General features: G+C 42.8%; 5 protein-coding genes across 9 annotated transcripts in view; 3 read left to right on the plus strand and 2 right to left on the minus strand.

The window, feature by feature from the left end:
- Nucleotides 1–3,025: 3,025 nt before the first annotated feature.
- On the plus strand, nt 3,026–19,574 carry si:ch211-195b13.1 (STKc_SGK domain-containing protein). 4 transcript variants are annotated; one of them, XM_062529399.1, is made up of 14 exons: nt 3,026–3,167; nt 3,844–3,951; nt 13,064–13,139; nt 14,278–14,353; nt 14,464–14,507; nt 14,612–14,669; nt 14,786–14,869; nt 15,489–15,620; nt 15,766–15,878; nt 16,050–16,173; nt 16,295–16,390; nt 16,556–16,711; nt 17,031–17,120; nt 17,392–19,574. In XM_062529399.1, the coding sequence occupies exons 2-14, from the start codon at nt 3,852–3,854 to the stop codon at nt 17,554–17,556; spliced, it is 1,314 nt and encodes a 437-aa protein (XP_062385383.1). In that variant the 5' UTR covers nt 3,026–3,167; nt 3,844–3,851; the 3' UTR covers nt 17,557–19,574. The 4 variants fall into 4 exon arrangements, with proteins under 4 accessions (XP_062385383.1, XP_062385385.1, XP_062385386.1 ...); XM_062529401.1 differs by lacking the exons at nt 3,026–3,167; nt 3,844–3,951 and adding an exon at nt 5,083–5,322; XM_062529402.1 differs by lacking the exons at nt 3,026–3,167; nt 3,844–3,951 and adding an exon at nt 5,083–5,318.
- A 1,161-nt stretch (nt 19,575–20,735) lies between these two features.
- On the plus strand, nt 20,736–41,719 carry eya3 (EYA transcriptional coactivator and phosphatase 3). 2 transcript variants are annotated; one of them, XM_062529300.1, is made up of 19 exons: nt 20,736–20,831; nt 25,976–26,103; nt 26,311–26,357; nt 27,031–27,143; nt 27,388–27,471; nt 27,590–27,659; nt 29,100–29,206; nt 31,032–31,169; nt 31,536–31,627; nt 32,268–32,451; nt 32,788–32,921; nt 33,559–33,642; nt 34,129–34,218; nt 34,322–34,380; nt 35,201–35,361; nt 36,238–36,352; nt 36,641–36,762; nt 37,146–37,246; nt 38,547–41,719. In XM_062529300.1, the coding sequence occupies exons 2-19, from the start codon at nt 26,071–26,073 to the stop codon at nt 38,625–38,627; spliced, it is 1,815 nt and encodes a 604-aa protein (XP_062385284.1). In that variant the 5' UTR covers nt 20,736–20,831; nt 25,976–26,070; the 3' UTR covers nt 38,628–41,719. The 2 variants fall into 2 exon arrangements, with proteins under 2 accessions (XP_062385284.1, XP_062385286.1); XM_062529302.1 differs by lacking the exon at nt 31,032–31,169.
- A 707-nt stretch (nt 41,720–42,426) lies between these two features.
- On the minus strand, nt 42,427–47,305 carry LOC134072724 (XK-related protein 8-like). The gene is made up of 3 exons (XM_062529541.1): nt 46,549–47,305; nt 45,770–45,960; nt 42,427–43,464 (listed from the first exon to the last, which is right to left on the minus strand). Exons 1-3 carry the CDS (start codon nt 46,872–46,874, stop codon nt 42,683–42,685), a joined length of 1,299 nt encoding a protein of 432 aa, XP_062385525.1. The 5' UTR covers nt 46,875–47,305; the 3' UTR covers nt 42,427–42,682.
- Nucleotides 47,306–47,864: 559 nt separating this feature from the next.
- On the minus strand, nt 47,865–51,039 carry xkr8.3 (XK related 8, tandem duplicate 3). Its single transcript, XM_062529850.1, has 3 exons — nt 50,396–51,039; nt 49,719–49,906; nt 47,865–49,015 (listed from the first exon to the last, which is right to left on the minus strand). The coding sequence occupies exons 1-3, from the start codon at nt 50,725–50,727 to the stop codon at nt 48,264–48,266; spliced, it is 1,272 nt and encodes a 423-aa protein (XP_062385834.1). The 5' UTR covers nt 50,728–51,039; the 3' UTR covers nt 47,865–48,263.
- A 17,508-nt stretch (nt 51,040–68,547) lies between these two features.
- The window catches only part of LOC134073155 (XK-related protein 8-like), a 3,332-nt gene continuing 1,525 nt past the window's right edge, over nt 68,548–70,354 (plus strand). The window contains exons 1-2 of the mRNA XM_062530140.1: nt 68,548–68,901; nt 69,327–69,523. Of these exons, the coding sequence (XP_062386124.1) occupies nt 68,567–68,901; nt 69,327–69,523 (532 nt within the window). The 5' untranslated portion in view covers nt 68,548–68,566. The remainder of the gene's footprint in view (nt 68,902–69,326; nt 69,524–70,354) is intronic.

Genomic DNA, 70,354 nt, shown 5'->3' on the forward strand with positions numbered 1-70,354 from the left:
GATAATAAAATAAATCACAGTTCCAATTCACTCACACATGAATTTAATGAATGAAATTAATTTTATATTGGTGTGTTTGAGTGATGTGTAATATAACTATAAATGATATATATATACAGTATATATATATATATATATATATCTTATGTTTTAGACAAAAACTTATCAGAGAGAATTGCCTGGGTGACATAGATACAGTAGCCCTGGTTAGCCCACATACCTTCTCAGTAAGAATTGAGAGTGGGTCTGGAAAAGGTTAATTGACTTATGACTTCCAGCATAATCGTAGCAGGGATTGGTGCATTTAAACTCTTACCAAATTGTTTAATCTTGTTTCAATTTCTAAGAAATACACATCCATTGGTGTGGCTATATGGATATTGGAAATGGGCTTCAATGGCCTCTTGGCCAGACGGACCTGCAGAGCAAAGGTTCATATGGGTTTTCCCAGGCTATGACAGAGGCTTTCCTAGAGAAATTACAATCTTCACATTTACATTGAACAACAACTAACCACTTTCAGTGTGATCTGGTGTACACAGAAATGTAGTTTGCAAGCATTTGCAATGAATGGGAATCTCTTGTCTTTAGTAATGTTATTTAGCACCTTGTTCAACCAGTTATGGTGAAAGAACAGAAACTTGAGATGAGCCATTTCGAAATCAAGTTTCATTCAGTGTATTTTGGACATTTCAAAGTGAATGACCACTGTTTAAAAAGAGGCTAATAAAAGGCATCTTGTTTTAACCATCCCCCATAGCTCACAGAGTGGCTGGCAGAACAACATATTCTAGCAAGCTCCTCTTGGCTGATTGAAAAGGTTCTTGGCTGTAAATTGTTGTGACCCATTTGAAATATTGTCTGACAGTGCTAGAGACCCAAATGGATCTGAAGAGAAACAAGGAAACAACTTTGACCATATCTATTTTTAGATGGAAAACAATGGCCACGGCAGGCTTTTTTTTCCCTTCCAGGAACCATGACTTGCAACCCCCCCCCCCCCCCCCCCCCCCCCCCCACACACACACACACACACACAAAAAACAAATTCCACAATTCTTTTGAATTGTTGACAAAGGACTCTGCTGTTTAAAATAGACGACTTCCTATTCCTTTAAGATGTGTGACTTGCTTGACTTGACTTCTCCAGGTAGTGAAATAACACAAAGGGTGTTTGTTTTCGGTCACTGTGTCATCATCATTCCTCATTGTTGCCGTTAAGATAAAGCACACCTTTCCATACAGGGACTGTCTCAGGAAATGTTATCATTTTCACAATGGTTTGCACAACGATTTAATCAAGTAGCAGCATGCAGCGTCTGAATACTTTGCTATGCTGAGCCAGTGTTTGGCAAACTCTACACAACAATGTGCTCTCTGCTACATCTCCCCTCTGCCTGGCACTGTCATTGTAGAGCTGATAGAGTTGATTGAGTATCAGCATTTTGACATCTTCCTAAACCCAACATAAATGTTTGATCTACTTCTTGTCCACGCTAAGCTCGAAGCTTTAAATTGTGCCAGTGACTCTGGACCCAGGTATTTCAGCATTCTTTTGTCGTCAAGTAACATGTTTTCAGTAGTTAAGGTTCATTTAGGCAAGAACCAACACAATCTCTCAAACCTGGCTGTGAACACACACAGACCATAAACCAACCTCTAAGTTTACTGTCAGAATATCTTTGGATAAATATACCAGAAATGGAAAAAAAAATCCATCACAATAAAGGAAGGTTCCCTTTAGGGTAACGATAAAAGAGACGATAAAGGAAGGTTCTCTTTATAGGAACTAAAGGGCAATGGGCCTATCTCTGTTAAACAGAAGGCCACTGCGGCTGGGAAACTGTTGCCACGCTTAATTCCCATGAGTCCAAAGACCTTTCATCCATCACATAGCTGCCATCTCACTAGGAGAGAGAAAGAGAGACTAAACGTGACTCTGTGACAGGTTTACGCCAGGAGGAATGTCAGAGAGAGAACGAGAGAGAGAGAGAGAGAGAGAGAGAGAGAGAGAGAGAGAGAGAGAGAGAGAGAGAATGAGGAGGCCCCTACTGTGATGTGCTCGAGTAAGCGCTCCAAAATGCGTGGAGTGACCTTTACTGGCAAATTGACTGACGGGCTCCATTTCCTGGTTACTGTAGATACTGGTCCATAGAGGCAGTGTAGTTGCTCACAGAGGTTGCTCACAGAGACTTATTTACATTCATATCACAAGTCATATGGTTGCTTTGACTGAGTTCAATTATGTGAACATTAGTGTTCATGTGTAATAAACTTGACATTACACATTTAAATATCTTTACTCAGTCAAAGCAACCAGATGACCTGACTGGGATGTGTTGAATCTCTTTTTTGTACTGTGAAAACCGGGTTGAGTTGTCCATAATGATAGAAAGTCACTAATATTATTGTACACTTTTATTAAGTCCAACTAGGTTCATGGTTTAGAATAGATTATGAGCTGCAAATAACTGCAAATACCACAGTTTGTTGGAAATACTCTTAATATGACAACCGATACCACTAACACATGATCAAGGAAGTTTCGGTGACTAAGCACACAGAACACTGTTTACACAGGTCACCGACACACTCCCCCAGTGCCTCAGTTGGACGGTTGAGTTGCACTACTTCCTGATTGATGGAGTGAGATGAGAAGGCTGATTAGAGGAGTCTGTCAAAAAGAAGCCTTTTTTTGTCTGCTCAACATGATGTCTGAACATCCTGTGTGTGTATGTGTTTGTGTGTGTGTGTGTGTGTGTGTGTGTGTGTGTGTGTGTGTGTGTGTGTGTGTGTGTGTGTGTGTGTGTGTGTGTGTGTGTGTGGTGTGTGTGTTGTGGATTGAGATCTGAACAGTCAGCACTGATTCAAAGCAGAACTGTGGACAATTACATCAGTAGCAGCCAATGGTCATTCAGAGTTCATGGTTGAATACTTCCGCAGGGCACTGATCACTGCTGCTGTTTTTTATGGGACTGGTTAAAAACGATAGCTCCCAACACAGCGAGAGTTTAAGCCCATTCCAGCCCTTGCTGCCATCACAGAGAGTGTCATTTATGTAACACCAGAGCAGTTCCAATGAGAGAGCCGCAGAGAGGATAAAGCCTGGACCGCCTAATGGCCTTCCCCAGAGGTGTTTAATAACGTGGATTTAATAGACTGCCGAGGTAATTACATTTTTTTTTCACAACGAGTCATTAACCCATCCTTTTTTAATTTTATTTCTTTATTTATTTGAAATTGTCATCACTTCCTGCCTGTGTGGGGGGAGGTAGATAGCGAATGAGCATGGACTCTATTACCGCTGAGGCCATTAAAATAAAACAACTTCATGGCCATGTGTCTGTTCCCACAGCTACAGCAGAGCAATGAGCACACGGTTGGCCTTCACACCGTGAATGGGGAATCGATACAGTCCTCAATGTCGTGGGTTTCTGTGTCATAGGATAGAGAGCCACCACAGGACTGTCAATGTAGTAATATCTCTCACAAATTCAAGAGAGCCATTTCTCACAACTTCAGTTTTACTGAGTATATAGCTAACAGAACTCAGCTGAACAGAGCTAAGCCCTGTGTTAGTTTATGTGACTCCCCCATATAGGGAACTGACATCTATTAGACCTGCTTTCATAAGAGTTGAGCTAACTCATTCAAATTTATTTGAATATGTGACACTGTACTGCTCTACTGTGAAATGGGTCGAAAAACTCCATTCAAATGCCTTCTAGACGTCATAGCTGAGTCTGCTGAGTCAGTCAGTCAGCAATGTAAAACAAGAGATAAGGGAAGAGCACAGTCTTTGTGTTCACCTGAAAACCAACCGACATTTTCCTGATCTTGCAGCAAAGAGCATGGGAGTGTCTTTTTCACTGGGAATGGGAATTCGATATAGCCATCAACGTCATGGCTCTCTGTGCAACGATGGAGAGCCCCGCCCCCCAAGCAGAAATGGTAATGTTACACTCTCACAAACAATAGCTACAATGTGTCTCACGTGTTCTACATAAACTATCTCTCACAAAGATATACTTTATGCGACTGAGCTCAACTCTGTATATAGGCTATATTATACACTGTACCGCCCAAAGTGACCTACAAACGTATTCAAATGTCTTTGAATATGAGGTGTGTGCTGTTCTACTCTTCCGCAGCAGGTGTGGGTTAATGTGCTCCATTCAAATGCTTCTCAGACCCAGATCAGTCTTGCGATCGGAGATCAGATCTGTCTGTCAAAACTAAAGCTGCCGGTTCTCAAGGAAATGTTCTAGCCACGTTGCGTGCCATTCCTTGCGTGCGTTTGCTGCTCTGGGACATTCATTGATATGGTAAACAGTTGTTTTGTTCCACATCCAATCAGAAACATGGAACCGGTTATGTGGTTGCCCAGCAACATTGCTCAAAAAGCTGCCCCATGTATCATCACCTTAGACATAATTAGAATTACATTTAGACAACATTAAGTAGAGGCATGAAGAAATGTGGCTGAATGACAAATCTACCTGGGAAAAGGAAAAGCAATTGAAAGGCAGTTTGGTGACCTATATTCTACTGAAACTGGTCCTACTATGCAAAACCAGTGTGGCAGGACACCCTGGTCTCAGGTGCACTGTGTGTTTCATGAGCCTCCATCTCCTTCCACTGAAGGAACAGTCGCAACACTATGTGCCCCATTGCTGTTTTTCATCATGCATTTGTCTCGAGGGGGTTATACCCTTCACAAAAAACAAAATGGAGTCGAGGAAATCATTAAAACGTGAGCGGGCTGAGTCACGATAGAATGAGCCCCCCCCCCCTCCCCCCCTCTGTGATTTTGGTATCCCAGTGACCAGGTCCCCGGGGGGTGGGGGGGAGGCCGCACTCAGGGGAGCTCCCGTAACTCGACACCTGCCTCACTTGTGTGGATGCAGGGTGATTAGACAACAGGTGAGGTGGAGGAGGAGAGAGGGGGTTGGGTGTGTGTGGTGGTGGTGTGGGGGAGGGGGGGTCATGGGCGGAGGCAGGGGTTTCAGGTGCGTCACAATTCCTGGGTATCCACTATCACCTAGGATATCGTTTCAGACTGTGGAGAGAGAGAGAGAGAGAGAGAGAGAGAGAGAGAAGGGGAAAAGAGGAAATGATTAGCCAGTCTTTCAAGCTGCCGGGGATGCTCCTACACAGTGAGGGGAATTAGATCCGACCACGCAGACGAAAACATGGCCCACTGCTGAGAGACTCAAACACAAGCAGCCTCCACTGTGTCAGACTGACACTCCTGCAGACATAAGGGAATCCTTCAATCCAACAGATAAATGACCATGAAGACCAGCAAGAAGTCTTTCGTAGGTGAGAGCTTCATATTCATTTGATGGAAAAGTAAGATATTCAAATGGGATCTGTGAAAATAGGTATATTAACCTGGATGTTTTTGAGAAGAGCATTTATGTCTGCTTTATTTATTTATTTGCGTATTTATTGGCAACAGGCTGAATTTCTGCTTTCTCATTGTGCTTCTGCACTTCTCTTTTGGTCACATTTTCCTCTTCCTCTCCCACTTTCTTAATCTTTCTTAAAATATCTCTCCCTCTTCTCACTCCCTCCTCTCTCTCTCTCTCTCTCTCTCTTCATTTTCTTTCTGGTCATGTTTCCCCTTTCTTGACCTCTCCCTGACTCTCTCTCTCTCTCTCTCTGTGTCTCTGTTTTGTCATGGCTTGATTCATCCCAGTGATTCAAGACTTAGTCGGTATCATCTGCAGCAGCAGCAGAAGATAAGATTAGGGAGGCAAGACATCCAGTTTCCCACCTATCCATCACCATAGACATTATCTAGCAGAGACAGGGTTATCCAGCATGCAATGCTTTGATCTTTCTCTGCTCCAACTCACCTCTGACTTCCCGCCCCTCCTTAATTGTAAGACAAACAACCCTGCCTGATAAACAAATTATTAAAAAAAAAAAACGTTACAAACATCTCGAATACTAATGCTGATAGGAGTTTGTTTTGAGCATATTGGAACAGAATACAGATGAATAACCAGAGCTGGCCATCCTTTGTTGCGTACTGACACGCTGATTACTGGCGAAATTGAGGAGAACAAACGGCAGTTCAGGCCTGTTACAGAGAAAGCATTTTCTGCCTGATGAATCAATGGGTGGCTGGGTTTTCTGCTTGACTCTCCAGATGCCCTATGTATTGATGCACACAAAGCTCTCTTAGAGTCTGGTGTAAAAACAAGAAGTATGAACAACCATTCAAACAGGCACCCGTTATTAAGGGAGGGTCTCATTATCTGCTGAAATGCTCGGGAATAGTACTATTGTGTCCTGTAATATTACAGATAATTATCAATTAAAAGATGATTATAGACATGTTTACATTGCTTACACGTTCTCGTTCTGTATTGACATTTGTGTTTTGAATGACCAAGTCACTGTGGTCACATTTTTAAGAGAAACTAGCACTATGGAATAGGTCCAACGGGTGTGAACCCCCCTGTCAACTCTGCTACTGTAAGAGTTTAACTGTGAGGTGGCTATATTATATTAAAACATGTTTGTCGCTTAAACATTCTGTAGGGTGCAACAAAATTGTTTCATCTTTTAGTATGTGAAGTGCTTACTTTGCGACCTACATTTTCTCTCCATAATTTGCTGTTTCTGTAGTGCATTTTTAAGTCTGCATCATTGAATGTTATCTGTGCGGAAGCGGGAGCTAGCAACATCTTTGCTGTCTGATTGCCTGAGACTGCGAGTCCGCACATCCAGGTCTCCCATGCATGAGTCTCCCAGGTGCAGCCATCAAAGGCCGGCAGAGAGGCGATATAGGAGCAACTGCAGGTGTATGAAGTAGAGGGAGGGAGGGAAGGAGAGACAAAGAGAGGAAAAGCCAATGGAATGAGAGAGAGAGAGAGAGAGAGAGAGGCTATAGGGAAGGATGTGTTAAGAAGATTAAGAATCATGATGGTAGAGGAGAGAGAGAGGCTATAAAAGTGAAAGGGGGAGGAGGGTGTTAGGAAGGCTTAATCTACTCCACAATGTTCCAGAGTGTTGGTGTCATGGCATGAGCCTATTGATATTGGGCAATGATTAATTGATTCATTTTATTTGACCATCTCGTTTTAAGATACAATACAGCTTTCCACCATACATTAATGATGTAAAAATCATCATTTTACATCATAGAAAGTAGGAAGTCCTATTCATGGGTTTCATTGAACTCTGTATTTCTCCTATCTCAAGGCAAACTGAAGGAATGGTGCACGACCATTCAAAGACATATAGTTTTCCAAAGATACAAAGCTTAATGCTATTGGTGAAGTATCCCTTTTAAAAAAATACATACCACACAGAATGTTTCTTGACTTAATAGTCATCTGTAGTCACTGATGCCTCAGCAGGCAAATCTTCTAATCAGAACACATGGGACCAATTACATGGTTGCCAACATTGCTCAGAAAGTAAAGAACGGTATACCACCACGCTTCTGGTAACAACCCAGTGCTTCACGGGAGAGGACCTGTCATGCCGTAAAGACGAAAGGATCACCAGAGAGGTTTAGAAGGCTTATTTTTATGTAAAAATCATTGAGCACATGATCACAGAAGCACACAGACTTTTAGGCTGCTTATTGTTATGTAAAAAATTCCCCATGCGTCATCATCACCTTCATTGAGAGAACAATAAAAGTGAGATTGCAAAGGATAGAGAGAAGAAGATGGAGAAAATGGTCGCTGAAAAAAATTGTCACATATTCTATCCAAGTCGTGCTTCTGTATAGTCCTCGTAGTGAAAAACACGGCTGTGAAAAATCAATGCGGTCGGTGTGAATGTGTGGGCGAGAGCTGAGGAAGCGTGGGGGAACGTCTGTGACTCGAGCGGTGTGCTGTGGAGCCCCAATCCATCTCGCCAGATCTGCCCGTAGTAGCGAGTGGAAGAGCGAGTTCCCCCACGCAGGTGCCAAAGCTCCCCAGCTGGGACGGAGACAAGCTGAGGCATGAGAGGTGTGTGGGGAGAGCCAGTGACTCACTGCCACCCCCCACCTCCCTCTCCCCTACACACACACACCCACTCACACACACACACACACACACACACACACACACACACACACACACACACACCCAAACCCCATCTGCCCACCAAAACCAAACTGGAACATGACCTTGCGACACACTGCCCATATGCAAAACCCACACACAGTCACCCATGGTCGAACAGGTTCTCTCTCTCTGCTCTATTGTGATAGCTTGCTGTCTCCACAGCAACCCTCCATAGTAACAAGAAAAAGGCACAGAAATCATTCAGATATATGGGTGTCGTTAAAGAAATATATAAAAAAGACATAGCTTTTTGTGACACAGAGGGATTCTGTTACGAAACGGAAGCAGTGTGTAGTCCGCACCACCTGTTCCGTTGGCATCTAATGGGCAATCGTTATTATGGCAAGCGTTCTCTCTACACTACACATGCTATAAATACCCATTAACACTGTTATGTGTCTCCACTGGCATCAGTGGCAGCCAGGCAGACGGAGAGCTGAGCGAGGATCTGTCATAATGTGTGGCGCTGGGGGTGCTGTAACTGTTGGCAGTAGCACAGCCTTGCCTGTTACGAGGCCTGTGTCTGTAGGAAGCAAGGGCTTTGCATTTTGTACTTGTAAAAAAGGGGAAAGCCCTGTTTCACCTAAGTTGGACATGTCGATTAAGATCATGGGGTTGTTTCTGCATGAGTCTGTTGGTGTGTTCACTGATGTTGATGGGTGGTTAACTTATTGCCATTGTCTGGTGGGTGTCGTTGCAAAAGCAGTGGGTGAGCTGAGGTGGGGTTGTCTCTGAATCCTTCGCTATATGCTGATGGCAAGTGAAAACCACCCTTCAAGCACACACACACACACACACACACACACACACACACACACACACACACACACACACACACACACACACACACAAATAGACACCCACACCCACCCACACACACACACACCACTGTAGTGGAGTTTCCGTGCAGCGCTCAATCACGAGTGGAATGCAAATACAAAGTGAAACAAAAAAGGCATGGAAAGTCCCGTGGTCTTTTTTGAAAAGCTTCCTTGTCTAACGTGTCTCTTATTAAGAGGCTGTGTTTATAAATATTGTTTCTAAATACTGAGTATCTGCAATTCCTATTCCCATATAGTTGAGAAAGTATTTTTGCCTTTTTTTTTGTACGCTGGCCTTCATTTCTGGTTGCTCTTAAAAAGTTACATTTCAATTTGTATTTGAATTTACAAAGTTAAATTAAAAAGGTTTAAGCACTGAATCTATATTACTTACTACAAACGTCAGTCCCTCGATTTAGACCACATCAGTGGGTCAAACCCGAACACTAGAGCCAGATCCGATGCTGACCGTCCCCAGAGTTGCATTTGGTTCCTGGAGTGAGGATAAGACTCAGTGACCCACCACTTGGCTTGCCTTTTGTTCTGACCTTGAAATGACAGATATTGGCAGAGGCGATTCATTCACACAGAGGCCTGGCAGGATCTCAGCTGTCTGTTACTCAGTCAGAGCCTTTTCTTATACTCTCAACTGTCACAGAGTTCCTCATCATGATGAAGTGCACTTGCATTGCTGACAAAATCAATGTCCATAAATTAAAAAACAAATAACAGCCCAACAACTTTACAGTGCGTCTGTGACTTTAATGGAAAAGAGTGCAATCATTTTAATGTGCAACCATAACTCCACTGCAGATATGGCCATGGAGTCGAGAACATGTATAGGCCATAAATTAGACAGTGAAATGAATACATTTTCAGAAGTCCACCGGGCTCTTATTCCAGGAATGCACTGCATCAGTAATGTGCATGACTGATGTCGTAACACACCATGCATCATAGTACTAAGAGATGCAGAAAAATCCTGCCCCTTTTTCCCAGTAACTGCATGGGGATAAGAGAGTCCTTTAAGGACTGTCATCCTATCCCCCTGGCCATGATGAAGCCACTAAGCGTGGGGCTTAGGGTGAAGAGCCAATAGACAGTACTGATGGCTGGCTTAGCTTAGCGTTATGACACACTTATATAACTTAAACAGGGTTAGTGGACCACATCTGTGAGCGCTGTATGACTGAATAGGGGCCAAGGCGGGCATGATGTGATGTCACCGCTGTGCAGTGCAGCGCTGCACTGCGCCCATGATTGCGGTTTACATAACTGTACTGTATGGTGGCCGGCTACCCGCACAACCTTGACCTGCTCAGATTCAATCAATGATAAGTAGACCGGCTTCTATAGAAATGGGTGATGGGTATAGTGGGCGTCTCTGACCTCGATGCATGGGGAGGCCATACAGCGATGGTCAGAGAATGAGTCAGGCTACAAGTATTGTTCAAATTGAATTGCATCTGTAATAGAATAGTGCTTTAGGAATGGACAGAAATGCTCATATATACAGTGTATATATATATATATATATATATATATATATGAGTTGGTGTATCTAAAAAGGACAACATATTTTGCGTTCTAGGTCAAATAAAATACTTAGGCTACACTTAAAATACACAAATCCATAAGAAAGGTAGGGCTCTGGGAACATACAGTAGGAACCATTATAGGACCCTATAGAGCAAAGGACCCTCTAACTGGGGAACATCATCTACCACAGTGATACTCAACTGGGATCCGTGGCACGGAGGCACTGCAGGGGGTCACCAAATAATTTAATCTGAACTGAAGTAGTCCAATAGACAACATAAATATAACCTAGAAAAGCTTTCTGTTTGTTTATAAAATAACATATAGACTACCTATGAGTCTTCATGCAATCATATGATCATAGAGGGAACATTTAATCTCGTCAAACGTCAAAATGCGTGATCTTCCCCAGAATCTGCGTCATTATCAGGGTCAGACGACCTCTCACTAGATAAGATATTGCATCCATACTCAAGCTTAATTAAAATGTAATGGCTAATTGTAAAGCTGATGATACACAGGACATTTTTTTGGGCAATGTTGCAGGCAACACAGGGCAACTAATGAGGGCAACAGACAGCAACTTTGTTAACAAAACCAAAATATATAAGAAGCCTCTCTTTTCCCTCGCTTCACTATTGTGATGCTGCCATCTGTGTTGAAAATGTCAGAAGCTCACAGATGGTTGGTCATGTGATTCATTGCTAGCACTCTGATTGGGTGATCTCAAAACGTTGCCTATAGTGCGTTCAGGAGCTGGGAAGTGGGAAGGTTCCCACTTCTAAACCGAAGTGAGCGTGTTCACTATATTGAGTCTTCTCCTGGGAGCTCTCCTAAAGCCCCCATGCACTTCAAACTGGCAAGTTCCCAGTTCAGGTATGATGTGCACCCAAAGAATTTTACCACTATCAAAATTGTTCAGATGGAAATTATGTTTCTCAATTTATCTCAATGGGAGCGTGTCGCTCAGCAACATTTCCAAAAAAGTGATCATTGTTCAAATGACTCTGTATACTTGGATAGTCCTTCAACCAATCAGACCAACGATCCGGTGCCTCTTTTGAATAAGCTTGTGATGGGAGCCAAAGATTGTGGACAGGAAGCAGGGATACAGTAGATGTGCAGGTTTCCAGCCTGAGCTGACGGACGAAATCCAAATTCGACAGCAGTTCAGGCAGGGTTCACCCAGCCTAAATTAGGCTACAAGGCTATGAATAGCCTTTGAAGATGTGTGGGCTATGATCATTCAGAAGATAGACTCAATGAATTGTCAGTTTTCAAGAGCAAACTATCAACACGCACCAAATGAGTAACATAACAGGAGTCATGGGCCGATCTGTTTAAGGTCTGAAAATGGGTGATAGGCCTGCCATCTTCAAAATCATGGTAGGCAACAGATTTGTGCAGGCTACAGAATTTCTCAAGTTAGTTGCAAACACCCAAAGGATCTTGCTGTAATGTAATATCTTAACCTACTGTAATGTAAGACGCCCCCCACCCACACAAAAGAGGGAGGGGTGCCCTTTTTTCAGGTAGCCTAAGAGCAATGGCCCCTCAAAATGTCATGCATGTCCCTGCTCATGCAGATCAATGTGTTGTGCCAGGTCAGTTGTATCCAATGATTAAGGATCTCAGAATGGAGTTAATCTGTTCACACAGAGGAAAGGAGAGGAGATTACGACCAGCTGCTTCTTCCACGGTATCTTTCCATTGATAGAAAAGGGTGGGTTGGGTGTAGGGAGGGGGGTTAAATCGCCTTCAATGGCTGGTTGGCTGCAAAGCTGGTGTCATTCCCGCCTCCTACCGGCAGGACTGGGAGTTGCGGAATTCCCGTGACGTCACGCCAGGGCAGTTGCCCCGGTTACATGAGTGATGTCAGTGCCCTGCCTCCGAAACCACGTGCTCCGTATAAAATAACTGGTGCGCTGGAGCAGTGCGGGACAGTGGCGCTGAACTGTACATCGGCGCGCAGACCAAACTTGTGCTCAGCGAAACAAGCACCTTGCATTTGGACTATTAAGCAGTGCGCTATTCAAGAAACACATTCCAAACTTGGATATATTCACTTGATAACCATGGCTGTGACAGAGGCTGGGTGCGATTTGTCTTACTGCAAAATGCGTGGGATCATGTCAGTTCTGACTGGTAGGTTACCTAACTTACCTTAACGTTAATGGAGAATTACAAGTGGACTGTCAGATGTTTTGTGTTAAGAACTACGTTCGGCGGTTGGGGTTGTATTTCAGTCTGAACAGATTCACTAACAGTGGTTAAAACCTAAGCAGCTTGTTTGCCGAAGGATTTGTTTGGTTTTACTTATTTGGTTGTTTGGTTTATCAAGCCACATCATGTCTGATGTTTCGGCGACTGGACTAGGCTCTTCATCTTCATGTTCTTTTAGTCTAAATTATTGTTGATTTTTTTGTTTTCTTGTGGCGCTATTGCGGTCTGTTTTGGGGTCCAGTTGGTTGCATATCTAGCCTCTTTCCCGTTGTTTTTACAAATATTCAACGAATGCACCCCACCAGGATTCATGGCATACGTTATCCCAATGTAACTCCGGGTAGCCTAGTTGGATAGTCGGTGACGTACTAGGTTTCCTACTGACGTAAATGCCTTCTTTTCCAGCTTTTATCAAGGAGAGAAAAATGGGGTTGAACGACTTCATTCAGAAGCTTGTGTCCAATCCACATATTTGTCAGCAGTAAGTATTCATGTTTTCTTGTTCAAATCTTCTTGTTCAAATCTCAGTTTGGCCACACGTGCATGAACCGCGACTGAAAATCATCGGGATCAGTTAACTTATTTGTCAATCAAAAACATGCATTACAGAACAATTGGGCTCATTCATCGGATTGTTTTCTCAGTAGCACTACTACTGAACTAAGGTCAGTGGAGCGCAGTGTACAGTTAGCTAATCCAATCGGAACCACGCAACCATGTCTCTTAATTTGGCCATGTCCATTCCATTAATAGCGTAATCTGGGTACAGTGCAGCAGAGCCAACAATTCTGTTCATGTCAGTCAGATCTTGACCGTCGCTCCCGCTGGCTCCATAAGCACCTTTAGCAAATCCGTTATGTACCCTAGACGGGGATAACGTGGTAATGCAATTAAAGCGCACACCATACATTGCAATGTTTGGTTGCCTTGGCGGACTGCGTTCCTAAACATTCAGGTCACTGTATGTTGCGCCAGGCTACCATGGGGAATTTCCATCACTTCACCTTCGCGTCCAAATGCCACAGATTTGTAAAGTACTAGCAACACAGATGGTGCCGGTGTTATACTGTTCCAGACAGTCTGAGTCAGAAACACTGGTCTTACTGACAGTGACAAGCAGATGCGGGTAATACCAGACAACCAGTTATTCCGCATTGTAGGCCTATTTAACATCTCCCAACATATTTTCTGGTAATACCAGACTACCAGTCACTCCGTGGGTAATACCCGACTACCAGTTATCTAATCTAGTTATCTAGGTCTAGCTCAAGATAAAACATTGCATCTTAATGTTATGGCGATTAGAATGAGCTGTCAAACAGTAAGGGCAAAACAGAAGCAAGAGACAAACTAAAGCTATACTGCCATCTCAAGGTGGAGAGTATGACTGCATTGCTACTATGACTGGAATGATGCATTATGTTTTGAGTATGGCTCAGTCACGTGTACAGCTGCATGGTGCAGAATAGAAAACAAACAAAGGCAGATAAAAAGTCACAGATATCGAACACACCGATTTATAATAGTAATCATATAGAATAGTATAATATAATACTGTGCACAATGACAGTAAAGTTGAATCTAATCAAATACTGTCTCTCTCTGTCTCCCAACTACAGTGCTGCTGTTGAATCATTCCTGAAAATCGATGAGAACCAGAATGAGGCGATGGGAGGTGGGCTCAGGTCGAACTCGGTGAGTTTCATGACCAGACCAGACAAGGACTGAATTAGTAGAACTGTCATACTGTATCTTAGTCATAGACATGCCAACTAAACAGTGTCCTCTGTATATTTCCATTCCAGCTATGTCTGACTGGACCCAGAGGCTCTCTGGCAGAAGAGACTCAGTAAGTAGATTTTCCACTATTGACCCAATTCTTTCTGTGCAGTTTATACCCTTCTCAGAACACCCACTCACAACCCACTCTCTGCTTCCCCCCTCCTTCCACAGGATTAAGCCATGTGACTTCGACTACCTGAAAATCATTGGCAAAGGGAGCTTTGGAAAGGTAAGGTTGAAACAATGAACAATGTGGCGTTTGCTGCCAGCACTAAACAATCTCTTACACAGACCTGCCTCTGGTTGGAAGATATTGACCCCCCACCCCCTGTCTTCTGGTCTTAGGTCCTTTTGGCGAGGCACAAGGAGACTGCCCAGTACTATGCCGTAAAAGTCCTGCAGAAGAAGATCATCCTGAAAAAGAAAGAGGTAATACCCAGTTTCTGTCTTCAGACAGCAGGTGGTCCTGAGACTGATAATGCTGTTACACAGACCTGCTGTCATTGGTCAAGCCTGTCTCAGACTTCACCATTATCTAGGTCATGTATCATGTTGACATTGCCTTGCCATTTAAATTGGTGCAGTGCAGTGATTTAGAGGGACACTTCACCGATTAGCATTAAGCTTTGTATCTTTAGAAAACCAGTCATGTTTTTGGATGGTCGTGCATCATTCCCTCAGTTCGGCTTGAGATGGGAGAAATACGGATTTCAATGTTGGACTTCCTGCTTTCAATGATGTAAAAATCATCATTTTACATCATTGAAAGCAGGAAGTCCTATTCATGGGTTTCATTGAAATCCGTATTTCTCCCATCTCAAGGCAAACTGAGGGAATGATGCACGACCATTCAAAAACATGACTGGTTTTCTAAAGATACAAAGCTTAATGCTAATCGGTGAAGTGTCCCTTTAAACTAGTGCAGTGCAGTGATTTAAGCATCTCATATGTATCAGTCCAGCCGGTTGCTACTATCAGTGCTGATGCTGAGCGGTTTGATAGCTCAGTAGTTTGATATCAAGCTGACCTGACCTCCTCTCGTCCCTAGCAAAAGCATATCATGGCGGAGAGGAGTGTCCTCATGAAGAACATCAAGCATCCATTCCTAGTGGGCCTGCACTACTCTTTCCAGACCACAGACAAGCTCTACTTTGTGCTGGACTATGTCAACGGAGGGGAGGTGAGTGCAATGTGTACCAGTCTTAAGGCCTTTGGAACGAGAGAGAGAGAGAGAGAGAGAGAGAGAGAGAGAGAGAGTCTGAGAGAACGTGTTGTTGTGTCGAAGTGGGATTGATGTTAAAGGGTTTCCTCTCTTTGTGTTCTAGCTGTTCTACCACCTCCAACGCGAAAGAGTGTTCCTGGAGCCGCGTGCCCGGTTCTACGCTGCTGAGATTGCCAGTGCCCTTGGCTACCTCCACAACCTGCACATCGTTTACAGGTTGGTGCAATAGCACCCCCAAGTGGCCAGATACCAGACATATTTTTCAGGGATTAAAAGGGATGACTTCATAGTCTTAAGCGATGTTCTGTACCCTGCTGGAAAAATGAAAGTCATTGAATGATGACTGACTGTGTGTGTGTGTGTGTGTGTGTGTGTGTCTTATCACAGAGATCTTAAGCCAGAGAACATCCTTCTAGACTCTCAGGGTCATATTGTCCTGACTGACTTTGGCCTCTGCAAGGAAGGGCTGGAAGCAGATGCAACAACAACCACATTCTGTGGAACTCCTGAGGTAAAATTCCACTTGAAACCCCCATCTCACAGCATTCCATCTAGATGGAGTCTGAATTGGAATTAGAATGGAGGTCAGTTGTGGTATTTTTGTGCTAACTTGCACTTTGTTTTGAACACAGTACCTTGCACCAGAGGTTCTTCAGAAGCAAGCGTACGACCGCACTGTGGACTGGTGGTGCCTGGGATCTGTCCTCTATGAGATGCTGTATGGACTGGTGAGTGAAGTTGGCTTGTTATCTTATGGAAAGTTTTTTTATATGTCCAAAACTTACAGAGATTATTTATAATACATGATAATAATGTCATTCTGACATAATATATGAAGTAGATAGCGTATGTTGTTGACAGAGATGATTTATGTGTCACTCTGTCTCTTTCAGCCTCCCTTTTACAGCCGCAACACTGCAGAGATGTACAACAACATTCTGAACAAGCCTCTGGTGCTCAAGCCCAACGTGTCCAATGCTGGCCGTGAATTACTGGAGGGCCTGTTGCACAAGGACCGCACCAAGAGGCTGGGAGTCAAGGACGACTTTGTAAGTGCACTTACTCTATCGCGCACAGTCTGCCCACACATGGACACACACACACACACACACACACACACACACACACACACACACTAACACACACTAACACACACTAACACACACACACACTCTCACACACACACACACGCACACACGCACACACGCACACACGCACACACGCACACACACACACACACACACACACACACACACACACACACACACACACACACACACACACACACACACACACACACACACACACACACACACACACACAGTGAAGGGCTGTAAACTCAAGGTGGTATTCTTCTTATGTCCATAGCTGGAACTGAAGACTCATGCCTTCTTCTCACCAATCAACTGGGATGACCTCATGGCCAGGAAGATCACCCCTCCATTCGTTCCCTCAGTGGTCAGTCAAATTAATCATTTCTCAATGTTCTTATACTGTTTAAAGCATTGTGAAATTGTATCAACCAATCCATTAATTAACAACATCTGTTGACCAATTAATACATCAAATATGATAAGGACAGAAGGAACAGAGCATAAGATAATTAAGTTTGTCGAAAGCATAAAATATATACAGTATACTGTATCCTATAAATGGCATAGGTGTCTTCACGTCTACCCAGCAGTGACTAAGTGTTAATGTTTTTTTTTGGTTTGTTTTGCTTCCACAGTCTGGGCCTACAGACCTGAGGCACTTTGACCCAGAGTTCACCCACCTGCCCGTGTCTGCGTCTCTGTGCAACGGCGAGCAGCAGCATGTTACTGGCAGTATGCGCGAGGCCGCCGGTGCCTTCCCCGGCTTCTCCTACGGGCCCACCCACGATCACCTGATGTAGGTCGCGGTGCGGAACCCCGGATCCCCCCCGGTCAGGCCTGAGTCTGTGCCCGTTCCCGTTCCCGTTCGTCCATTCCCTACTGGCGGTAGAATACGCAAGGGGTCAGCACACGAAAAGTGACGGAGGCCATTCTCATGACGATGGGTCAGATGTGAAACCGTCACCTCTTCCCATAAACTGTCAATGACGCCTTACTTCCAAAAAGGCAGTGCTTAAGGGGGACCATCCCATCCTAGACTGGACATGAGAAATCTTTGCACAAGATAGGAGACGAGCGTGAGGACTGCGTCATTTGAAAAAGAAAAGACACATGATCTTTTGGCGGCGTCAACACACCGGATCGAATCCTTAGGACTAGCAGGAAGTGTGCCAAGTTTGATATCATGGACACGTCGGCCTGCAGCTCTGTTGTAACCATGGAAACACAGCTGCTCTCAAGAGTGTGTGGTGAAGTGCCTGAATGTTTTTAGGCTGAAAAGCTTTGGAGGAAAACAACTGCATTGGACACTGACTGCCCAAGTTTTTTTTTCTCCAATGGTTGACGCTGGTGTCAGCCGTTTGTGACGTGCTATGTGTTGTTTAGTTTTGGCATATGATCAAGATTTTTACATGTTCATCATATAAATATATTTTTTCACGTTGGCACATCCTTTATGTTGTTACGGTACACTTTTTTTTGTTATGTTGATGCTTTATTGCACTCCGGGAAACAAGGTTCATGAGAAGTACTGTATGTGTTTGTGGATGTATGGCGAGCAAAGGGTCTTATATGAATCAGACTGCTCCATCTCAAAGAGTTCATATCATTACCATTATGAGTGAAACATTTTAACCCTTTATCATCTAGTCTGAAATATTTTAATTAACTTATTTAATCTTCTGCATGGACCACGTAGTACATCAAAATCCTGCTCTTCCTAAACTGTTTCAGTTTTAATTCATTCAAAGAGTAGGCACTAGTGATACCCATGTAGTAGATTTTGCACCATATTGTCAAAAAAAAACACTCCACCAAAGTCTGTTTGTTTTTGTAAGTCTTACAGGTCAACACATACATAGAGGTTCTTATGACTGAATGACATAACAGTTGAATACATTGCAATTGTAGCTGTATTAATATATCATATTAACATGATTATTTTTGAATATAAAATCCATGGAAAACAATGTCTTGTTTGCCCTGTTTCCTACTTATCCCAGCACTTTTATACTGTACAACTACCGACCAGGTATTACCTTGGCATGTGACTTGCTTGTGAAATAGGAACAAAAACAATATTTTATCATCAACTAGAATTGGGGATGCAGATTATATTTTCTATCAGCAATAGTAGTTCTCGAGCAACCAAATACACTCTGTATTTTTTTTTTTTTTTTTAAATCAAACTTCTCAGAGTAGCTTTCTGCAATGGAAACCATTGATTGTACTGAAACCAGATACATCATTGTAGAAAACCTGTAAGTGGTTGTTTTTGTTAGAGAACTGATGTGTCTTCTGCTGTGTGTGCACCTACCCATAGGCCCCATTGGGCCGGTTCTGACATGTGGACAGTTAGATGTACCCCTAGTTCACCTGCATGATGTTGGCAAGAAACCCTAATGCTATGCAGCCAAACCAACTAGAACATACTGTACATGAAGCATAAGATGAACAGACTTATCAAGCAATGGAGTGACATTTCACACTAGAGAGAATAATCAGGACGGTCTAACTTTAACATTGAGTGCCCTAAAATGATTTTAAATTATTGACTCCTGTTGCATTTTTACCAACATTCTCTTGGTTCTGTTGATTGGAAATAACATATAAAATTGCAATACTGTTCTAGTTTTTTTTTTCTTTCCATATTTGGAAGTCCTGAACTTGTTTTACATATTTTTTGTGTATATTTATTTACGTGTCATGAATTGTACATTGAAAGATTATTGTATATAGTGCATTGTTGAAATGAAAGTGATACATTTGAAATGAACCCTTAAAGTCAAATAAATTTGTAGGAATTACATAAAAATGTGAATATGTTTGTGGTCATTGAGTTGAATACAGTAGATATTAACCCAATCATGACTTTAAATACAGCATAAATCACAGAGATCGGAAGTCCATGTTTCATTTCTATCAAAATTATAGTTAACATTGATATTCTAATAAGGTTTATGTTTATGGCATTTGGCCGATGCTTTTGTCCTTTAGTTTGAAATACTTATAAGTAGTCAATATGCCTACATTAGCCATAATAATAATAATAATAGTAATATTAACAATGTCAGCAATAATAATATCAAATACCAGCAATCACAATAATGAGTTTTCATATTAACAAAAAACATAAACATACAGTACAAACCATAACTCTGTAAGGGGATCAATTAATTAAGTGCACGATAAACAGATGAGTATTTGAACATTTCCTGAAAGTCCCAAAACTTCACAAGAATGTAGAACACAGTGGGTGAGAGGGGATGTAGAACTGGATCATGGGATTCCAATGGCAAGGTGCAGATCCAGAAGAGTAACTCACAGAGTGTTACAACCTTTGATTGATATAAGACTGGATGTGCTACTGCAATCTGAGCACATCTGTAAAGGTCTTCCTACACAAGCAGGTATAGGAAAAAATGCATTGCAATAGTCCATTATGGGAGGTAAGGTCCGTCTGATCTTCCTAATTCTGTATAGAATAAACCGACATAACTGTGACTGAGGCCATATGCCCAGAGAAATTGAGTTGGTCATCATCGGTCTTGCGACACAAGTTACATGCCGTTTTTTGGTCAGTGCAGATAAGGCAAGCTGGATGTTGGAGAATAATTGCAGGCCTACTGCCCTAATGTGACAACAGACAAACAGACAAAGTTATTATTCTGGAAATTATTACAAGAATTTTTTTGTAATGTAACAAATGCCAGATATTAAATTACTGAAAGGAGAGCTTGAATGCATAGAATGAGCTGAGAGGAGTCCACTGTAACATGCTGTTCGCCTCATCTTGTCAGTCCAGACTCCAGAAGTAGGCCTACTGCTTTCTATTAGGCTATTCTGTTGCATAGCAAGAATTCCTTGTATTAAACTAGGCTATAGCTTACCTGATGCCCATGTTTAGTTGGATAGATGGGGGTTCTGCTCAGGTTCTGCTTCAGATCTATTGTTGATTGTGTGCGCATGCGCAGTCTTGATTGACCAAACTTCCTGCCAGATAGTGCTCCTAACAACACAGGAGCTGTGCAAATTAATAAGGAGCGTTGACATAGAAATAATAGAATTTACCAACATGGTAAGATTAACTTTCATTTGAATATTTCTACACTTGCATTTCATATAAAATAAATATTGAACCGGGGGCAAATGTGACACCAACTCAGTTAGCTAGCGAACGTAGCCTGACTTTCTAACTTAGCCAATGTGTGTGTTGGTTATAACTTAGCTAACGCTAACTAGCCATGGATATCGGTAACGTTAGTTCTTTACTTAATCAGCCTCTGTTCAACTGTTCACTATATGAGAAGTTAATGCAACGTTCTGTAATTATGTACTTAGGGAATAGCTTTGTAATACTAAATAAAAGCCCTGTTCGCATCAGTTCAGCTGTAAATGAAAAACTGACGGTATGCTTCCATTCAACATTGTTTGTAGCAAAGTATGGCTAGCTAGCTAACGTTAGTATCCAAACGTTAGCTATCGATGCATTTCTGGCAAGTCAGCTAGCCGGGGAACCTGGCCTCTGCATTCTTTCACAGAAATGCATGATTAGCCTCAGTGGTTAGATATATGCTTACTAGTTCGACATGAATGTACGGCATATGCCCCTTTTGGATGCTTTTTTTTTTAACTTTGGAAGTCATCATTCTGGCCGCTGTGCTTTACTTTCTGGCTGGCTAATCGACTAGCAAGTGTCCATTCCCAAGCGGGCTTCACCTTCAGTCCCCGTCCTTGACTCCACAGGCTGTAGTTATTGCTCGCTTGTGTGGCCAACACTGGAGCATACTTTAATCTGACAACGTTGCTACCACCACTACGTTTGCTATTGTAATGGGATATTTGCTGCCTGCTCTTATCTAACGTTCAGGATTATAATTTGACATTTCCAATAGTATGCACTGGTCTTTTAAACAGTTAGGCTACTGTTGTGAATGATCAGACGCTCAGAGATGTCAACTTGCTCCTACCTCACTCTTCGTCATGGCCATTCCATTCCTCAAATCAGAAAATCAGATGTTGCTGCACCGTCTCAGCCTTCGTGCCAACCGTGTTTACATCGTGAGTGGGTCTCAAAGCAAAGGCCTGCAAAATATTTCTGTTAAGATTCTGTCTTCATATTTTGTTCAGCCCTTGATATTTATTTAGTTCTACAAAATGCACCACCTGGGAAGTAATGTCTCATGTGCAAGTATTTTTCATAGCCACCCCAAACTTTGTAGGGCAGACGACACTACATGTTCTTAGAATGAGAATGTATACACAGCTCTCAGTATTGTGGCAATACTTTTGTTCTCCACTTACAATGAACTTGGAAATATTAAGGATAAAACTAGGAAAGGTGACAAGTCACATACAAAGTAGTAAGATGGTAGGAGGGGTAGCTAGTACATGAAAATCTGTTTGAGAGTAGCTCGATATATGGGCATAGTGTACGAAGTACCAGTGCAGTCCAATAGGTAGGCTAGGCTTAGATAAAAGAAATCATTGTTTTACCTCAGGGACAAGAATGAAAAAGCAGAGGTATACAAAATAATTAAGTACGGATTAGTTAATTGAAGATACATGTTGCAACATTGGCACTTTGTACACTAAATTATCATATGTTGTGCTGTTCCCACATAGATTCTCGTGTTCATACCAGCTATGAAAATAAGAAAACAAAAATGCAATCACACCTTGTTTTATCATTACTGTATCATGTACATTAGGTATACATAAAGATGTCAAATACTGGCACAACATTAATAAAGTATTGTTTTTCCAGGCAAAATACTGATTGTGCTAGGTGGGTACAAAAATGGGTTTACAAGACACTGTTGCACTTTGTTCCAAATCTAGGGCATTATATAAAATCACCAAGTACAACCTTTTAGTGGTCCAATGTGTCTTTCATCCTACAGTGTTTGGGCAGGCTGGACATAATACTGTTGAAGATATTACTAGTGAACATGGCCCCCAATATAGGCTGATGTACTTTTGAGAGTGTAAAAGCAATGAATAAGTTGGAATTTAACAAATTTCATAGGTCTTAGCGTTGTGACCTAAACATTTTACAGGCAAACTTTGACCCTTATGTGTTTTGATTAACATCACTAGTACATGTCATATAACATAGTCATAACAACAGGTTGTAAGACAAGATTTGTTCTGTGTTTTGTCCAACTATCAAATTGAGGACTTACTGTAAGTTTTCAGATGCTCCGATTCACGAGTGCATTTTCCGACAGACGATACATAACGTCTATACTCACCTGAAAGACTACGCTCTTTCCCCTCCCAGGTTTCATTAGCAATACAGGAGATTAAGTGGAAATTTGAATAATGTAACAAATCTTTGCCAATGAAGTGATTCAATAGTATACTTAGAACTTACAAATATATCCATATTGCAATTGTAGACTACTCACACTTAATTGATGAATCCCAGGAAACCAGCTTCTGAAGTTGTCTCCATCTGATCTAAAAGGTGAATGAGTTCAGTGGTTTCTGGGTCACTTCTCTCTCACGTTTTATCCCGAGTGGCGGAACAGCTTTTGTTTTTTGTTGCTATCATCTCTGACTCTGACCAAGGCATAGCTCCCAAGTTGGCATTTGGCAATTTATAATCATGTTTATAATTTATAATCTCAGTGTATGTTTGATCTCTTGGCTCGTCATTTAAGGCATTTCAGACAAGAAGTCAGTGCAGATTTTATAAATTGTGTCGGAATATTATTTTAACTCTGCCTGCTTTCTAGAGCCTTCTGCGTGAGTTGGAAAGTAATCATTAATGTATGCGTCTATCTGACCTGGCTAATAAATAGATAATACATCAGTGATTAGCAGCATTTTTGTTCTTGTACTTAACCAGATCAGTGCAAAACTGTTTTCCAAACATTTGGCCTGCTGTTAGCCTCCGTCTTTTTGAGTTTATACTGGCTCTAACACACTGCAATGATTGCGTAACAATCAATTTTTCATTCGTTCTTGAAATTCTTCAATTAGTTGTGTAAAACAATTTAGGCCTTTCAGCATCTGGTATTGGTTAAGTTGCATATTTTACTATGTGACACTGGTTGACTGATTAATTTGTAAGTCTTCTGTTACATTCACAATTCATGTTACAGCAGGGGATGATAGTATAAGAATTAGCCTTAAGTATTTTTCTTTTTTTTTCAAATCTGAATACAAAATGGATCACTTCACTGGATCATGGTGAAAGTGTTAGCAGAGTCGAATGGTCCATATGGCCAAAACCAATGAGGAAATGTGGTGCCAAAGCCGACCGGAAGCTCTGCCCGACTTAATGAGAACAATGAATGTGGTGTTTCCACCACATTAAAAATCAATCAGCAAGAAAGGAGGCCATCAGTCTATCAGTTATAGCTGATTGAGTGAAATCTGCAATATTCATATGAGCTAATGCACTAATCTGAAGTGAGTGTAATCTATTAAGTAGATGGAGGAATATTAGAAACATCATGCCCTAAGAGAAGAACGAAGACCTGAGGGTATGCAAATTGACATTGAGAGCCAATGGGATTTACAGGGCTTTCAAAACATAAGCTCAGAAAATGGTTAATAAACTTGTTAGACCACTTTGCTCAGGTCAGAGTGAATTGTTGTAATTGTTCGTTGATCATTAATCTTACCAAAAAAAAACAACAACAACAACAGCAACAACCTTGCCCAATGAAACAGAACAGAATCAGATCAGTGCTTTTATCAGAGAGAAACTTGCATTCCCATCTCCACTAGACATCAAGACCTCTCCCACCATCTCCTTTTCCAAATACAGATTTAAAACCAAACTATTCACTGATGCCTTTCGCAAACCCATTTTTGCACCCGTGTTCCAGTATCTTAGCCTCTATGCTTCTTACTTACTTTGTTTTTTTATGTTTTATTATTGCCTTGTTTGTTTTAATTATTTGAGTTATTTTGAGTTATTTGCTATTTTTATGTGATTTGTTAAGCACATTGGGTTACCTTTCTGTGTATGAAATGGGCTATATAAATAAACTTGCCTTGCCTTGCCCATGTTTAGCCTTCTCCTATGTATCAGACTAACCTCATAGCTGAGGAAAGTTAGCAAAGTCAATGCATAGCCTAAATCTTGGTTAATAGTTATGAAATTACTACACCAGGTGAGACTTAAGTTATCTTTACATGACATATCTAGTGGGGGACAGAGACATTATTTTAAATTCAGTATCAGTAAACTAAGGAGGCATTTATACAGTATAGTTCACCGGAGAAAGATTTGGTAGTTGTCATAAAGTTGATTTCATTTTTGAAAATAACTTAATTACAGTTTTAGGAGGTCATATACCACTGAAAAAGAGCTTAAATTCCTTGTTCTTGCTGATGATTTAAACACTTGCTGCTCCTAAGTGTAGTTGAGAGCTTAATTTGTGAAGTATCTTAATCTAGAGTATATCCCGTTCTTATATTTGTAGTTTAAAAAACATTCATGATGGCTTCTTTGAGGATTCCCCATCCAAGTTCCAGCAGAACTATTTTGAGTGAAAAAGAAGATCAGAAAGTTCTATTAAGTCCTCACGTGTATGGTTGGTGTACCTATCCTTAACGAGTGTCCGGTATTTGATCATTTAAGTGTCAGATGCTCTGACCCCCTTTTTTTTTTTTTTATATGGCAGTTATATAAATGATCTTTGGCACGTTCTTGTTACTGCGCATAAACACACACCCACTCCCACCCACCCACCAACCTACACACGGTCCGCACACACACGCTTTCTCTCTCTCTCTCTCTAAAACCTGCATGAAATCAGGTTAGATCTTATCCCCCCTAGGCCTTTCTGTGATATGACGTCTAATGACACAAACACCTCCTGTCTTTGATATAATCCAAGAAGAATACACAGTGGATAGTTTTCACAGAATGTAGGTTAGGTCACATGTAAGTGGACGCGGACAGTCGTAATCTCTGGTGAGAGTGGGGCACGCGGCAGTGTCCGTTTACAGGTCACCCGCACGTGCCGCACCTGCCACTCGTGCTGTGGAAGTGCCCAGGGATTAAACTGACCAGCCTGTCCATCACACCCCTCTGTCCGATCACCTGAGTGATAACGCAGCGAGGACGGAGGGGCGGTGGGGGAGAGAGAGCGAGACAAGGGCGGGGAGAATGCGGACGGGGGGGCCTAGAAAGAGTATATAAACATGGTTTCTGCTCATCATTTATGTGGTTGTTTTTTTCTGTCGTTGTGTTTGTCACAGGGTCCTCTGAGATACAGAGAGTGAGCGAGTGCACCGAGAGTTGATCCCGACAGGCAGAAGGACCTGGTCCTTTTTCCCCCTCTTCGCCTACAGACATGGACGAGTCACAGGACCTGGCTGAGCTGCCGGTGAGTGGTGCAGTCTTAACATTCTAAAGAATATCTGGGTTCATTGAATTCTACATAGAATTTTAGAACCTTGAATTGTTGCGGAATGGAATCTTGTGTTAGAATGTTCAAAACCCAGCCTTTTAAGGACATCTAAACTAGCGTTCTGTAACATGCCGATTCAGTACAGTGAAGGCCCATTACAGCAATGTGTTTTCATTTTCACAGAAGAAGAAAGCTCGTCATGAACCGGACATTGGCCAGGAGAGCCAACAGTAAGTACAAACCATTACACAAGATGATGTTTTGTTTTGTTTCATTGTGTTAAGGCCCTTCCACATCAGCAATGGATGAAAAAAACTACCTACAACAATAGCATTCACACTGACGACAAAGAAAGTTGAATGTGATGTCTAAAATTCAATGGATTCTGATCGACTGTCAGCTTTCTATTGTTCTCAAAATCGCTCTGAAAGTGATTACCAACAATATTGTTTTTCACATTGTTATTATATGTTATAGTATACAGTGTGGCGGTTGTCGTTCATATTAGCCCCCATTATCATTATAGTGATCATTGCTGGTGTGAAGAGGCCTTATATAGTAAATGTGTGCCATCAGTTCCATATGCAATAGTCAATATCACCCTCTGATACCTAAATAATTCATCCATACATGAATTATCCTGTCTGTATCCTTCAGGATGTTTATCACTTGTTTCGTTCTTTAAATGGAGTTTAATATCTGTTAACATTCATTTTTGCCATTGTCAGAATGTCTCATGAGGCAATTTTAATCTCAATGAAAACGTCCTGCTATGTTTCGAACTCACTATTAGTGAGATTTGTTGACGTTCTTGTCATGCTGTTATCTATTTTGAGTGAAAAATAACAAGTGTGCCTCTGTAATTGAGTACAGAATAGTAATTATGTTTCTGTCTTAATCTAGGGCTGTGGTAACTAACGAGGACACAGACTCCGCAGAGAGAAATGACTCTGTTGCTCTGGGGTCAGAGGTCAACAGTCCTTACCCCCCTTCCTCTGTGCCTCATCTCGACGCAGGTAAGTCAGGTGGGACACCACGAGGCACACGGGGAGGGGGGCATTCTAATGAGGGAGCAACTGTTGTTGATCTGGTGACTGGGTGATTGCATGATCTGTTTTCTATTTACTACTCATATTAGTCCCTTTGTCTTTCCTACTATACCAGTTTAAATAAGCTTCAATATTCTTTTAGGGGGTTCTGTGCGCTATTTCATTTTGTATTCAACATGCATCCCTTGCTCCTTTCTATTCTTATCTGTAGTTTCTGGGAGTAGTGAACAGTCAAGTCAAGACACAGGAACTGGAAACCAAACATGTGATAATGACAACTCGTATACCAACAATGGTATATTGTTTTTGTCTGTCCTGGCACTTTTTTCTATGCACATATTTCCTTCACCTACCAGTTGTATCTCTAGACAAGAGTCTCTGTATTTATCTGTTTACTGTAATTTTTTTCTTAGCTGTGACCTGCAAAGACCTTACTACAACTACAGGCACCGAATATACCTCACAGATCTACCAAGGAAGCAAGTAAGAATCCCAAGGCTAAAGGCAATTTAAACTATTTGAACAATTAGCATCCAGCATTTAATGAATTAAATGTAACGTGGGACGCCTATGAGGCACCCACAGTCCACCTTTTAAAAATATTCAGCAAGTTGCCTACAGATCACTCTGTAAAAAGATCCTCCTTTGTGAAGTTTTTGATAGATATTTAATTGTAGACCAGAGCCATTTTAAGAAGGTACAGTATGTAGCCATCTGTAACATTAGCTTGATATTGGTGATACCTTACAAATTGTAGCTGGATTAAGTGTTAGCCTTTGGATCCAAATCCCTTTCCCATTCAGTCTTTAAACAACAACGGAAGCGGAGCATGCTGCTCGCATGCATAGACAGTAAAATAAATCAAGCTTGCTCACCCGGTGGAGCCAATGGAAGCATATCTTTGTGAAAGTTCTGTGGCCATTCTGTGGTTGTCCCATACGGTACGTGTATGATTGTTTAAGGACTGAAAAACAATTGCTTTAGCTCACAGCCTTTTCTCCTACGTACTGGTGTAGCAATATCGCTGAAAATCTTGTGGCATGCATGCCATTACTTGCCAGTTCCACGTTACATATCCCTTCAGATGGATCATGTTATTTTAGTTAATATGTCAGTCTGTTTATGAGTTTATATTTGTGTGTGGCTATTTTCTTTTGAATCTATGAGCTTCCTTGTCATAAAACGAAGGCATTATGAAAGAAAGGCACAAAAAATGTATTTCCTCCTGTTCATGTTCGGGCCCCTCCTGTCATGCCTCTATTCCCCACCAGTTGGGCCTGCCTCACACTTTGAGAACCACTTAGTTAGGATGGTGTTGCTGATTGCTATGGAAATGTTAAAACCCGAAATCAGAATTGAAACAGCCTCTGAACTCTTAATGGTGGGTAATGCTAAAAACTGGGATCAATATGATTAATTGCACAAAAAGATTGCTTTAAAAAAAAAATGACAAAGAGAAAAATAGTAGAATAGATTCCCATACAGCTTTGAAATGAACAAACTGAACAAACAGTGTTCAGAAGTGTTGTATATTGACATTGAAGTCTTGAAGAATCAGATGAAAATTCAGTTGCTTAATATGTAAAGGCTTACATGTAAAAATCACCAAGCCCTATCATTTAGGAGCATTACCCTCACAAAAAGGGGTGAGGGTCTGTTTGTTTGATTCCTTCAGGTAGCCCTCATTCCCAAAAATGTTGGAGACCCCTGACCTAGACAAAAATAGCCGTGTGGTATGATGGTAGCTGTCTGGCACCACGATCGGTGCCAGACAGCTGCCATTCAGGATCAGAATTGAACATGCTTGATATATCCATCAGGATTAAATTGAACATGCTTGATATATCACTGCCTCTTTGTCCCTCCCTCCCTCCCTCCCTCTCTGCCTCCCTCTCTCCCTTCTTCCGTTTGTCCTCCCTGCAGCCCTGCAGTCACCGCCTATGCTAGCCAAGGGGCCTTCTCCCTTACGCAGTCCTCTGTGTACAGCGCCTTTCCCCAGACCGGACAGACCTATGGCCTTCCACCCTTTGGTTTGTCACCCTTTTCACCCATACTCAACTCAACCGACTCGTCTTTTGCACACGAATCAGGGGCTTGGCACTAATGAAGCACGCTGGCATTCAGCCTATGCAAACAACAGCCCACGCTCTGTTCTCCGTTTGATCTCTTTAACCAACCCACAGGTTCTCCATCCTGCTTGCGGAGGAGGGCCAGTGCTTGCGCTGCTTTGGTTCTGTCTTTCCCAACTCTGCATATCCTCGTAGACCGCTAGATTAGTGCCTAAAACAGTGGCACTTCTGATTACACAAACGCACCAGACTTAGTCATTTGTTTTGTGATTGCAGTAAACATCTCTGTCTGTATAGTAAATACAGTATAACTCTGACCCTAGCAGCAGGACTAGGAGCCTCTTTTCTCAGCTCAGTGTCTTGGTTCACCTCTCAGTTATCCCTCTGCTGTCTGGACAGGAATGTTCCAGAAGGGTTGCTGTTTAAATGTGTAGTCCTTGATTATGGTTCCTTGCGCTGCTCTAGCCAATCAACACGCAGCTTCAGGAGCACAGGAAGGAGGGTTGTATTGATTTGATTGGCTGTTGATTTAAATATCAACCAGAATTGAGGACTGCACCTTTTAAACCTACAGAAAGATCTAGTGAAATTGGGAAGATCTAGTGATTTCTAAGTCAGACAGCAATTCGCATCGGATTCAAGTGTCATTGAGTTACTATGATTATTAAATGATGGAGAGACTACTGTTTTGAACAGTCAGTTACCACTTTAATTGCCCTGTGTTTTTGGGAAAAGTCCCAGAGAGCTTGATCTTAGCTGGAACCACTCAAAGGTGTTTTTCTACCGACAACTAACCCGTTCTTGAACCGGTTCCGTTCAGTGTTGTCCGTTCTGCAGTGCTATCTAGTGACCCAGGCAGCATCGTTACCAGTTTTGAACTGAATCAAGGGTGCGTCATCAGCAGTGGGTGTTGCATCCAAAACAAAAGTTAATCAGATGCATGACAGTCTTTCCGTAAAAATGGCAGAAAAATTAGCCATGTAAAATGCTTAAAGGGACACTTCACTTCTCTCTTTAGAAAACCAGTCATGTTTTTGAATGGTTGTGCATCATTCCCTCAGTTTGCCTTGAGATGGGAGAAATACGAATTTCAATGTTGTACTTCCTGCTTTCAATGATGTAAAAATCATCATTTTACATAATTGAAAGCAGGAAGTCCTATTCATGGGTTTCATTGAAATCTCTATTTCTCCCATCTCAAGGCAAACTGAGGGAATGATGTATGCTGACCATTCAAAAACATGACTGGTTTTCTAAAGATACAAAGCTTAATGCTAATCGGTGAAGTGTCCCTTTAACGTCTGCAGACTAGTGCCATTTGACTAGTTTTGTTTACTCATGTCAGGAGTTGATGAGGAGGGAAGACGCATGGTTTAAGCATTCTCCCCTCTGAACGGTAAAGGGATACACGCCCACTGCTGTTCGCAGGACAAAAACAGCTGTATTCTGGTTCCATCTTGGAACCAAAGTGGCACGCTCCAAACCGTATTTTATTTGGTGGAATGTTGGTTTGTGAACGGGAACGGAACCGGTTCTCTGTCGGTGGAAAAGACCCAATCAGACGCCCCACAGTTGTGTGTGTGTGGGGGTGGGTGTCATCTTTTCCCTCCTCTCCTGCTAACTCACATGTTATACCTGTTAAACGCCTCTCCTCACTGCTTCCTTTCACTTTGCGCCTCCTGATCCATTTCCCTTTCCTCCCTTTCTCCCTCCTCCTCCTCCTCTCTCTCTCTCTCTCTCTCTCTTTACCTCTCTCTGTATATCTCTCTGTCTCTGCCACCTCTAGGTGCCATGTGGCCTGGCATTAAAACAGAGACAGGGTTGCCCGAGGCGCCCTCTGTTGGCCAACCTGGGTATCTCAGCTTCAGCACCGCATATACCTCCACCCAGCCCGGCCAAGCACACTACTCCTATCCCAGTCAAGGCAAGCAACCTGATGCTGCACACCCCCACCCCACCCCACCCCCAACGCCCCCCCCCCTCCCCCCCTACGCTCCCCCCTCTTCCCCAACGCTCCCCCCTCTTCTTACTCACACAGGCTGTGCTTCACTCTGCTGGACTTAATAGCTTTTGAACGTGACTGAGACCAGCTAAGCAACGTCTGAATGGTGGATTTGTAAAGCATATTTATTTACCTTTGCCATGTCTGGCGGCGAGCCTTCTTGTATTTTCACTAAGAAAGCATTTCATTCTTCTAACCGAACGTGGTCAGTAATCATGCTGTTCCGTGTCGTCTGTCTGCATTCCGGGTTTATGAGTTGTGGTTTAATCGCTAGATTTCCCCATTCAGGGTCCTGTTTCACTACATCCAGTGTGTACACCAACATCCCCACCGCTAATGTCACCGCGACAACCACAGCTGCAGCACCTGGCAACACCCAGGTGAGCACCAGCGGACGGGTATTGACCTGGGCAGGTGGTACAGGTCGAGTTGGGAAAAGGTCGAGTCCTGTTGTTGGGGTTTCTTTGGCCAGTTGGGTAGGGGTATTTGGTTTGGTCGAGTGGGAAGAGATGGGAAACGTTGAGTGATTATTCAAACTGGTGGACTTAGACTGATCAAACAACAGGACTACAAAAAGATGAAGATGCAGAGTAGTTGCCAGAAATTGTATGATTTTTTATCAAACATTCAACTGTAAGTAAATAGTAGGTTGGTACCACAGATCTAGAATAATTTAGGGTAGCATTAGCATATTGTATAATGCGGAACAGGCTGTTGAGGCTTGTGGCTGTTTTTGTTATTTTGTTATTTTATCTGGCCTTGTTAACCCAACTTAATGGCATAGAAACACATTTATGTTACAAAAGTTCCCTCGGTATCAAAACATAGATAGATAGATAGATAGATAGATAGATAGATAGATAGATAGATAGATACTTTATCGATCCCCAAGGGGAAATTCAAAACATGGCCTTAGCATTGCTAAAGGTGTGGCCTGCCAGTTGATGGCTACAGGAACAATCCCAAAGGTGGCTCACTATTGACCTCTATCCCCTTTCACCTGTCTACCCTCAACTCCAGGAATTCACGTCCTACAACTCCCTGAACCAGATCCAGTTTCCCCAGTACTACGTCCCTCCGACCAGCTACCTGCCCTCGGGGCTGCCCAACGCCGACAGAGACGCCTCAGGTGTGGTGGCCGCCGCCGCATATCCAGGTGTGAAGGACGAGAACGCTGTGCCTGCTGGCCTGCCCAGTACCACAGGTAGCTTAACCCTTAGCCCGCTCGCTGTCTGTATATCTCTCCGTTGGAGATCACTTGTAGAATTCCCCTGGGCCAGTCTCCTGTACATGGATTGAGCCTAATCATAGAAAAGCTTTTTTTTCCCCCATGGACATTTTCATTGGTATTCTCTTGAAGTCACTTAAATAATGTACCTTTAAAAGTTCCATAATTTCTGTCCGTTTCAGCAATATATCTAAACCTCTGTCCAGAAAATATGCTGACTGTGGTTATAGTTGCTTTAGATATAAGTCCGCTAAGTATGTGATAATTCTGTCATTTCATATTTATTAAACACACACACACACACACACACAGATCCATCCCCAGGCGTGGCCCTCCCTACCGGTGCTCGGGAGCAGGACGACGCCTCACGGAGGAACCCTCCTGGCAAATCCAAAGGAAAGGCCAAGAAGGCCGAAAACTCTCAGTCCATAGACAACGACCTAGAGGTAGCTATTTTGCTCCCCATCATTGTTCAGATTTTGTCTCCGTTTTTCCTGATAGACCACCTCTGCTTTGTGGATATGCACTATTCTAGCAAAGCTAACTGTGGACAGGAAGTACTTTAAGTACTCTTGTAGTTTTGCTGATAGCGGGGCGGTGGTAGTGTAGTGGCTTAGGAGCTGGGATAGCATGCAGTAGGACGCCATCGTTGTGCCCTTGAGCAAGGCACTTAACCCTGAGTGGCTTAGGGGACAATGGTCCTTGTAATATAATTGGCATGTAAGTCACTTTAGGTAAAAGTGTCTGCTAAATAAAAAATGAATAAATGATAATGCAAGGTCCTGTCAGGCTCATGTGCTCATCTTGAGTACAGAATGAGAGCAGATGTGCTCCACGTTTACTGTTCGTCAGTATGGTTTCTAAAATGGCGGCGGTTGCAGCGGCTCAGTGCTTTTACTTAATTTCGTTGTGTCTGTTGCAATGACAAATAAAGATATTCTCTTCTAGAATATGTTCTCTCTGTGTAAGTGTAAATGTGAATGTCTTTCACCGTGATGCTGACTTTATAGCTTGTGGAGATTATATGATTCGATATTGTGGAGATGCACAGTTCTGAATTATCCACTTCTCTCCCTTACACAGCGTATCTTCCTCTGGGATCTGGACGAGACCATCATCATTTTCCACTCTCTGCTCACCGGCACGTTTGCACAGAAGTTTGGCAAGGTGACTTTCTACACTTCATTAACGTTTTTTTTGCATTCAGTAAAGGAGAGCAGCTTTGCCCAAACGTTGTGTAACGTTACAAATACAGTAATTATGGAATGTTAGCTGCATTGTTTATAAACTGCGAGACAACGTTTTAGACAAATAATAAAAAAAAAACACTGTATTGACCACCCCAGTGTATTTATTACCTGCCATGCCAAACAACTCAATGAATCAGAATCATATTGTGTTTGAATCAGTACAAGTGAATAGTCTGGCAGACATGTTTCTGTAAAGTTAAGTAAAGTTACACAACAATTCACATTCAGAAAAAGTATAGGGAGACCCTGTAGTGTAGACACTGAGCCTGTGGACTATGTGGCCCAAGTACAGTCGTCAGGCCTCAAATGATTGAGTTATATGTGCTATGGTCTGTCTGTCTCCATTTGGGCCGCCATATTGAACTTTCGGTTTGTTTTGCTCCCTCCTTCGTGTCCTTACCAGGACCCGGCCACCGTGCTCAATCTGGGTCTGCAGATGGAGGAGCTGATTTTCGAGCTGGCAGACACCCACCTGTTCTTCAACGACCTGGAGGTGGGTAATCCTCTCAGTCGCACACCACGGCAGCGTTGGGCTTTGGCGGCCCCTGAGCTCTGTGTCTTAAATCCCTAATCTCATGTTCTCTCCCTCTTCCCAGGAGTGCGATCAGGTTCACGTCGAGGACGTCGCCTCTGACGACAATGGGCAAGACCTGAGGTAAGTTTCACACAGCACAAAAGTGCAAATGGCCTCGCGGTCCCCATTCACAACGTTCCAACAAACGCTCGCTGTAGTGTTGTAAGCGGTTTAAAGGTTGGGCTGTGGGGTGCAGAACGTTTTGTGAAATAGTGGACATTGTCACCACCCAAACATTCTTAACACACTGATCCATCATCAGCCAACAGCTGGTATTTGTTTACGTCGATGCATTTGACCTGATTTGTTCAGTGCTGGCACATCCAGTACTCCTTGTTGATATGCACTGTGTCTTGCAGTATGTTAGTTGCTTACCCACTCTTTAAGTTAGAGTGATTAGAATAGACCATTATTTGTTATTGGAAATCAAATGCATGTTTCCAGCTTCAGAGAGTAAAGGTGTTGTGTTTGTGCCATCCATTCACTAAACCAACTGAGAAGCTGTTCAGCTGTTCAGTAGTAACTCTTCAGCCTGTACTGGTAGACGAGTATCTCCTGAACACAGATGGCTGAGCACAGGTAGAACCCATTCATACATGCCTTTGTACTTGAAACCAGTTTTTCCACCTCTGCTCTGATGAACTGTCATAGTGTGAGTGGTGACCAAACAAGCTATTTGTTGTAAAAAAGAGAAAAAATCCAAAGTGCTCAGGAATTGCAGAAAAAAGTTTGAAGTCATGTACCACGCGTGGGTCGCTGCCCAGTTTTTAAAATGTTTCTATGTGAAATATCCATGTAAAAAAAAAGGCTTTTTATACTTTTTGGATAAAAAAAAGAGTGCCTTGGTTTCCATCCTTTTTCAAAGCTGTTTGTTGTCTTGTTGTTGTCTTGGCTCCCTCAGCAACTACAACTTCTCCACTGACGGCTTCACGGGCCCCAGCGGGGGAGGCGGGTCGGGCAACACGGCCGCCGTGCAGGGAGGCGTGGAGTGGATGCGCAAGCTGGCCTTCCGCTACCGCCGCCTCAAGGAGATCTACAACGCCTACAAAGGCAACGCAGGAGGTGAGGAGCTGCAGGAGAGTGTGAAGTGTGTGTAACACACTGTGTCCGCAAAAGAGTCGCTATCAGGCTTTTGAAGCACTGCATTACTCAGACATTACTTGTGATATATGATGCATTCGCAAAAGAGTTTGTGATGAATGTCATGCAAAACTTTAAAACTTCACAGTTCACACAATGTTCATAAGAGAGACTGTGTATAGTCCGTGAAAGCCATGGGTGTTATGAACTAGATTGAATGTTGGAGATGTTTCTCTGCTGCATAGAGGGAAAGCTGGGTCTTAGACTGCAGTTGTAGTATACACCATGACACAAACATTCCTGTATCACTTAAAGAGTGGAACCTTTATTCTGCTGAGTATCTTAGTTTTCCTGATGAGAGAAAAAATGCAGACAAATTATTTCAAGCTCCATAATTGTTTGCCTACTTATTTTGGGACTTTCTGGTGATGTACTGGTTATTTTTCCGTCAACAAGAAAGTCTTTGAAATTGTGCCCGTGGCTCCTTACCAAAACCATCATACAGAATCTTGTCTTACAGACTGTTGACCTTTTACAGAAAATACTGTGGATTCACTTTTTGATTTTCCCAGTGGATTTTCCCTTTGGGTTTCCCCTGTAACACCAGCCGGGAGTCTAGTTCAATTTCTTTGCTTTAACTTTTGTAAGGTTAAAAAAAGATTTTACTTTGCCATCAGATTGCTTTGAATTTTTGAATGAGCAAGAAACTTGAAAACTCAGCTTGTAAAAGACATTAGTCATGTGGAGTCCCAGTGAATCTGAGTGGGTGTCAGGTGTAGTCATTTGACAACAGCCCCCTCTAACGTCTATTTGTGGAACTGTGGTTGTAAACGGCTCATCCTCTCATTCCTGCCGCAGGTCTGTTGAGCCCCATGAAGCGGGACCTGCTCCTGAGGCTGCGGACGGAGATCGAGACGGTGACGGACTCCTGGCTCAGCATCGCGCTCAAGTCCCTGCTGCTCATCCAGTCCAGGTGGGAAACCCCAAACTCTTGCACCCACCCACACACACTCCCACTGTGAGGCTTTGAAATTTTGCTTTTTGAACACTGGCGGGATTTATCCATTTTGGAACTCAACGAATACTCCCCTTCCTTCCGTGTTCACCCTATTTTGCCTTCCAAAGTACAAGTACAAGTACAAGACGTTAATGTTGGTATCAAGTCTCTAATTCTAATGTGTGTGTGTGTTCTGCCGTATGCCTTTTTTACTGTACGTGCAGGTTATATTGTCCTTACACCTATAACACTTTTTGATCTCAGGGGGAGGTGTATGAACGTGCTGGTCACCACCACCCAGCTCGTTCCTGCACTGGCCAAGGTGCTGCTCTACGGGCTCGGAGAGGTGTTCCCCATCGAGAACATCTACAGTGCTACAAAAATAGGTAGGGCAGACACGCAGGCACTTATTTTACTGTTAACAATAGAAAGTAGCTGGATATTCTCTTGACACAGAATGACATGTGAAGGATCACCTGTTTACAGTGTCATGAAAAACAAAGTTTTCGTTAAGTTTTACTAAAAGAGTAATTGGATTCAATTTTATTTAATGTAAGAATGTCAAGGTGGAACACATTTTGGATTAATTGCAGGAATGTTTAACAAAAGGGACCATTTTAGATACACATTTCATTGTACGCCTCCACAGGATTCTAATATGATTACCGTCTGCTGATATTAAATGTTATTAAGTGTGCAAACTGACTTCTGTATTGTTCTCCTTTTAAAAACAAATACATCTGCATAATAGCTGCGGTCTTCCTCACAGGGAAAGAGAGCTGCTTTGAGCGCATAGTCTCTCGGTTCGGGAAAAAGGTGACCTATGTGGTGATCGGGGATGGCCGCGATGAAGAATTTGCGGCTAAACAGGTACGCCACCGTAAAACACATTTTTGAAATGCCTAAGCCACCACTGTCCATGTGTATACAACATGGCTCATTACAGCGTGCTACAGTTCATTTCCTCTTTGCTTTGACCTCATTCACTTTGTTTTAACTGCGGTTAACCACGTCCACCAACATGTGCATACGTAGTTCCTTTATACAGGCTGCAGCTTTCAGGGCTTGACAGTCATGTGAACACAAAGCACTTGCAGGCATATCTCATGATGCCACTGCACACGTTATTGGCTCTCTCCTGTTTGACTCCTATCTCCTGTCTCCTGTCTTAAAGCAACACTAAAGCACTTTTCCTCTGTTGCACACATGCTTTTTGCTTATCCAGCAAATAACATACAAGGCAGAATATGTTGCATGATTTTATGAAAGTATGATGTGTTGCGACATCGGAGCAAGTCAAATTTGTAGTTTCTGATGTCTCATTTCATCGAACTACGGATACACTACCCCACCTCGTAAAGTTACATAGTGCGGTTATAGCCGATAGAGGGCCGCGAAGTGAAAGCAGAAGTGCCATTCACCCCGTTACAAGTTGATGAATCGCTGAAATTATTTTGGAAACATTATTTTAAGGTATGAAAAACTCTTTAGTGTTGCTTTAACAAATGGTCTACTACAGGTACTCACATTAGAAATGGATGAATATATTCTGTGACTAAAGCGAATCGGCATTTTTGTAAGACTAAAATATTTTTAAAAACTGCCCGCCAAAAGAAACACTAAGTCTTGTTGGATAAGATATTCCACCATTGCTCAAATTGCAGTGTCCTGACCACCACTGGCCATGTGCCGGCGGTCACTCAAGTGCTTTGTAGTCCTGTGATTCATATATACCGCTTGTCTCATGATGGCACTCATTTTTGACCTCAACCTGTTGAACTTAGTTAATTGTTCCTCTTTTTCTTTAAAAAAAAAACCCCTCTGGTTTGGTTCTTCTAGTAGGAATAGGTTCCTGTTTCATGGCGCCTCGTCTGCTTTGACAAAAGCTGAATGAATAGACCTCCGCTCCGCTCCCCATTCATGTCCATGACGGATAGCATTCTGTGGCATGTTTCCCAGCTAGTGGTCTGCCTCGTGGGCATGTTGCCTCTTGAAGCAAAACATCAAGCCACAATGGAATGTGACAAAGTGTCCTTGGGCTATATGTAACACATTAGAAATCATGATGTTTCAATGGGTTAATTTGAACAGCTGTTCCATAATAGTCTGTTTGTTTGTTTCTTTGTGTGTGTGTGTGTGTGTGTGTGTGTGTGTGTGTGTGTGTACACAGCACAACATGCCCTTCTGGCGTGTGTCAGCGCACGGAGACCTGGTGTCCCTGCACCAGGCCCTGGAGCTGGACTTCCTGTAGGGGGCGCCGGAGGAGGAAACAGACATGGGCCAGAGAGACGGACACACAAGCATAGTATTGTGACATGGTGGGGAGGGGTTCGCCTATACACATCTATATTCCCAGTCTCACACACACACACACACACACACACACACACACACACACACACACACACACATGGACACACAGTCAATATATACAAAATGACAGCTGCCACTATGGATTTGAATGGACCTTGGTGTGCTTGGTGATGTCATTGGGAACCAAACTGGAGCACTGGACGACTGGATCAACTGCCATTTGACGCCTCTTGCTCCTCATTCTCCCTCTTTGGCAGCTATCCTCCTCCTCCTCCTCCTCCTCCTCCTCCTCCTCTGGAAGGAGCTGCCTTCTGGGATTCCCCCAGTCAAGAAAAGGCAGCAAACGTGGTGAAAGGAACAAGACATCTTTTTGTTTCACTTTTAATCTGCTTTTTTCCACCTCTGGGCATACCCAGTGGAGTATCCCCACCATGGAGTATCCACACACACACACACACACACACACACACATTCACTCACATATACACACACACACTCTTGAGTGCTGCCAGGGGTTGTTGGTCTAGCTGTCGCGTTCTCACCAAAGGAATGACCAAAGGTCTGCACTGGCATGGACTGGGATAAAAAAAAATGTTGTCTCTTTCTAATTTGTAATTTGTTTTTCTTGTTTTTCTGTAGTACTGGTAGTTGCAGTCACTCATGTCATGACTACATTTTCTGGCAGTCTTTTTTTATTTTATCGTTCATTCCAGAGCTTGAAAAACTGAAAACTGAATTCTCATTCAACATGTTACTTACTGAAGCTGTGTAAGGAGTGGTTTTGAAATGGACACAGATTTTCTTTTCTTGGGACAAACAGGGTTCCCTTTTGTAGCGCAATTACCCTAAAACACGAGTCAGCAATCTCCTCCTTCCTCCACTGCACAAGCAATTTTGATATGGTGTTGGCCTTGCATCCCCTCCCTGTTCAGTAAGAATGCTTTTTAATGAGACGAGCTGCAGGCTAAGTGGTGTGTGTTTTTATAGGGACATGACAAGCCCAGCTGATTTATCTGAAAAGGGCTTGACTGAGAGGAGTCAACTGAACAATGAACAGGTTTCACTTGCTGTGTGTGTAACTGGTCCAAAATGGTGAAAAGGAAGCTGTGACCTTTTTTTCTTTCTCTTTAAATCGCCCTCATTGCTTCATAGTAGCAGTGGCAACCCCCACCCCCCTACCTGCTAAACCCAAATGTAGAAGTTGCTGTGAGGATGCACAAGGGTCATTGACTGACATCAATAGAAGTTCCCTGAATGCCTCACCCTGTCACAACACAGTCACACACACACACACACCACACAGAAATGTTAAGCAAGTGGAGGGAGTCAGGAAAAAAAAAAAAGAAGCTCATCATGGTGTGTGTTTTTGTGTCTCATATTACATGTTTAGGAGAAGAAAATGGGAGAGAAACTAATCAGATAGTGCAATATGTTTCTGGTCAGTGGTAGTGTTTAATTTCTGTTTCAAGTGACGTTTTGTTTTGTTTTGTTTGTTTGTTTTTTGGAGTGTTTGTGAGCTGAGGCTGGTGATGAGGGGAGAGTCGGTGGAGGTGAAAGACTTCGTCAGCGAGAGATTATGACTGAACAATTCTGAGCCTGAAGTCAATGGATTGCATTGTTTTTGTTTTGTTTTTTTTACTTACATGCAGCTTGACAATTAAGAATGTGTACTCTCTGTTTGTTTGTTGTTTTTTGTTTGTTTACTGGGTGTGTGTCTGTATATATTTATATTGTGCCTTTTTGAACCCATATCTATGACATGCATCATCTTAAAGGGATTTATTGAAAACCGTGTTAAACCTATTTTACTTTTGTGTATGAATTTTGAGTTGAAGTGCCCCCCCCCCCCCCCCCCCCTCTATTTTTTTCCCTTTTTTGTTGGACTTGTATGCCTTTTATACCATTTCTATTATATGTATGTGTTGAGACATTTCTCCTTAAGCTATAATAACGTTCTATTCATACCTGCACAGGAACCATCATGTTTTAAGAGGTTGTTTGTAGTGTACACACACACACACACCATCCTGCTGATTCTAAAACCTGTTCACTCTCAAAACTGTCCACTCTTTTTTTGGGGTCCGCATTCTGTCCCAAAACAGCAGAATACAGTGTGAAATCTACAGCATTGCCCCCCCCCCCCCCCCCCCCCCCCCAGCCTGTTGAGTGGACACTACAGACTTAAATCAGCCACAGTACGGTACTGCAGCACACTTTTAATGCACAGACAATCACTGAAGGTACTCAAGGACACAGCTGACCGTTCCTTGTTCTGGTCGAGGGGTGTTTGAGGGACGCTGTTCTAGTTGACGCTGTAGGCTTTCTTTTGTCCAAATGAGCCCCTTTGCAGATGCTGATCTGAGACATCACAAACATGACTATCTTATCTTCTGTTATTAATAATAATAACGATAATAATCTTTGCGTTGACTTTGGCATTATATAGTACATAAGCATATGAACAGTTTTAGGTATGAGTTATGATGTAACATTACATAACCTGGTAAATGCAATGAATGGCATTTTCTTGATGTGTGGGTGATCAGAACATTTACAGCTTCTGTAGGCCTCTCTACCTATTCAATACACAACCTGCAACCTCTTGGGGGGAAAAACACCTTGTTGTTGAGTTGTCTCTTTGAAGAGATTTTTTAAAAAGCAGCTTGGAATCATTTTGCATTATGGGAAAGTGATTTGGAATACTATTGCTCAGACTGACCATTGGAATTTTGTTTAAATGTGCAAATGTGTTATGCATTGTTACTTTGTATGTTAACAGCAGAACGTTATGAAGGCACATTGTTTATTGGGACATATCTCAACTTGACTGTGTGGGAAGTGATGATTCCCATATCATATGTACAGTGAGACCTTTTTTTTTTTTTAAATAACCTCTTTCAACTTGTTTTTGTTGTTTGATTTTCATTCTCTCTGATTGGACCGGAATACTGTTCAAGGGCCAACAAGGTTTTCCTGTGTACTTTGATGATGGCGCGCCTGTCCGTGTAAATTAAACAGAAATAATGGTCAGCATGGCTTATGTTTTTATTATTATTAATATTTTACTGTACTGATCACCTACATTGAAACTATTACGCTGTGCGTACTCTATGCTTACTACTGAGACACAACACATGAAGTGGTCAGCTTGGATGTCAGGCTCCGGGAAAACTTTACAGCATTACAGCTTCTGTCATTGGGTGCCTCTCATTTGGTCTTTTATACATCCTCCCTTCCTCCTCGGGCCTCGATCCTCACTGATCTACTTAAAAAATGATGGGGCGGCAACAATGAGATAGTCTATCCAGTGTTAGTTATAGATCAGTGGGAATGCCCCTTGAGGATCGAGGAGAGTGTTTGAGAGCCACCCACTGTGTCGTCTAGACTTGAAGAGGTGTGGTATTTACGGCACAGAACACCTATAACATATAGAGGGCCTGGGTTTGAGGGAAGGAGACCAAATGGAACAAACTATGGAAGAAGTTTTGCAAGTAGGCCTAGATTCATGCAATTCATGGTTTGAACTTACTGAGAGCCCTTCTATTTCCGATAGTTTGTGTGGGATTGAATTTGTAGGTAAGTAGGTAACTCATGTATGATTGAGTGGTTATTATAGGCCAGCTTCAGCTAATAGCTGTATCTCAACACGAGAATGTGAGGTCAGAAAACTTTTGTTAATTGAATTTTAAGGTTATAAAGATCGAAAAGCCGATAGTGACGGCCGATGTATGAAGCCTTCTACCCCAAACCAAACACGTTCACAGAATCTAAAAATTAAAATATATTAGAAGTTTTAATTCATAAATCTAACAATATGTACAAGGTAATGCAGGTATTTGTGACTATTACTAGCACCCGTATTCTTTTGGTACTCACTGTAGTGGAAGTAAACAACTTGAAAAAAAATGACATTATGATTTTGTAAACAATGTTAAATTAGAATTTCTCAATTTGTTCTTTACTGCTTTAAAAAGAACAACACATCGTTCAGTGCTATGAGTAAAAATTATCAGCCAACTTCCGCATTCTCTTCTGAGCACCAGTCAAAGGCTTCGGTGGAGGTGGAGGCGATGGTGCCTTCAATGGGCCAACATCCACCTCATCCATACCTGTTGCCTTAGATGGGCAAAAATCCACCTCGTCTATTTCTCCCCCTAAGCACGCTGCCTGTGGCGGCAGAATATCTTCCGACTCTTCCGTGTCTGACTTGTCTATAGTTGCTGACTTCTTTGGATGGCATAATTTGTAGTATAGAATCTTTACTATGATTCCTACTATATAGGATGAACCTGCACAAATGAACACAGCCCATCCTGGCATGCCAAACACTGAAGCCTGAAAACAGTCCCACCACCACAGCCCCAGCAGGATGGCACTGTCCACTGCTATGATGAAATGATAGATGATACTCCTTCCCCTGGAGTCGTAATGGGACACGTTGAACCAGCAGAAGTACCAAATGAGAGCGACAGTGCCCCGATAGAGCCTTTCCCCTGTTGGAGTGTCCATGAAGTCTGTTTTCTGCCGCCAGGCCCATAGGACAAATGTGATCCACAGGAGGAGGAAGTGGACTGCAATCATCCCGACGGGCAGAGTGGAGGCAGCGAGGGCCACTGCTGCCAGACGCGGAGCGATCAGGAGGAAGTTCCACAGGAAGTACACTAGAGATGGCATCCAGGTCATCTGGGCCTTGTCCTCGCTGAAGGAGCGCATGGCACGGTGGTACATGACCACACTGAAGGCAATAGCGGCGAAGGAACCCAAAGTCTTCAGACCTGCGGGGAAGGAAGCAGGAACACTTGAGTTGTGGTGCACTGAAAAGTATTCTAACATTTCAAACACTTATTTTAGCAAATGCGACCCACAGTACTACAGATATACTGTACACTGTACACATTCTACCACTTCTGCTCCCTGGTCTTGGATGCTTGCATGTAAAATTATATTTCTATTTTGTTTATTCAAAGATACACATGGAGGAGTTATCTTAGATGCACTCTTAAGAGAGTGTCAGGCTTCAAGGCAACTGTTAATATGCCTATGTAGTGTGTGTGTGTGTGTGTGTGTAAAACACAGGGGGGGGGGGGCATAGTTCAAATGAATCAATACGCTTGGACAGTCCTTCAACCAATCAGACCAACGACCCAGGTGTGGCTGGTGGATAAGCCAGTTTGTGATTGTTCCAGCAAAAGTGGAACGGAAGTAAGAGAGATAAATGTGCAGGTTTCCAGCCTGAGCTGCAGGGCAAAATTTGTCGGCAGATCGGGCTGGGTTTAGTACAAAGACCACTAAATGCAGTCTGCGACTAACCATAAGTGCAACACAGTAAAGAGTGCAATGTGATATACAAGTACAAAGAAATATAGTGCAGTGTAGACCATAGTATACAGTTGGTTTACAGAGGTGGTTTAGAGTAATATAAATGAAATACAAATGTGCAGTGTATTAGCAGTTACCTTGCAAGAGTAGAATAAATATGGCTATGTAACATGAACAATGTATGAGCAGCATGTACAGATAATGTGCAATGTAGCAGTAACATTATAATAGTAGTAAGAATAATATATATGACGTGTATAACTGAATATATTATGAGAAAAACAGAATTAATATGGATATTCAGTACGGACCATATAGACAGATATGTACAGTATGTTCAGCTATGTACAGTGTGGTAACAATACCACTGTAGAGCAGAAACAGTAACATTGTAAGAGTAGTAGGAAGAAGTGTATGTGCAGGATAAATAGCATGAAGAGCAGTACACCTGTCTGATATCCAATCGGAGACACCTGTCTCTCCATTGGCCTCCAATGACTGTTGCCCCCACCATGATGGCAGCACTATTTACGGAGGTTATGTTCTGGAGCCCGATGCAGTATAGGCCTATCTAGTTTTCTAATATAGTTTTCACTGCCACTTCTCATGTGCATCACTTAAGGTCATTATTGAGCTACCTATTGCCCCCACTGACATGAACGAGTATTTATTTACTTAGCAAGTCACTACATTGTAGTGGCACAAATGCTCAACAATGGCATATCCTACTATTTGCAATGATCTCTCACAGCATACTGGTCACTGCCATACATTGACAAAGCAAAAAAAAACTAAAAGCTATCTTTGACACAAAGGAGACTTTTTTATGTTGACATTTTAGAGAGATAGTTAAGACTGGATTTGGGGATTAGCATTGACCTTGCTACACCCCTGTAGATCATAGATGTCATGCTGTGTCCTACAGGCAATTTCCTCTACAAGTGGCTCTACTTGTTGGGGCACATAGGAATGAAGACAAAGATGGAAGGTATATTAATCTAAGTGGACATGGTTATTTTCATCCAGGTGATGTGAATGAGCATTGTCATTCTCTTCTTGTCACCTCACATGAGTCAAGTATATTATGCGGTTCATAGAAAACGCGCAATGTGGAATGCCTAGTACATGCCTAAGGCACGCAGCATCTCATTCAGTACTTCTCTTATAACTCAGCGTTAGCTTTATGATATCATATAATCAATAAACCGTGTTCATTTTTCAATATTTTCTGTTTACATACATTTACATAATTTAAAGAAGTATTCAAATGAAAGCTGAAGATGAACACTTTGATTCATTTAAGCATTATTTGTTGGACAACATTTTCAGCATAGTGCTGCTAAGCCAAAGGCAGCCTAGAGGACAATGTTTGGCTGCACTAACACGTTTGACATAACTCAACCTAGCTCAGGCTTGAACAGGAGTCCCTGAACGAATGTTGAATGCAGCAAGCAAACTTTCAAGGTTCCTATATCTGACACAAACTAGATAGATAGATAGATAGATACTTCATTGATCTGCATGATTGATAGCCCGTCACTCATCTGTTCACGCCACAAACCAACCATAAACTAATCTGTAAATGAATTGCAATGCAGGTTGCACTGTCTGTTATATGTTGTTCAGACAGAGTGGCTGAACCCTTGGCCTTGACCCTGTGGCCTGATGATTCTAGATGAACAATAAAAGCACACATGTCAAACCCCATGAGTTAATGTCTTCTGAGGTCCCTGGATAGTTAATAAATGTCCTGTAAGGTACCTGTGACCCATTCCACATCCTCTCTGTGCGCGATGATGGCCAACATTAGTGTCAGTTGTGGAGCGCTCTCGGAGAACGTCTCGATGAGGCGCAGCAGGCTGAGATCATGGGTCAGGAAGACCGCGATGCCCTCCTTCTGTCCATCTCTCGATGCCATGTTACGCAGAGAGATCTCCATCATGCTTGCAAACCTGCGGCAAACACCATGAGACAAAGCCACAAAGGTAAGCAGGAATATAATGCTGAATGTTGCTGAAAGTTGATGGGATGTTTTAGACTAGAGACTGCAAGTTGAAAGAATATTCAGTCCACCTACTAATGAACAAAGTGATAGTGAAAAGTGAAGTGAAAATACCTCTTATCAGTAATGAAGTTGTCTTATTCACATAATCAGCAACAAGATGTCATTTTATATTTGGTTTAATGCTACACAAAACATTAATTTTAGATATGGGAAATAGGACTTCAAGTTCCAAGGTCCAAGTTATCAAATCAAACAATACAGAATACAGAAGGGGGTTATAAAGCTATGCAGCATGAATTAGAGACCAACATGATTGTGATTGCAGTCAGACTTCAGCTTGCAAAGTACTGTAAATAGAAACAAACTGTATTTCCTATAAATGGGGGGACAAAAACCCCTCAATGCACTGCCAACAGTGGTAGAAAATCCCCTCTTTGCAATGTCAACCACTGAATCCATATAAAATGACAGTTTGAAAGTCAGTGGTTGCAAAACATGAATGCAAGACAGTCACAGAACTTAAACAGTCACCAACCTGAGGAAGACTCCCAGTTGGCACACATGGAGTACACCAAGTAGTCTTCTATTATACAAGTACTTTTCCAAGTACACATATTTGCCAAGCCCTTCCTTCTCTTCTTTAGAGCCATAGTTATACCAAAGCCAGCTGAATGCCTGCAGCAACACGGACGATCCCACTAAGAGGAAGATTAGCACTCCCATATTGACGTATGCCTCCTCCTGATAAAAAGTCACAACTGCCCAAATGTCAAGTACCAAGTCTAAGAGGAAGAATAAAAGCCCTGTTATGTTCAACCCAAAGTCTGAAAAAGGATAGAAGAATGGAATCCCGTCTTCCATTTTCTCTTGAGTGTGATTTATCTTCTTTCGCAAACACACAACCCGGTGTTGTGAGCCTTCTTCCTCAGGGGTTGAAAAAGAGAGAAAAAGAAAAAAAGACTCCAGTCAGGTTTAGTTTAAACAGAGCAGAGACTGACTTCCTCTTGCCCCAAAATAAAACAGCCAAAGGGAGTAAACTGCTAACATGTCCATGGTGGTATTCCCAAGGAGTGAACAGCTGAAGGACAAAATTGAAAAAGAAAGTAAACTACTATCGAAGAATCCCCAAGGTGCCTCCGCCTCCCTTTATGACAATGCAGCTGCTTCCTGAAACATTCTTTGGCTCAACCAATCACAGTAGACAAACCACTAACATGACCGCAAATATTCTTCAACCCACTTTGATGACAGCTTGTGCAAAGTCCATGAATGGTCACATGCTTTCATGTACAGTCCTGCTCCAGCATGTGAATCGCAACTACACCTAACACATACGATCATGAATTCATGAGAAACAAGAGAAGACAGCTTGACTCAAACCACACAATCAGTGTGATATGTGATACATCACACTCTTCTATTTACACTATAAAGTTTCACACACTGTAAAAAAAAAAAAAAAACCTCTGCACAACTGTTTATGGCTTGAGAGTTTATTTTTTTTCCAAGCTCCAGGCAGTCATGCACACACTGAACGACCGTAACTATCACACTGTTGGAGTGCACCACAACACATTCTCACGCAGCATAAATTCACCTAAAACACTTGTGTGTAAATGTGGACAATCTTGTGTGGTCGGTGGTTGATTAAAAAAATAAAACAAAACATTTCAACGGAGATGTTTAAGAATGACAGCATTGTCATAACCTGTGTTTCCACACATAAGGTGCCAACATTTATAATAGCTACATCTAGAAATTATTTAACATTTAGTACTTGCAAACACTGAATGAACTGTGCAATCTAAAAACAACTACTAAAAGTACAATTCTCTTTTTGTAGCAGAGAACTATGAGTGAGGTATGTTTATTCTCCACTAAAAGCATTAAAAATATAGTTAACATTCACATTTTTGATGAGCACAACGTATGCAGCCTGTTTTTTAAATATTTCACCACACTATTAAATATAAAAAACAGTTTTGTATAAAATATGCTTAAAGGATAGCTTGGAGGAATATCACTTTTCATCACCTTTGAGCATAAACAAGACAACATATTTCATGAAATGTACTAATTCATTTGATTCTTTTCATTGGCACCAAGTGCAATCGTAAGAGTGAGTCATCAATACAAAACTGTATGTGATTGTGCACTTCAAAGTGGTAGGAAAACACAGCATGCAGAACAGCATCAACGGTATGAAACAACAAGACAAACATTCAAAAAACACATAGCAACATGATCCATCTAAACTATGTTATTGCCTTCACGTCTGTTGATCTGACCCATCTCGGATGTGTCGACACCGGCAGTGTAAAAAATTCTGGCATGTCTGGCCATTCTCCTGTTATGCGGCTCAGCAGGAGCATCTGCCTGTGTGGACGTGGCCATACAGGTCACAGGCAGAGATCCATCTGGCTCCAGCTTCCCACCCCTCTTGTCCTGGGGTCTCCACAGCTTGGGATGGAAGTAGCAGTAGTACAGAGTCTTCAACAGCAGCCCCAGGGAGTAGCAGACAGGCACGGCCAGGACCATGATGACGGCGTACGACTGGGTCAGCTCTATGTCCCTGTAGTGCCACCACGTGACCAGCAGGACGGCGCCGTCCGCTATCATGAAGGAGTGGTAGATGACACTCCTGCCCCTGGTGGAGCCCTCCGCCACGTTGAACCAGCTGAAGTACCAGATGAGTCCTACGGTGGCCCGGTAGAGCCGCTCTCCGGCGGGGCTGTCCATGAAGTCGGTCCTCTGGCGCCAGGCCCAGAGGACCAGCGCGGGCCACACCAGCAGGAAGTGGAGGGCAATGTAGTGGGACAGGACGGAGGTGAAGAGGGCCACGCAGGCCACGCGCGGCGCGATCAGCAGCAGATTCCACAGGAAGTAGATCACCGACGACGCCCAGGCTTGCTTGGCTTTGTCGGGCAGGAAGGAACGCAGGGAGCGGTGGTAGTCCACCACCATCCAGGCAATAGATGTCGTAGAGGCGACCACACTCACACCTGAGGGGTGAAAACAATTCATTACTTATGATTAAGGAGGCCCATCACTGATGGACCTTGAATCTTCTATCGACTGCCTACACAATAGGCCTACACTCAAGGGTATCTGAGAGCACAACCATTTCATTTTGTGGTATATGCAATGCTTCCTTCCTCTCTGCTTGTTCCTGTTCAAGACAAACGCCATACTACTACCTGACTGATGCAGGCCTGCAAGAACACACAGTTCCAATTGGTCTCTCTAAACAGCCCACTGACATCACATAGAAATGGCCAGCATTTCCCAAATGGCTCGACTGAGGAGTCTTAAACGTCTGTGGCTAATTTCCCATAAAGGGATTAAAGGCTCATTCACACCAAGAACGATAACGATAACTATAACTATAACGATAACGATAAAAGCGTCCACACTGGCCAACGATAAGAAGTGTCTCTCCTCATGTTAATGAATGTGATGGCTAGAATATTATGGGTTCTGATTGGCTGTTAGCTTTTTATCGTTCTCAAAATCGCTCTGAAAGTGATCAACAACGATATCGTTCTTCATGTCGTTATCGTTATAGTTTAGGTGTGAACGTTGTCATTCATATTAACGAGAGCGATATTTGTTTATAGTTATCGTTATCGTTCTCGTTCTTGGTGTGAACGACCCTTAAGTCTGGTCCTAGACTTATGAACAGGAATAGGCTAGAGGCTCACTTACACTGGATGGTCCTGGCCTGGTTAGTGAAGAGCATGATGTAGGCCATTAGCGTCAGCTGAGGCGCACTCTCACAGAAGGTCTCGATGAGCCGCAGCATGCTGAGGTCGTGGACCAGGTACACGGCATACTCCGACCCCTGCTGGCCTCTCCACCACACGCGGAAGCCCTGCCAAATAGCTGTAAGGTGCCTACGAATAGAAATATTTGACAATAAGCCTACTTACGGGAAACTCTTTGTTATCATGCTCCATTCATTATGTCAATTATCGTCACCAAATGTGTTATGACGGTTTCAAGGTCAGTTGATTCCCAAATGTCAGGTACGATTTCGCATGATCCCAGATGACAAACTGTTAATAGCTACAGCACACACACCCACATACTTGTTGTTGTGATTTACACTCCCAGCCTGTGGCACTACACTACACGACACGAGGCATGACAGGAGTATAGATTGAAGTACAAGCTAAAATACAAGATCGAACAGCGTTGTGAATCGGGATGCGAATAGCCACCTATCTGGTGTGCTGTACACGATGTGCTAACAGCGTACAGTTTGGTGGTGCTTTGTGTTGACTTTACACTTCAGAGTTCAATAACAGGCTACTGCCAAAGTGCAGTTTAGAGGGCTAAAGACAGGCTTTGTTTAAAAGTTCTGTTAAAAGAAAAGTGTTTACCTGAAGAAGAATCCAAGTTGCAAAACATGCAGACAACACGAGACTTTCACACGCCTCTGGCCGCAAAACAAAAACTTCTCTGGTGCTGTATTCACCTCAAAGTTTTCTAAATCTCTGTCGTATTTGAACCAAAACCAGCTGAACATCTGGATGACCACAGACGACAGAACCATGAGGCCAACTAACACTCCAAACCAAATGAACTCTCCATGGCAGTAGAACTCTTTGGCAACCCACATATCGGAACCGACATCGAACACATAGGCGCAGACACCAATCACACTGAAAAGAAAATCCAGCCATGAGTATTTTGAGAAGGGAGAACAGTCCATGGTGGAATAACGGTTCCCTGCTACGTAAACTTGTAGTCATTCATCACTTCATAGCGGTGCTTTCCAGCTAGCTAGCTACTACCCTGCTTCGCTGGCATAGTTTTCACGCGCTTTTCTCAAAGTTGTCTCCAGTTGCTAAATAATTCTCCTGGCGGTGGTTGGATAAACAACTTCATAACTTATCCTTACAACGTTTTACCATTATAACCACAGAAGAGATACATTTTTAGCGGGGATAAGTGTCACCCCTGCTCCTTCCACATGCCTCGCCTCGCCTCTCGAAGTTGGCGTAAAACTATTTCCGAAACAACTTTCCTACTGGCCACACCCACCTATACACGTGATTGGCTGTACTTTCTGATGAACAGGCCCTTATGTAGGCTACATTTTTTTTGTTTTGGTCTAAAATGAATGAACCGTATGCAATAACCCATAGGCGACAGAAAATAACACTATCCACATGCTGCTTAGACATATTCCAGTATAAAAACATCTAGTTAAATAAATACATTTCCATCTAAATAAATAGCCTGGTTCCATGCGTCAACACATAGCCTAATACGAGTAACTATTCATTATTGGCCACTTTCTTATTGGTCACTTTCTTTCTTTTCTGTATAATGAGATACATTCAGCATAGATGTTCACGCAATATATCTAAATATATGTTGGGTTCCACATATTGCATGATACATTACTGTACTATATGTAGGCTATTAAATGTACTGTAGGCCTTGTAGCCATCAATTCAAATATAAGCTGGCAACACATCTAACAAAATTGGGACAGGGGCAATAAGAGGCTGAAAAGTTACAAAAGGTACAAAAAAGGAACAGCTGGAGGACAAAACTGCAACTTATTGGGCCAAATGGCAATGGGTCATTAACATGATTGGGTATAAAAAGAGCATCTTGGAGTGGCAGCTAGTAAAGATGGGCAGAGGATCACCAAATGCAGCGACAAATAGGCCTAGCGGAGCAGAAGGAGTTGCAGAGTTTGGACATAATCATCATCTACAGTGCATCATATCATCCAAATATTCAGAGAATCTGGAAAAATCTCTGTGAGTAAGGGTCAAGGGTCAAGGCCGGAAAACCATAGTGATGATCGGTACGTGCTCTGTCCGTTGGACCTTGGACCTTGCATTTTCCAAAATGACAATGGCAACTACAATTCTATACATTATGAGAATGGGGGGTCCGTGTAACTTGAGCAAATAGTTCAAACATTCTCAACTTAAACATTTTTTTTTTTTAAACATTTCTTTATTAGAGTTTTGTTCTTTTATACACACAACAACCCCAATCCCAAGGCACAAAATGAAATGATAAAGAAAGTCTTAAAAGCATCTTCTGTAGTAAAAAAACAAACAAACAAACCCAAATGTATATTTCCAACATACTATGTCATACTGGTCGGTGTCTAAACCTCCATATACACAATATACACAAACAAACAATCAGTGAAGTAGGCTCATTTCAAATTCCAACAGTTTCCCAGCCTTCTACTTCAATATTGTTGTTTTCAAGAAAATCACAAAATATGTCCCAGATCCTCCAAAACCTGTGTAGCTTGCCTTTTGTAGTATAACTTATTCTCTCCAAAGCAAAATAAAAGCACATTCCTTTCAACCATTGCGCCAAAACAGGGGACCTGTCTGTCTTCCATTCCTTGGCCAGACAGCGTTTAGCCTCCAAAAAACAAATATTCAGCAAACGTTGGACATTATTAGAGGGGGTAAAGTCTTCCGGATAGATGTGCAATAGGCATAGTTTTGGTTTAAGGGGCACCTCTCCCTCAATGATCAGACTAGCAACCTCTATCACTTTCTTCCAAAATGATAAAGATTGTGGGCACTCCCACATACAATGGAATAAAGACCCTTTGTCGTGTTTACATTTAAAACAAGTGTCTGGAATGTTAGGATTAAATCGATGAAGCTTGGCTGGAGTGATGTATAGTCTATTTAACCACTTGTATTGTAGTAATTTAGAATTTGTATTTATGGTTTGTGACTGAGCTAAAGCATACGCTTCAGACCACTCTATCTCTGTGATATCCTCCTGTAAGTCAGTCTTCCAAGCTTGAAGGATATTATGTGATGATTCTGAGGATTTACTTACAAGGAGGTTGTACAATAAAGAGACCTGTCCTCTGGAGTGTAAGAAATCGAGAAAGAGTTTTTCTAAAGTAGAAAGAGGGGGCAGTTGTAAGCTGTAACCTTGGCGACTTCGGACAAAGCTTCTTAATTGCAAATATTTAAAGAAATGTTTGGACGGGATTGTGTATTTAGATTGAAGTTCTTCAAATGACCTGAAAACAGACCTATCGTCATATAGGTCAGCTACCTTGGCTATACCTTGGGACGCCCAGAATTTAAATCCTGAGTCAGATCTTCCAGGATGAAAGGCATTATTACCATAAATGGGGGAAAACTGTGATAATGTTTGTGGAGGCTCAGCTAAATGTGCACAAACTTTAAACCAGACTGAAATGGTATTTTTAAGATAAGGATTTTTTGTCTTGCTAATTAGTATGTTCTTACTGGCAGAGTACATATATAAGTTTGGGGAGATACTAATTTGATGTGATTCAATTGAAATCCAGGATGGAGGATTATTTTTTTCAAAATAAAACATCCCTGCCCTGATTTGAGCTGCCCAGTAATACCACTCAAGGTTTGGAAGCTGTAGTCCACCTCTATCATATGGAAGATACAATAGTGATAACCTGAGCCTAGGGCGCCTATTGTTCCATATGAAGTTAGTAAAAAGCTTTCGTAGTAGGGGAAAAAAAGATGATGGTGGTGCAAGTGGGATTGATTGAAAGAAATATAAAAACTTTGGTAATATTGACATCTTAAGAACATTCACTCGTCCTATCATAGAGATAGGGAGTTTTGTCCATCTGTTCACTAGCTGAGTGACCTTATCCACAATGGGATTGTAGTTGTCGTGAACAATCTTATTAACACAAGGAAGGATCTGAATGCCCAGATAAGTGAAGCCTTTTGGGCAAATCAGAAAAGGACTGTGTACTAGAGGATTTTGTGCCTCATTTTCATTCAAGAACATAAGTGCTGATTTGGTATTGTTAATCTTATAACCTGAAAAAGAACCAAATAAATTAATTAGTTCTAGTAGAGAGGGTAACGTATATTTCAGATTTGAACAAAATAAAAGAATATCATCTGCATAAAGTGCTATACGGTGTTCTACATCCCCAACCTTTATGCCTTCTAATTTGGGATCTTTACGGATAGCCATAGGTTAGCCATTCGATAGCCATTCGATAGCCAGGGTAAATAACAATGGCGATAAAGGGCAGCCTTGTCTTGTACCCCGTAGTAGATGGAAAGGCTGGGAAGTCAGTCCATTGGTTAAAACCATGGCCTGTGGATCAGCATATATTAGTTTAATCCAACTAAGAAAGTTCCCTTTAATGCCATATCTTTGCAAAACTTCAAATAGATATTGCCATGACACCCTATCGAAAGCTTTCTCGGCATCTAGAGACAAAATGGCGGTGTCATGGCAGCCAGATTTTTCATAGAGTATGTTAAACACCCTTCGTATATTATGAAAACCTTGTCTTCCTTGAACAAAACCGTTCTGGTCAGGGTGGACCATTTGTGGCAAGAGTGATTCAAGCCGCCTAGCCAAAACTTTACAAAGGATTTTGAGATCATTGTTAAGAAGTGAGATTGGCCTATATGATGCACACAGGGAGGATGGTTTTCCTGGTTTTAACAAGAGTGAGATCTCTGCCATGTTAAGGGATGGAGGGAGGGAACCGTTATCCAAAGATTCATTATTGTTAAGTAGGTGGGGGTGTAGCGTTAATATGGACGGACTGTATGGTGAATGATGGAATTAGCATGGGTGTCTCCCTGGGGTGTCGGTCAGGACACAGGACTCAAGGATTCATTTTCAATTCTTTACTGAAGGTTTTCAGCACAGCACAGCAGAGCACACAAGGGTACAGGAATAATCACTTTGCTAGTTGACTTGTTTATGTTAATGTGGTTGCTTATGTGTGTGTGGTCTGTAATCAAATAAACAAAGAATACAGAATAAAATGACGTTAATATGAGTATCAACATCACTAATAAAGGTACAAAGTACAGACAAATTACATATCACTTGCGCTAAGCAAACTAAGGTTAACAGGCTTCATAATAGTGCAATTCGCCTATAATTCCCAAATAGGACTTACATGTAAACAAATTAGTGCAATAGCGCCGCCTAGCGGCGCATACAATTACTCCCTAGCATGCTCCCATAGCGTGATCATGCTCCCATAGCGTGATCACTATGACACGAGTTCGTGTACACCAAACTCTCGTCAAATAGGCATGCAATCACTAACACCATCATGCATTCTAGACTTAAAACACCCCATAGATACAAACTCGTGCACATTTAAAGGCCGCACACCGAACACAAAGGCAGTAACTACATAATGGTAAAGTGAAAGTAAACGAACACAAGTCCAATCGCTGTTACATCCTCGTCAGACTTGAAACATGTCTCGGCCACATTACTATACAACATGTTGACCAGTACCAACATATATTTATTGATGAAACAACAAACATGTAGGCACGAAGCCTCAAACTCACCCCGTGGTCAATTACGCACACGAAGCACCAACTACATAATGTCTCTCCCTCACTCGCTTCGCGACCGCATGCAACTCCTGCGGCCCGCACGAACTACTGGCGCATGCGCGCAGGAGCGGTCTTTCTAACAAAGCCGCCCCCAAATTTGGGTCCAAATTTGCTCCCTGAAAAGGCCGCTCTAGGGTCCATCAAGGTCATCAGTGTTGTCCTCTGGATCTTGAATCTCTGGTAGTACTATCAGGCGGGTGATGGGTCTAGTGTAAACACGGTCCTTTATTCGTACCTCAGCTGTCCTCACTCGTCCATCGACGCCAGGAAAGACTTTGGTCACCTTGCCCATCTGCCACAATGACCGAGGCAGCTGGGGGTCAATGAGCAACACCACCATGCCGACTTGGACATCTGGAGATGGATTCTGCCACTTCCCTCTGGTCTGCAATCCGAGCAGGTAGTGTTTGACGAACGCTGACCAAAATCGCTCAGCCAACACCTGAGAATGTCTCCATCTCCGCTTGCTCAACAACTCCGATTCAGGATAAACAACTGGGGGTAAGGAGCCATCCGGCCGCCCCAACAGAAGGCAATTGGGGGTCACTGGATCTGGATCTGCTAGGTCTGCGGAAACATATCCGAGGGGCTTGGAGTTCAATATGGCTTCAATTTCGGTGAGGACGGTCCTGAGGACTTCCTCTGTGACGGTCTCTGCGCCCAATGTGGAGTAAAGGGCTGCCTTAACTGAGCGGATCTCGCGCTCCCATACTCCGCCGAAATGGGGAGCAGCAGGTGGGTTGTAATGGAAACTAATCTGTTGCTTGGCCAGGAGTTGTTGCAGGTCAGGACTCAGTTGATTGTAGGCATCTTTTAGCTCGGTCTCTCCCCCACGAAAGTTTGTGCCTTGGTCAGAATACAATTCTGCTGGTTGACCACGTCGGGCAACAAACCTTCTAAGGGCCATAAGGAAGGCATCGCTGTCAATGGACGTCAGGATCTCTAGATGCACAGCTCGAGTGGTCAGGCAGTTGAATAGTAGGCCCCACCTCTTCTCATTACGGCGACCCACCTTGATCAGGAGAGGGCCAAAGCAATCCATTCCAGCTGAATAAAATGCCGGTTTGTACAGCCTGAGACGAGGTGGAGGTAGGTCCATCATTTTCTGACAGGCTGGCTTAGATCTCCACTTACGACAATCTAGGCAGGTCCGCTGGTGCCTGCGTACTGCTTCTCTACCTCTAAGGATCCAGAACTTCCGGCGTAGTTCTGCGAACACTCGCTCTGGTCCTGGATGACACAGCCGGGCGTCATAGTCCTTTATGAGTAGACGGGTGTTCTGATGGCTGGGGTCCAGGACTATAGGATGAACTGTTTCGGCATCGAGATGTTCAAGTCGTCTCAACCGTCCTCCAACACGGATGAGCTGGGTGACTTTATCGAACTCAGGAGAAAGGCAGAGCAATCGACTGCTTGAATGCACTAGTTTCCCTGTTTGGAGGAGTTGATAGTCCTCAGGAAAGCAATCTGTTTGGACTCTCCTCAGCACTAGAAGCTCCGCTTCATGAAACGTGTTAGCAGGAGTATGGCCAGTCAGATGGGCCGCCCCATGAAGCTCCTCGGCTACTGCTTGAAGCAATTCTTGCCAGCTGATGTACTTGCTTCCATCTGTCATGGGCGGTGATGTGATGGTTAGTCCACAGATGGCGGTTTTCCTCAGCTCTGTACTATCGTCCCCAGGTGGCTCTGAGGGGTGGGATGGCCATTCACTTGGAGGTTGCAGTAGAAACTGTGGTCCATGGATCCACCGGGAAGGTCCAATCAGCTCTTTCAGGTTCTTTCCTCGGGTGAGATCATCTGCAGGATTTCTGGCCGAGTCCACATACCTCCATGAGTCTAGGTTGGTTAGCTCTTGAATTTCTGCCACTCTGGTGCCCACAAATACCTTGAAGTGGCAGGATTCAGAGTGCAGCCAATGGAGGACTGTTGTGGAGTCTGTCCAGTAGATAACATCTTGGATTGGCAGAGTGATCTCATTTGCAAGGACTTTTGACAGCTGAGCGCCTGTTAGAGCCGCGCAGAGCTCCAACCGTGGCATTGAGTGTTGCTTCCTTGGAGCCACACGCGATCTTGCTAGGAGAAAGGCTAGTTGTACATTGCCATCAGGATCTATGGACTGAAGGTATGCTACAGACCCATATGCCTTCTCAGAGGCATCTGCGAAGACATGGATATTATGGGTCACCTGAGCATGGTCTACTGCGGATGGTAAGTAGCACCTAGGTAAAACTACTTCAGGTAGGTACTTGAGTTCTGATTCCCATTCCATCCAGGCCTGCAGGAGGTGTTCGGGGAGCATAGGGTCGTCCCAGTCTCTGTGTTTATCCCAAAGCTGTTGAACAATCACTTTTGCCCTGGTGGTAAAGGGTATGAGGACTCCAAGAGGATCATATTGCGTGGCCAGCACTCGGTAGATGTTTCTCATTGTAGGTGCACTGTATGCCACAGGTCTGTGTTTGAAGCCTATGGTGTCCGTGTCACAGAACCAACTCAATCCCAAAGTGGATTCTTTCGCTTCAGCTTTGTCTTGTGAGAGCCACAATTCCAGTTTGGCCGATCTAGCCTCTGGTGGGAGGTGCCTTACAACATCGGGCTCGTTGCTGGCCCACTGCCTAATGTCAAATCCTCCAGAGGCTAGGACGTCCCTTAATTTGTTGAGCAGATGACGTGCTTCCTGGATGCAAGCAAAGCTCTGGAGACAATTGTCTACATAAAAGCTCTTCTCCACAGAGAATCTCACGTCTTCTTCTGGTGAGCTATGCAAGGTGACATGTCTTTGCAGAGCAAATGATGCACAACAAGGACTGCAAGTCGTCCCGAAAGGGAGTACCTGCCATTCGTAAATCTCCGGGGGGTCATCTCTCCTCATGTCACGCCATAGAAAGCGTAGGATTGGCTTGTCTTCAGGCAGGAGCAATACCTGGTGAAACATACCACGTATGTCGCCACTTATGGCCACCCCATGCTCCCTGAAGCGAAGGAGAACACCCAGAAGGGAAGGGCTCAAGACTGGACCAGGCAGCAAGCACTCATTGAGGTTGAGTCCTTTATATCTGAAGGAGCAGTTGAATACTATTCTATCTTTACCATTGTGGGTGGTCATGAAGTGGGGAATGTACCAACTCTCACCAGTGGGCGTGGTCTCAGAGGGCAGTTTCACAACAGCATTGGCGATGACCAGCTTCTGGACTTCTGCATTGTATGAGGCTGCCTTGTCATGGTCCTTTACCAGTCGTCTTTCCATGCTTCGGAGGCTCGGCAAGACGGCTTCCTTGGGGGCTTCGAAACAGGGAAAGTCCCTTTTACGCAAGAGGGGTGTAGCGTAACGAAGGACTCCATTCACCTCTACTCTAGTTGTCTTGGCCTCCAAGAGGCTGATGGCTTCCTGATCCTCCCTCGATCTTGTGACCTGTTTCTCACAGCGATAAGGTAAGACGTCGAGTTGCCACAGTCTTTCTACATCTCTCTTCAACTCTAGCTCCGCAGGACTGAGGGAAAGGTGAAGGCACTCTTGTGGTCGAAGCTGAGTCTGAAGGAGTCTAGCAGGTCCTTGTAACACCCATCCAAGCTGGGTCTTGATGGCAGCTGGACCATCGGGTGGTCCCAGACGGACTGGTGCGATGGGTGTTATCAAATGGGAGTGATCAGAGCCAATGAGTAGTAGAGGTGGTACCTGTTCAAAGGGCTCTATGGGTAAGTCTTTCAAGTGCTCATACTTGCTCAGGATGGTAGCAGGATATGAATGGTCAGCCAGTCCAAGGCGTTCAGCTGTGAATGCTGCTTTGATCCTGAAGGTCCTATGTGGCTGGCTGGCAGGAGATAACTGGAAGGAGACAGAGGAGCCACTGATGGTCTGGACGTCTTGGCGAATCGTTCGCAGGGCTAGACTTTCCTCTACGCCTTGAATGCCCAGCTTGCGAGCAGCTGCAGCGAGCAAGATGGTCCGCTCTGATCCATCATCCAACACTGCGTAGGTATCGACGGTCTTCCCCTGATAGTGAATTAAAACTCTGACGACCTTCAGGAGAACCCGTCTGCCGTCTGTAGGCTGGTCCAGGTATAGGGTTTCAGTGGTTGTCGGCTTAGCTGATTCCTGCTTAGTGCTGCCATCTTTGAAGTTGACTTCATGTAAGACTTGAAGGTGCTTGCCCTTGCAGATATTACATGCTTTCTTCAGTGTGCACTGAGCAGCCTGATGTGTGCGTGCACACCTCCAACAACGATGATTAGTCCGAATCCAGTCTGTCATCTGATCCTTACTGAAGGCTTTAAAGGTGGTGCACTGGCTTAGGTAGTGGTCATCATTGTTGCAATAAGGACAGAAGGCCTTTGATGTGGTGGTCTTCTTAGGGGACTGATCTGACTTGGACAAGGACGATGCAGGTGTCTGGTTTGCTGCTACTTCATTAGCTCCATGTAGCACCATAGTAGAGCGGGCTGGTGGTTTCATCTCTCGCTTGCGGTTTGACTGTTGTCCTTGCTTCTGGCCTTTGTTGCTGGTTTGTGACTCAGTGCCTTGGCACCATGCCTCGTAATGGAGCCATTCAGACAGATCTATGAGATTGTAAACAGTACCTGGACGGTGACCCATCTGCCGGCGAAACTCTGACCTCATCTCAACTGGTAGCTTACTCAGAAGTCTCTCCACATGCGACCCGCATCGCAGCTCTGCCTCACCTTCTGGGCCCAGGGTATTCAGCATGCCAACGAGAGACCGGATCTGAAGGGCGAATTTCTCAAATGCTTCGATATCACCTCTCCTTACATCTGCTGAGTCCATCACACTGGCTATCTTCTTGAGAGCCAGCTTATGGGGCTGACCATATCTCTCATTCAGAGCAGTCATTGTGTCGGAATAAGGAAACGGGGAGTTCAGAAATGAATCTGCTACCAGACGAGCTTCTTCGAGCTTCAGATGATCCATGAGGATTTGGTATCTGAATAACTCCGTGGCATCAGTAGGCAATAGGTTGTCAAGAGCGATCTTCAGACGAGTAAACTCACTGGGATCTTTTGTGACAAAGTTTGGTATCGTTGGCTTGGGACCCCGGTAGGTCTTTTCTTGGACTGCTGGATATGTGGGCGGTGGCACCGTCGCTCCATAGTATGGCCTTTGGAATTGAGGAGGATAAAGTTGTGGAGCTACTTGAGGTGGCTGAGCATACATGGGTCCAGCTGGGGGCACTTGAGGTTGTGGATGGCATGCATAGGACTGTGGCTGAGGCTGAACAGGAGGCTGGTGAAGATGGGAGTAAGGTACACTGGTACGGTACGCAGTTGAGGTATCATAGAAGGGCACGCTGGATGTATGTTGGCTCCAGGCTGGCTGCTGTATACTGGGAGCTGTGGAGGCAGCCTGGGCTTTCATGCTCTGCAACTCACTCAGCATTCTCCCCATGAAGTCATACAGTATCTGGTCTCTGTCTGGATCCTCTTTGATCGTCTGACTTGGAGGGTTAGGATGATAAGGTTGATGACCAGTTGCCTGATATAACTGAGGTGGGCAGTTGGTGCTGAGCTGAGTAGGATAGTGCTGTGATGCTGCTAACGCTGCAGTCGAGTAGGCAATCTGAGGTGGTTGACTGTACGTGTTCATTGAGGATGAGCGAGGTAACACTGAGGCAGGTCGGGTGGCAGGCTGTACAGGATAGGAAGGCTGAATCTGTGACAAAGGAGGTGGGAACCCATATTGGCTGCCTGGTAGCGGCACTGACTGCTGGGCCCACCTTTCCCAAGGGCGGTGGTAAGGAGATGTCAGTTGTTGACCACTAGGCGGTACGGCATGACGCATTCCCTCCTCAAAGGATTCCGTCAGAGCTTCCATGGGATCTATGCCATTTTGACTCACTGGACTTCCTGCTCTGGTAGAGGGCTGGGTCTCTGGCACTCCTTCCTCCCACATGTGCTGTATCCTCTCCTCAGTACCCTGTGCATGCAGCTGTGCTGTGTGATGAACCAATGGCTGAAAGTTAAGTCTTCGACTACCAGTCAGATCGTAGTCTTGAAGATAGGCAGGTGGCTGAATCTGGCGCCGTGGCCTAACAGCTTCTGGCTGAGATGGAACCGGCTGCATGTCTTCAGGAATTCTTCTTTCCAGGGCTAACACCAACTCCGGCTCGAAGGACCTTTGTTAAGTAGGTGGGGGTGTAGCGTTAATATGGACGGACTGTATGGTGAATGATGGAATTAGCATGGGTGTCTCCCTGGGGTGTCGGTCAGGACACAGGACTCAAGGATTCATTTTCAATTCTTTACTGAAGGTTTTCAGCACAGCACAGCAGAGCACACAAGGGTACAGGAATAATCACTTTGCTAGTTGACTTGTTTATGTTAATGTGGTTGCTTATGTGTGTGTGGTCTGTAATCAAATAAACAAAGAATACAGAATAAAATGACGTTAATATGAGTATCAACATCACTAATAAAGGTACAAAGTACAGACAAATTACATATCACTTGCGCTAAGCAAACTAAGGTTAACAGGCTTCATAATAGTGCAATTCGCCTATAATTCCCAAATAGGACTTACATGTAAACAAATTAGTGCAATAGCGCCGCCTAGCGGCGCATACAATTACTCCCTAGCATGCTCCCATAGCGTGATCATGCTCCCATAGCGTGATCACTATGACACGAGTTCGTGTACACCAAACTCTCGTCAAATAGGCATGCAATCACTAACACCATCATGCATTCTAGACTTAAAACACCCCATAGATACAAACTCGTGCACATTTAAAGGCCGCACACCGAACACAAAGGCAGTAACTACATAATGGTAAAGTGAAAGTAAACGAACACAAGTCCAATCGCTGTTACATCCTCGTCAGACTTGAAACATGTCTCGGCCACATTACTATACAACATGTTGACCAGTACCAACATATATTTATTGATGAAACAACAAACATGTAGGCACGAAGCCTCAAACTCACCCCGTGGTCAATTACGCACACGAAGCACCAACTACATAATGTCTCTCCCTCACTCGCTTCGCGACCGCATGCAACTCCTGCGGCCCGCACGAACTACTGGCGCATGCGCGCAGGAGCGGTCTTTCTAACAATTATACATATCTAATAGGGGAGTTATTAGTTTATCCTGAAATATTTTATATATTTCAATGGGGATTCCATCAGATCCAGGACTTTTTCCTCCCTTCATGCTGGAAATGGCCAGAGATAGATCCTCAGCAGTTAGTTTCAAGTCCAGGGAATTTACAAAATCGTCGTCCAGAGTTGCAAAACTTAACAAATCTAAAAAATCCTTTTGTGTTTTAATAGTTGTAGATGAACAGTCTGTGTAATATAATTCTTTGTAAAAGTTTCTGAAAGTTCTATTAATTTCCTGTGGGTCACTGGTTTCTGAACCCTCATCAGTTGTAATTGTATTAATTGTTCTCTCAGTTTCCAACTGCTTAATACGCCAGGCTAAAAGCTTACTGGCTTTTTCACCTTGCTCATAGTAAGATTGTTTCAATTTCATTAGGCTTTTGGTTGCCTTGTTTATTGACAAAACATTATATTTAGCTCTATTTTCATTCAGTTCTTTAAATAACGCTTCAGTGGGTTTATTAAAATAATCTATTTGAATGTTTTTTATCTTTTGTTCTAATTGTTCCATCTCTTTCTTCCAACTTCTATGTTTAAAGCTAGTGTAACTAATCATCTGACCTCTCAAGAAGGCTTTAAAGGCTTCCCAGCGCACAGCAGCAGATGTTTGATGAGTATTTATTTCAAAATAAGAATCGATTTGTGCCCCAATACATTGCAAAAAGTCCGGATCTTTTAGCCAGAATGTTTGTAGACGCCATCTAGTGGGCCTAATAAAAGCTTTGGGTGTATTCAAATTAAACGAAACAGAGGCATGGTCTGAAATTACTATGCTATCATACCAGCTGTCTGAAATTAAAGGTATCAAATTGGCAGAGACTAAAAAAAAATCTATTCTAGAAAAGGTCTTACAAGTGCTCGAATAGCAAGAAAATGTTGACTTATCAGGGTGGGTTTTTCTCCATATGTCAATCAAATTAAATTCTTTAATAAAGTAAAATATCTCCTTTCTGGTCTGATTATGAGAGGCATCAATTCCTGTAGATCGGTCCATTTTAGGTTGAAGAACACAATTAAAATCCCCACCTATAATATAACTACCAGGTAATTCGGCCAAGGTTAAGAATAAGTGTCTGAAAAATAAAGGGTTATCATCATTGGGGCCATACAGGTTGACTAGGTTTAATTTTTGTGATAGAATCTCGCATTGAATAATAAGATATCTACCAAGTTTATCTTCAACCACATTAATAAGTTGAAAAGGCACAGACTTATGAATCAGAGTTATTACCCCACGTGAGTGTGAACTAAATGAAGCAGAAAAGACACGGCCAGGCCATCGTCTCCTAACTCTAATTACATCATCAGGGGTCAAATGGGTCTCTTGGAGAAAAACTATCTTAGCCTGGAGATGTTTAATCCTGCTCATGACTTGTTTTAACTTGACAAGCTTATTCAAGCCTCTTACATTCCAGGAGGTAAATTTCAGTTCAGAAGACATGTTGAAATGTCATATATGTGAAAGCAGTGGGCCTTTTGCTAAAGTGACTAATGAGCCAAAGGAGGATGTAATAAGAAAAACAAAAACATACAAACAAACAATACACTGTGCCTATAACCCTAAGGAACATGAACACGAACCTGTGTATTTCCCCAAATGAAATACACATACCCCTCCCACAAAGATTCTCAATGACTCCATAGAGGAGCCAGGCTATGGAGGTTAGCTGGTCCACCCATACACAAAATACAGTGAGGAACAGCATACCTGTTGAGCTCCACAGAGCCCCACCAAAAGTACAGACAAACTGCAAAAGTCCTGAAATATGATTAGTCGGCTAGATGCTTACTTTGCAATACTTTCACTGTCCACATTTTGTTGTTACCTTAATTGTCCAATGTCAGCCCCCAAAAAGGAAAAAAGATTAGCCTACTCCAAGTTGGTTTCAGCCACTTCACTGGAGTCAGCTTGCTCCGTGTCATCTTGCTCAATGCCCGTCAGCCCCTGGACGAACTTCTCTGCTTCCGATGCGCTGTCGAATGTGTGTCGTCTTCCCTTTATGGTGATTAGCAGTGTGGCAGGGTGAATAACGCCAAAGCGCAGTGTCGGGTACGCGAGGGCAGCCAGCTGTTTCTTCACAGGATCAAAGACCTGCCGCCGTTTGCGCAGGTTAGAAGAGATGTCAGGGAAAAACATAATCCTCTTTTCGTCGTACTTTATCTGACCCGCATGTCTTGCAGCTGTCATGACCCGTTCCTTATCAGCATAGTTTAAAAACTTCATTATAATCACTCTTGGACGCACAGGGGATCGGTCGTTACCAGACCGCCTCTGTACACTGCCTATTCTATGAGCCCGTTCAATGAGTAAGGGCTTTGGGAATTCACCAAGCACTTCGGGGATCATGTTTTCAAGAAAAGCACACATGTCAGACCCTTCTTTCTCTTCAGGGAGGCCAACCAGTCTAAGATTCGAACGACGAGCCCGGTTTTCTAGGTCATCCACTTTTCGAGTCAGTTCTTCCAATGTAGTTTTCATCTTTCGAGACCCAGCCCTCATGGACGTGATTTCGTCTTCAGTAGTGCTAATTCTCTCCTCGACTTCTGTCATGCGTCCTGAAATTTCTTTCAGCTCACCTCGTATTTCTTGAGTGGCGCCGAGCAGAGTATCGAATCTCGACACGAAATCTTCCTTCATCGTTTCGATAGCAGTGAGAATTTGACTGGAGTTAGCTAAGTTTTCACTAGCCTCGGATGCTGATGCTTGCCTTGCTAGGCTAGAGTCCAACTTTGCGGTCATCTTCTGGGGTTTAGGAGGCTTATTTGACGGCATATTAGTTACCAAATCGGTTTAAACACAAGAGTGGCTGCTTATTAGCGCTGAAAGCAATATTTTTAATTGTCCGACTATTAGTAGTTACATTTTAGGTTGGGAGAGCTCTGTCACGCGTCCACCTAGCCCAACGCCATAACCGGAAGTCCTCAACTTAAACATTTGATATGTCATCTATCTTCTATTCTGAATGAAATATGGACTTTTGAAGCATCCACATCATTGCACTCTGTTTTTATTTACAATAACTCGTCCCAACTTTTTTGGAATGTGTATTAAAAAAAAAAAAAAAAAAAAAATTCAATTTAAAAATGTGGGCACTCAACATTTGTACATTTGCTCTGCTTTATTCTGATTTTGCTCTTTTTGTTTATGTGGCCAGATTATCATGGTCCAGTGTGATTATGTAAACAGTAGCCTACTGATACCAAAACAACTGCACCCCAAGTCCTCATTTCCTCATTGCTACTTTCCTTTCTCAACCATGCCATCTCTGCCTAATAGGCAGTGGTGGACAGTAACGAAGTACATGTAATTCGTTACAATACTTAAGTAGCATATTGATGTATCTGTACTTTACTTAAGTATTTATATTTGGTGAGACTTTGTACTTTGACTTCACTACATTTTTAAGTGAAAACTCGTACTTTTACTCCGTTACGTTTATGAAAACCCTCTCGTTCCATTTTGGCAAAACGAATCACGTGTCCAAACTGCGTCCTGCACGAACTTCAGTGCGGCCCACCGAGCATGCATTAGTTTAGATCTGGCCCGCCACGCACTTAGGCTATCATTGGCTTTTCGCTATTTTTTTTTTTATTTATTTATTTTTTACTTCCAGCAACGACGTTGTGGTTAACATTCCTGCAAACTAACACTCTTCTTAGAGAACGTGTACATTTACAATGTCAACAATGTTACATAGAGATGAAAGCCTACTCTTTGAAATCTCTATTGCAGCAAATCTAATGTGCATGTTTGTTACTCATAACGTTACTCATAACGTAATAGGGAACGTGTGAGCGTGCATGAAAGGGAGAGAGTGCATTGATAACTGATATCTCCGCTTTATAAAAGGCAGCCACTGAGTGGAGCCGGCAAGAGTCTTAAAGTGACAGTGTACCATTTATAAATGAATCAAACAGCATCATAGTTCTTAACAAATGTATTTTCTACAACAAAATTACTTTGTCATTATTATCATAATGAGTCACATTATGGACACCAATTCTCTTTGTGATTGAATAATGTATCGTAAATAAATAAATGTTCTTAATAAATGCTAGGGGGAAGGAAGTGTTTGACCCCCTATGTAACCCTATGGGAATTTAACACAGGGGCAGGTAGATTTTTATTTTTAAAGGACAGCTATTTCATGGATCCAGGATAAATGCATCCTGATAAAGTTCCCTTGGCCGTTGGAATTAAAATAGCCCCACGTCATCATACCCTTCACCACAGCTAGAGATTGGCATGGTGCTTTTTCCAGTATAGGCCTATTAGCCTGTTTGATTTGCATTGAGCTCAATGAGCATTAAACAGGCTAATAGGCCTACTGGAAAAAGCACCATGGCAATCTGTTTGTTTGCAGTTTGATTTTTACTCATTTTTTTAATTAAGGCATTAAGATCAATTGTCAAATGATGATTTTATATTTCTCTTTTTAGGCAACTTTAGCATGGTATCAAATACATGTTCTCCCCACTGTAGATAGCTTCTAAGCAAATAGACAAATGTAAGAAACTATTTGAAGAGTGGCATTAGTATTTCACCTTATATAAGCTGATTTAGCAGGAGCTTTGATGTGAAAAGGATAAATTATAATTATTAAGCCATTAGAACCATAATTCATTGAAGTACTTTTACTTGTAATACTTAAGTACATGTGAAGGCAAATACTTTTATACTTCTACTTAAGTGAAAATTCAAAGTGGGTCCTTTCACTTTTACTCAAGTAATATTTGACACAAGGTATCTATACTTTCACTTAAGTACATAATCAATGTACTTCGTCCACCACTGCTAATAGGCATCATGTGCGCTCTCTCTCTCTCTCTCTCTCTCTCTCTCTCTCTCTCTCTCTCTCTCTCTCTCTCTCTCTCGCCCTCCCTCTCTAGTATACTCAGAATGCACCAGAGTGAAAACATTAGAAAAATCAGTGAACAGTTTAATGTTCAGGAATGGACAGCTAGTTTTTTTTCTGATCTAAATGACAAATAAAGAAATATTAACTAATCACTTATAGAGCCAGTACACAGTGTGGCATTTTGCAGATTGATTTGCTCACACTATAAATGTTTATGTCTCAAGTCCGTAATCATACTTTGAGGAGAACATGTGCTCTCACACATACGCTATGTTTTCCCTCATTTCTGAGACCAGTTGGAACAGTTGCATCTCTCTGTTGCTGAGCTATAGTTTTGGACATCAAGATGTCAGAATCACCAATCTTGTTTGGGCTGCTTTTAATTATTGGACTATATTTACTTATCTATTTATATTCATTGACTTGAGGTCCAAATATAAAAGACAAACACACCATAGCTGCCAACTCAGGCATTAAATTGGGGTGAGGGCGCTGGAGTCAATCAAATGAATCTCACTCTCAATGTGTGAGCGTTGGCAGCTAACACCAACCCTCCTTTAACAAAGTCCAGACAGCAGAGGGATTACTGAGAGGTGAACCAAGACACTGAGCTAAGAAAACAGGTTCTTATAGAGTGAGTGTTACTGTCATTCAGTGTGTGCATGACTTCCTGGAACTTGGAAGACAATAAGCCAGTTTTCTATAATGTGAAAATATATAGTGTAAATAGAGGAGTGTGATATATCACATATTGTGTGGTTGTGTGGTTGTGTGGTTTGGATCAAACTGTGAATCAGCTGTTCACACATGTCTGTCCTCTCTTGTTTCCTATGAATTCATGCTTGTATGTTGTGTTGTGGTTGTGATTCAAATGCAAGAGCAGGACTTATGTGAAAGCATGTGACCACATATATGTACTTCGCACAAGCTGTCATCAGAGTGTGAGAATATTTGCTGTCATGTCTTGTGTTTGGTGTACCATGTGATTGGCTGAGCCAAAGAATGATTCAGGAAACCGCTGCATTAGGTCATAAAGGGAGGTGGAGACATCTTGTTGGGATTCTTTGACAGTTCTATTTACTTTCTTTTTCAGGTCATCAGTTCATGTTCACATCTTGGGAAGTGTCTCATCTCTGTTTAAATATATCTTAGCCCTGGCTGGAGTGTTTTTTTTTGTTTTTTTTTTGCAACCTTTCAGTATGCCCACCACCCCCAGAAATTGCAATAACACTCGAGGAAAAATGGAATTTTTTTTAGAAATTTTGTCGGACATAGTACGTTTTCTATTCTTCCTCTTAGACGTGGTACTTGACATTTGGGCAGTTGTGACTTTTTATCAGGAGGAGGCATACATCAGTATGGGAGTGCTAATCTTCGTGTTGGTGGGATCGTCTGTGTTGGTGCAGGCATTCAGCTGGCTTTGGTATAACTATGACTCTAAACTTCTTTCTGAAGAGTTTGAATTCCTGAAAAAGTACAGAAATAGAGGACTACTTGGTGTACTTCATGTGTGCCAACTGGGAGTCTTCCTCAGGTTGGTGTCAGTTAAAATTCTGTGAATGTCTTGCATTCTACTGACTTACTTGCATAACCATGCACTGACTTTCAAACTGTCATTTCATATGGATTCTGTAATTGGCATTGCAGAGGGTGTTGTTCCCACATGCGTTGGTAGTGCATAGTCTCCCCATTTATAGGAAATGCAATTCGTTTCAATTTACAGAAAGCTGAAGTCTGACTGCAACCACACAATCATTTTGATGTCTATGCTGCTGGTTTTACTTCCTTCTGTGGTGATAACCAAAGCTCTATTTCCCATATCTGGAAATAATGTTTTGTGTAGCATTACACCAAGAATAAAAATGACATCTATATTGTTGCTGATTATGTCTATTTTGCTATTGAAACATAAGTTAAAACAGGCCTACTTTTTACTTTAACTCATGGTGTTTGCTACAGGTTTGCAAGCATGATGGAGATCTCTCTGCGTAACAGAAATCTCTCATCGAAAGATGGACAGAAGGAGGGCATCGTTGTCTTCCTGAGCAATGACCTCAGATTGCTGCGCCTCATCGAGACGTTCTCCGAGAGCGCTCCACAACTGACACTAATGATGACCATCATCGTGCAAAGAGAGGAAGTGGAATGGGTCACAGGTACCTTACAGGACATTTATTAACTATCCAGGGACCTCAGAAGACATTAACTCACTTTTGACAGTGTGCTTTTATTGTTCATCTAATCATCAGGCCACTGGGGTCAAGGGCCAGGCCAAGGGTTCTGCAACTTTGTCTGAACAACGTAACCAACAATGCAACCAGTTCTTCAGTTACAGATTAGTTTCAGAAATAGGAACCTTGAAAGTGTGATTCTATATACTTCGATGTATGATGAGGCATACAACCTGAAACCTTTGTTCAGTTTGCTGTCCGCTATTCCCGGGGTCTTGCAGATTCTGTGGACATTAGTTAATTCATTCCAATCAATTAATTCAAAATTCACACCAACAATCTCAGGTCTTTGCATTAATTGCCTTCAGTAAAATTCAGAATCTTTTAATCTCAATGGCCTGGGGCCAAAACACATCTCAGAAAATGTTAGTCCATTACAAACCTAACAGGTCACTTGGATCTACTGGCACTGGTCAATTAGTTGTGCCCATGGGTCAGGTCTAAGCAGGAGGAAATGGCATTCAGCCATGCTGTCCACTGTTGGAGCAAACTACCAACAGAAATGTAGCGGTTGCGTAGCTGCAGCGTAGTTCTGCCAGGTATACTTAATACGTCATTCATTCATTACCCCTGACCGATCAGCATGCTACATTGGCTTTATTAATGACTCTGCTCAGGCACCTTCCTCTCGTTCCGGCAGGATTTGCCAGGGTCTGCACGCTCAGTGACCTGGACCTAGGACGGGGCCTACGCCAAAGACTCTCATTGTTGCTAATTTCTATCCTGATTAAAATCTTTGTTAACTTCAGTTATGTC

The sequence above is a fragment of the Sardina pilchardus genome, chromosome 24, assembly GCF_963854185.1.
Source record: "Sardina pilchardus chromosome 24, fSarPil1.1, whole genome shotgun sequence".
NCBI lineage: Eukaryota > Metazoa > Chordata > Actinopteri > Clupeiformes > Clupeidae > Sardina > Sardina pilchardus.

What these genes read in the sequence shown, in the direction of transcription:
- eya3 (XM_062529300.1), top strand. Translation starts at nt 26,071, where the DNA reads ATGGACGAGTCACAGGACCTGGCTGAGCTGCCG. An exon ending in TGTGCCTCATCTCGACGCAG is followed by an intron (nt 27,144 to 27,387) that starts GTAAGTCAGGTG and finishes TCTTATCTGTAG; the next exon opens with TTTCTGGGAGTAGTGAACAG. An exon ending in TGGCCTGCCCAGTACCACAG is followed by an intron (nt 32,452 to 32,787) that starts GTAGCTTAACCC and finishes ACACACACACAG; the next exon opens with ATCCATCCCCAGGCGTGGCC.
- LOC134072724 (XM_062529541.1), bottom strand. Translation starts at nt 46,874, where the DNA reads ATGGAAGACGGGATTCCATTCTTCTATCCTTTTTCAGACTTTGGGTTG. An exon ending in CAACTGGGAGTCTTCCTCAG is followed by an intron (nt 45,961 to 46,548) that starts GTTGGTGACTGT and finishes TGTTTGCCGCAG; the next exon opens with GTTTGCAAGCATGATGGAGA. An exon ending in GGATGTGGAATGGGTCACAG is followed by an intron (nt 43,465 to 45,769) that starts GTACCTTACAGG and finishes CCTTCCCCGCAG; the next exon opens with GTCTGAAGACTTTGGGTTCC.
- si:ch211-195b13.1 (XM_062529399.1), top strand. Translation starts at nt 3,852, where the DNA reads ATGGGAGTGTCTTTTTCACTGGGAATGGGAATTCGATATAGCCATCAA. An exon ending in AATCCACATATTTGTCAGCA is followed by an intron (nt 13,140 to 14,277) that starts GTAAGTATTCAT and finishes TCCCAACTACAG; the next exon opens with TGCTGCTGTTGAATCATTCC. An exon ending in TGGGAGTCAAGGACGACTTT is followed by an intron (nt 16,712 to 17,030) that starts GTAAGTGCACTT and finishes TTATGTCCATAG; the next exon opens with CTGGAACTGAAGACTCATGC.
- xkr8.3 (XM_062529850.1), bottom strand. Translation starts at nt 50,727, where the DNA reads ATGGACTGTTCTCCCTTCTCAAAATACTCATGGCTGGATTTTCTTTTC. An exon ending in CAACTTGGATTCTTCTTCAG is followed by an intron (nt 49,907 to 50,395) that starts GTAAACACTTTT and finishes TTCTATTCGTAG; the next exon opens with GCACCTTACAGCTATTTGGC. An exon ending in CCAGGCCAGGACCATCCAGT is followed by an intron (nt 49,016 to 49,718) that starts GTAAGTGAGCCT and finishes TTCACCCCTCAG; the next exon opens with GTGTGAGTGTGGTCGCCTCT.